Genomic DNA, 72,089 nt, shown 5'->3' on the forward strand with positions numbered 1-72,089 from the left:
CAATTAAAAAATGACCTAGGGGTGGAAAAGTTGTCGAGTTATGCCAGGCCGGCTAGCCGAAACAGGTGGGTCTTCAGTTTACTGCGGAAGGAGCGGAGATCGATTGTTGTTCTAATGTCTGGGGGGAAGTCGTTCCAAAGGGTAGGGCCCACCACAGAGAAGGACCTACTCCTGTATTGACTGTTCTGGCTGCCATATTTGCAAATTGGTGGCCAAGGCCAAGGCCCAAATTGGAATCACTTCAATACAATGGCTACAATTGCAAGAACTAATTGTAAGTCACCTTATTCAGCAGTGTGATAATTTTCAATAGTCACAGAATGCTTAATCAAGGACTATATGTTAAGATTAAAGAACAGTGGTGAGAGATCTTAGCACCGAGACACACTATGCTGATGACAAAATTGTGAACTGTCAGAGGCAAAACTAAGCTTAACAGGGACAGTTATACCTACATGTTTTAAAACATGTGGAGGTATTCATCAGATCTTGTTACTATGAAGTTAAAAAGCACAGTAACCACCAAATGTTTTGAAAATAAGCCCCCTCCCATGTTGTACTGCACTCCACTGAATGTTCATGTGATTTATAGCCATGCAACTGTGTTTAATTTTATCCTTATAGAGCAAAACTTCAGACAAGTTCAAAGGGCCTATTAATTTAATAAAATGTATGTCATCTTGCAAATACAGAATAGTATATTAAGAATTGATGGGCAGGCTTTTAAAGTAGTGTAAATTCTATCCACCCACTTTTCTTCCAATTGGCCTGCACTGAAGTAAAACAATGATTTTCTACGGAAATAACTAGAATCAACTATTTCCCAACTTCAGACTCAATGAAGATCAGGCCTTCTTAAATAAAATCTAAAGGAAACATTTCACTCTGTTCCAACTGGAAACCTGTGGTCAGAAAAAGCCACATATTCAAAAGCATCTTTGCTTCAGCTGCATTCTGGAAAACCAACATGGCAAATAGGATTGGAAAGGGAGAGCTTAAATCCTTCGCCACTAGTGTTAACATTTCTGTTGTGGGGCCATTGATTCTTCCTCTGCTTAATCTACCCCAGAGTAAATAAAATAACAAAGAGGCAGGCTCTACCAGCATACAGGCTTCCTGTGTTTGTTGTTGTTGGTTTTTGGTAGGTCAAAGTAGGATAAATGAAAAATTGCCTTGGAATATATTTCTATTCTATTTCTATTCTTAAATTTAATTTATGGCTATAACCATGTTGCTTGTAATTTTACGGTTTATATTTATTGTTTCGTAGTATGATTTGATTGCTTATTAGTATCCTATGACTAACACTAAGTGTTGTATCTTATGATTCTTGATGAATATATTTTATTTTTTCTTATGTATACTGAGAGCATATGCACCAAAGACAGATTCCTTGTGTATCCAATCACACTTGGCCAATAAAGAATTCCATTCTATTCTAAGAATTGCCTTAGATCCTAAACTTTCTAAAGAGAGCTTAAATCCTTCGTCAGTCATTTCTGCTGTGGGTCCGTTGGTTCTTCCTCTGCTTCATCTACCTCAGAGTAAATGAAAGAATAAAAAGGCAGGCTCTTACGAGCATACAGGCTTCCTGGGTTTGTTGCTGTGTTTTGTAGGATAAATTTACCATAAAAAATTACCTTCAATTCTAAACTTTCTAAGCAGGCCTGAGGAGACGGGTGCAGCCGATACATTGTTCCGGGGCCCATGGAACTCAAAAGGGAGCCCATGAAGGGATTTCTTTTTAAATTATATTGTTTCGTTGTTTATATACTAATGTGTATTGCTTTTATTATCTTTTACAGAAGTACCTGTCCTTTTTAATATATTTGCAAGTAGGTTTGAATGTAATTAATACATGTACAATTATGACATTGGTTTAAGTGTCCATGTGTAGGTGAGGGGCCCATATTATTCTTGTTCCAGCACTTAATAATCCTCTCGGCGGCCCTGTTTCTAAGGTTCGGAATCGGTTTCGCGACATGACTTTGCAACTACGCGTAGGTTGGGGGGGATGTGGAAGGAAAGCTCTTTTTCTTCTCGAAAGCGTCTTCACGTTTTTCTAACTTTTCGCACCAGGAGCTGCTTCTGCTCCTTCACAAAACGAAGACGGGACTCCGCCGCTGGAGCCACGGCCGATATAGGAGCCGATGACGCGCGCGCCAGAGAGAAAGAGAGAGAGAGGCGCGGCTCTCCTTCTACCTCTCGTGTCATGGCGCTGGGCACCCCGTGAGGTAAACAGAAAGTGCCGGATGGAGAGAGGCCGGCGCGACCGAGAGTGGGCGGAGGAAGGCGCTGAGACGGTTTTGTTGTGCGACGGGGGCTGCTGCGGGCTTCCGCCTTGGCACAATGGACGGAGAGCAGTAACCGAAGCGGGGGCAGGAGCCGGCAAGTGGCCGTGACGGCAGGGCAAAGGGCGAGAAAGGCACGACCGGCGAGACCCTGTGGCCCGAAGAGCGGCTGTATTCTCGTCTAAGTGAGTTCAGCCTTGCCCCCCTGTCGACCCGTCTCTCCCGCCCCCTTGGGCGGGATATAGGGAGACACGGCCTGACGCCCTCGGCCCCACCCACCTCCCTAGTTACCCACCAGCCGCCCCGGTCGGTGGGATTCTCCTTTGGGTGAGGGGGGGGTTCCCCGACGGCCACTTAAAAGCACTGAGGTAAATGGTGGAGGCGGACGTTAAGAGCTGGGAGCTTCTCTCTTCCTTGGGCCTAAGTCATTACCTCAGTTGGAGCTCCTCCTCCTCCAGCTGAGGCTGATGATGTAACTGCCCCCCTTGGGAAGGAGGACTCCCAAGTTGTCCCTGCTGTCATGGGCGTTTTCGCGAATCTATTGTGTATTCCCTTTATCGTCTGCTTATCCTATTACATATACTACATAGCCTTCTGCAATCTGTTTTGGTCGGGGAGCTCCTTTTTTCCCTAACTAGATGGGCTTGAAGAGTAGCTGGAGGGCATTATATTGAGGGAGGCCGGATTCGATTATTTTATCCCTGTTTGGCTCAGAGTTAATGTTCACATGTGGCAAGATATTTTTTTGGAGGGTGTCTCCCTTCACTTGAGATGAAGGTTCATATTGACTTAGAAAATATATGCTTTCCCAGCAGCAGTGAATGCATGTACACATTTTATTAAATGACGGCCTTTATTGTCTACCTGTCTTAATGTTGTAGTGTGAAATGGGAAAAAAATGCAGATGTCATTTTAGCATCATGTGCTTGTAGATTTAGAAGCATTCATGCAGAATGCAGTATAATATTGCGGTAATTACAGAAATAAATCATAGTAATTTATTACTATATCTGCAGGAATGCTTCCTAATCTATAAACACATGATGCTAAAATGAAATCTAATGTTTTTCTTTCACACTATAATGTTAAGACTGTGGACAGATTACTTCTTTCTAGAAATATACTGTATAGCTACCCTCATGGGACATTTATGTCATTTCTTTTGTGGAAAAAAATGTGGGAACACAATGACATTCCACTTACTCTGGTAATGCCTCTTACATTCAGGTGAATGCAGCTTTGCCAGTTAGGTGGAATTTGTTCTGCCCTGTTGTTTTGCCATATAAAGAGTGGGATGGAGCCCATCAAGTGACTCATTTGATAGTCTGTTGTCCCCAGAGGGGAGGGAAGTTGTTGTTTTTTAATTCTTTTATATTGAGGGGTTTGAGGGGGGGTGGGGTTGTTAAGCCACCCAGAGTCACTGAGAGCGAGTGGGTGGCTGTATAAATTTAACAAATAACTATTCTGAAATATGTTTTAGTATGTCACGTGGCTTCCTCATAGGTTTTGGGTGTTTCTAATATGTAGTAAATATTTTTACTACATAAACATACAGTACTTAGTAATGTATTCTGTAAATGGGCATGTCTATCCTCAATGGAATCTATTTTCTTGTAAGGTTTGGATTTCTGTGGATCTCTTTAGTTAAAGCTGTACTATAACAGCTTGGAAAAAAACTTCATTATAATCAAGCTCTTTTTAGAAGAATTGATTATTGTGTTCAAATTACCTTGATTTATTAAAATAAAAGGGTGTAGAAAACAATTTTTCATGTTAAATTTATAGCATAAAAACTTCTGAGAAGTTTTCTGAGAAGTTTCCTGAGAAGTCTCAGGTAGTATAATCTCTGCTGGACCCTTTTGACCAGTGCTGCAATGTGAGTGCCCCGGGTCAGGTCCTCTTTTATGATGACACCCAGAAATTTAAAACTGGCCACTTTCTCCACTCTGTCTCCATTGATAAGCAAGGACTGAATGTCTGATTTATTCCTTCTGTAGTCCGCTATACGCTCCTCAGATCATTCAGTGAGTATGTTTTATGTGGCATGCCTAATGAATTATTTAATGAATTATCTTTTTTCAAGAAAACTTATCTTGGTTCCTCAAGAGTTAATGGACAGAATGTGTCTCTTACAATTTGCCTGCAATTGTTGATTTGTGTTTTTAGCTGATCACATCTACTTGCATTTCTAATTGCCATTGATTCAACAATCTCAGAGTATTGTAGTATGGAGACATATGAGCTCCTTTCTGCAAGGTTGTCAAATGGGGAGACAATGAGTTAATTTAAGTCTGAAAATGGGTGATTCCCTTCCTGGTAATGAAGGCCTCACTTTTTAAATCATACTGCTGACTGACAAATGCATGAAGAGAGTGATGTCATTTAATCATTTATGATACACCTACGTCATTGAAGTGAATGGGCTGGGATGGTTTGCTTTTGAAGGCAATTGAACTACACATTGCATTTATACTATTTTTGTCTACAATTAGTAAGAAATCATGTCTCATTTTTTTTAGTTTAGTTTGTCACTGTACCTCATACAACGAAATTAAATGCCATCTTCAGTGTACATTATAACTATAAAAATAAAACACAAACACACATCCTTCACATTCTATACAATTGAATTGAAAACCCAATATTGCATTAATATTGTACTATACAGTAGAATTCAATATACTTACTGCCCTGGGATAGAAGCTGTTTTTAAGCCTATTTGTCCTTGTTTTTATTATCCTGTACCCTTTGCCAGATGATAATAGTTCAAAAAAAGGGTGCCCAGGATGAGATGGATCTTTAAGAATGTTTCCAACTTTTTAAAGGCAACTCTTCCAAAGAGGGGAAACGGAAACCAATGATCCTCTGGGCAATGATGTTAACCTTCTGGAGCACTGTCCTATCTGCCACTTTACAATTGGCAAACCATACACAGGTGCAGTAAGTTAAAATATTCTCTGTGATGCAGCGGTAGAAGGTCGCCAGCAGTTTTTCATTCAGTCGTTGTTTCCTGAGAAGTCTCAGGTAGTATAATCTCTGCTGGACCCTTTTGACCAGTGCTGCAATGTGAGTGCCCTAGATCAGGTCCTCTTTTATGATGACACCCAGAAATTTAAAACTGGCCACTTTCTCCACTCTGTCTCCATTGATAAGCAAGGACTGGATGTCTGATTTATTCCTTTTATAGTCCACTATACACTCCTTGGTCTTATTGGTGTTAAAGACCAAGTTATTGTCTCCACACCCTGAAAGCAACTGGTTCACCTCATCTCGATAGACAGACTCACCCACCCACCCCCGAGATGAGTCCCACCAATACTAAATCTGCAAATTTAGTAATAGTATTATCAGCGTGAGTGGGAATGCAGTTGTGCACATAAAGAGTATAGAGCTTCTTTTGAGAGGGGGGCGGTCTAGAAATTGAATAAAGTTAAGTTAAGTTAAGAGTAAGGGACTCAATACACAAGCCTGTGGTGTACCAGTGTTAAGAATAAGGGATGAAGAGATATGATTACCTAAACTGACCCTCTGAGAACGGCCATACAGGAAATCCATAATCCAAAGGCAGATTGAATAAGAAAGTCCATGATCCATAAGTTTAGACACTAGTCTATGTGGAAGTATTGTGTTAAATGCAGAGCTAAAATCTACACATACAAAAAACATTAACCTTACGAAATTTGAGACTGCCAAAATTAGCACTAAGGGCGTATCAACATAGAGTCAATTTGTAAGATTTAAGACTGGTACCATCATTTCTCACTAAATTTCTGTCTCTTGGGAATAAATTCAGAATGTTACCATTTCCCTGAAAATAAGACCTCCCCGGATAATAAGCCCAATCAGGCTTTTGAGCACATGTGCTAAAATAAGCCCTCCCCAAAAATATTGCAACACAGCAGCAGCTATGAGGTGATCATGCTTGCTGTCTCCTGCACCTCAAAAATAATAAGACCTCCCCAAAAATAAGGCCAAGTGCTTATTTTGAGAGTGAAAAGTACTTTAAAATGCCATCACTGCATATTGCCACTTATTTTGAGAGTCAAAAGTACTTTAAAATGCCATCACTGCATATTGCCACTTACCATCTTATTAACTGTACAGTCTTTGGAGCTTAGTGGTTTTTTAGGTACTGCATGTGCTTTTATGATCATTATTGGAATAATGGCATTGTAGAATGCTACGTATGTATGAATTTACACAGATATTCAAATAAATTCCTAAACTATGTAGGTTTCTTGGAACAGTTATTCAGCCTTCCTCAACTTGCTACTATCCAGTTGCTGTACTTATCATTCCCTGAATCCCCAGCCAAGGTGTGTATCCATAGCATATGTGAAACTATCAGGCTGGAGAACTTTAATTCATTCTAGTATGTATAGCTAAAACAGCACCCATCTATATTAGAATATTTAGTAATACATTTATTGTGTTTGGATGGTAACTTTTTATCTCAGTTTTATAACATGATGTATTCTGTTGTGTATTATGCTAAACTTGAAAGAAACAGTACAGACCTCATACTGAAAATGTCCCGCATAAGTGGCTTGGTTGTAGTTTGTTTCAGGTGCCATGTGTCTTGATATATGGGATCAACAATTTGAACTAGCCCATATGTTCCCATAACTATCCCATACTCTTGCAAGTGCCTGATCTTACTTTGAAATTTTATTTTATTTTTTTCCATTATCCACAGGGAAAGAGTGAACAGTGTTTACAATGGGTGATGCTGCAAAATCTTGCTATACAAGGCGTAATAAGGACTGGGGAGTTACAAATGAGGAGGATTTCCAGAAATGTGCTTCACGTCAAGTGATGGATGATTGTGGAAATGGACACAGTAGCAAAGTGGACACCAGATTTGAAAAAAGAAAGGGAACATCAAATGACTATGGAACAAGTCCTAGAAAGGGAGCACATGCTGCTTTGAGTAGTCCAAATTCTTCAAAAAACATTGTTTACAATCAAGGGGCAAGAATAAATGATTCTTCAAAAGACCAAATTAAGAAATGGGTGTCTGACAACCATCAAGCTAATTCCAGCAATTGGAGAGAATTCAAATCTACAGCCTGGATACCTGTGATTATCAGACCACGGAAAGAGTTTTCTCATGAATGTGAGGTTTTAGGAGGCAGAAGTGGAAGAAGGCAGCTCTTTAGAGACCTGACAAGTGAAGATTTATCTGATAGAAAAGGAAATTCTGGTAATACATATTTTGATGATCTTCTGTAGATTAACATTCTTTCATATTTTTCTGCAGTCACTGCTAACTATTGAAACTGTTCACACTATTGAATATTGAATAGTTTGAACCATTGAACTATTGAATAATTTGATATAAACTTGGCTACAAATTGAGCTGATGTTGGTAGGTACCTTTAATCCTCAAAAATATTAAAGTAGACTTGTTACAACAATTCAAGCATGTAATGTTATGAAAGAATTGAATGATATGTAATATTAATGTCAATGCAGTTTTAGGTGGTCTGTTACACCAGAATTTTAACTTCAGCTTTTCCTCTGGCAAATCTAGAAGTTTCTTTGCAAAGAGTATAATAGTGTGTTCTGTGAGGTAAGTGGGTGAATACTGCTGACCTCCCATAATGTATCAGTTAAGACCATTATAAGCATTACTTTAAATATTTTAGGAATGACATAATTTCCATAGGCTCAGGTTGCTGCCAAAAAGTTTAAGTACCAGTGTCAAAACTGTAGCAGCACCATAGGGAATAAGCTATACCAGTCCTACTAAAATGAAAATGTGTGAAAGTTGCATAGTACTATATTGCTTTTGTGCAGGATCCATTCCTTTCAGTGGACATAAGCTAGGCTGAATTCTGCTTTGTGTGCCTTGTGTAAATAGACGTCTGAGAGCTTTTTATAGGACGTGGCCTCTTCCAAATATTGCAATGGTTCTTTTTAAGAACTGCCTTTTGTTTTTAAGTAAAAATTTCAGTATTACGTGCTTTTCCTTTTTCATGCTATATGCAATATTATTCAAGTTAACTTGATGTTAAGACATGAGTTTAAAAGTACACATTATTTTCAAATTGATCTACTAGAAATTTAAAGTTGCACACATGCTTGACATATGTAAATAAACCTGTGCTGTCCTTTTATTTGTTTTCTGAGTATCTTTTCTGTATTGTACTTTCTCTGGTTGGGTCTATCTCCAGAGTTTTTAAACCATGACTATATATTACTTTTGAAACTTCATTGCTCAATGTCCTCCACAAAGTTTTGCCATATTATCAACACATGCTGTGCTAATAACAGTTAATTTATGCAATATCTTAAGATAATTCTTTTTCTGATAACCACAAAAAAAGAAATGAAGAAGCATAGGAAATCAAGGAGATCAAGAAGAATAAAAAAAGAAGACAATGATCAGGACGAGGAAATAGATGGACCTGTTATAGATGAGTCTTTACTGACAGCAAAAGAATTACTGGGGTTGCAGCAGGCTGAAGAACGACTTAAAAGAGACTACATTTATAGACTGAGGAAGGTAATATTTCTGCCATATATATGCTTACTTAAATATGTAAATCATGGTTAGGTAACAAGCGTTAGAATGTATTAGAAAAACAGAAATAAACAAGTTTGGGAAAGCATAAGAATTGTCTATTTGAGAATTACAGCGATTTGCTTCCTTATACTAAGTAGCAATGGTTTAGATAAATTTATTATAAATTGTTACAAGTTTTGATTCAAATGGCCAGCAGGTATATTAGAGTAACATTTGAACATGTGTTTTTTAAATGTGCAGCGTAGTATCTAAAAAGTAAAAACAAAACAAAACTAATGAGCAACCCACTGTAGTGGAATCATCCTCAATACAATTTTGCAGTTGTAGCATATGAATAGTATTCTGAATACATAAAATCTAAATATTATATGCCAATATTCACAGTCAAAATGAGCCTTAGCCCAGTTCGGTTCCTTCAAGATCTCCAAATTTCCCAGCTTATGAGTAGTGAGAGTTGCTATCCAACACAAATGGGAGGCTCCAGACTGGAGATGGCTATTACAAACAGTACCCACAGAGCATAGAATTCCAGATGTATTCCAATATATAGTGGTAGAATGACAAGCCACTTCAAAAAAAAAAAACCTAAATGAATCTGAGTTCTTAGGAGAACAGAAATGTAAATTCTGACAAAATATTGTAGAACAAACCATACACAACTGCAGGAAACAGGTAAATGCAGTTGGATATAGTATGCTTCAATATATAACAACATTGGTCAATCTCTGGTAGCATTTTGAAATTACTGGCTCACTATCTTTGACTTTGGCAGTATTTGCAGTTAAAATTCTCTAATGTAATAGAGGGTGAAGATGAATTAGAGGAACGTTGTGCAGATCACATGAGAAAGGTGAAATCATTAAATCAACTAGAAACTGGAATCTGCTCAGCTTTAATTGGGCAAGATAGTTCCCAATATGTTTCATGACCGTATAATATTTTTTGACAATATAATTTTAAAAATAATTTATTTTTTTCTAGCGACCTCGAAGCTACCCAACAGCTAAGTATACTTGCAGGTTATGTGATGTATTGATTGAGTCAGTGGCATTTGCTCACAAGCATATCAAGGAAAAAAGGCACAAGAAAAACATAAAGGTGAGTTAAAAAAAACAATAGCAGTATTCAGTTTCATGATGTCATAAAATGGGAGAAGAATATAAATGTGGTCCTGTTTGTGTTTTGTGTCTTTATGCAGTAAAATATATTGATTTCTGCCTCGCTCTTTTGATCAACTCTGCTTTGGGTTCCGTGAGCATATAATTGTGGAATGTGATATCTCACACAAAGCCCCATGTAACCATCAAGACAATAGAAATTGTGTACCATGTTAAACAGATAAAATATTAGAGCAGCAGTTAAGAGCAGCAACTCATTTTCACCTTAGAGCTAGGCAGCAATTAGGGCTCCTAGAAAAGTCAGTGTAAAAAATAGCTGTTTGTTTAAATGAGGAGGATACTTTCAGACTGCAGATTGAAGTGGGCAAGTAGGAATACATTACAGGTAATCCTCGACTTAGAACCACAATTGAGCTCAAAATTTATGTTGTTAAGTGAGAATAGGATCACATGACCCTGGGTTGCGGCAAAGGTCATAAGTATCAGTCAGTTGCCAAGCATCTGAATTTTGATCACATGATCATGGGGATGCTTCAAAGGTTGTAACTATGAAAAAAGGTCATAAGTCACTTTATTCAATGCCATAATTTTGAATGGTCCTTAAATGAACTGTTGTAAGTCGAGGACTACCTGTAATTAGGACATTTATTTGCATTGGATGGGAAACAGTTTCTCAAATTCTTTGCCTTCATATAGTCCTTACAGCCTTACTGCTAAATGAATGACTTTCATTTAGCAACCATTCAAAGTTACAACAACACTAAAAATAGTGACTTAAACTGGTCCTCGCATCAATGACCATTGCAGCATCCCCAAGGTCATACAATCAGAATTCAGGTATTTGGCAACCTGCATATATTTAAGACAGTTGCACATCCTGGATCAAGGGATCACCATTTGTGACCTTCCCAGCTGGCTTCTGACAAGTAAAATCTATGGGGAAGCTGGATTCAGTTAACAGCCATGTAATTAAGTTAACTGCAGTGATTTGCTTAGCAACCATAAGAAAAAGGATTATAAAATAGGGTGCAACTCACGTAATAACCATCTTGCTTAGCAAATGGAAATTCTGGCCCCAACTGTAGTTTCAAAGTTGTACTTCACCATCTCATTAAGATTATTATTTTGTCATAATTGGTTTGTTGCCTCGGCAGCTTTTTTTTTTTTTTTTTGCTATGCTTTTATTTTTCTTTGGTGTGGAATTTTATATTGTAAACCTCTTGAGATAGGCATCTATATTTTGTGTTGTTACTCTTCCAATTGTCATTCATGTGGGCACAATGGGTTGGATCTAAATTTAATGAAACTTAGAATTAAACCACTTAACGCAATAAATTTGGAATTAATTCTGAATTGAAATGTATGATTTTACTAGATTTAATGTTATTGGAATTAATAGAGTTGAATATTAGTCCTAAATTGATATTGATTTAACTTCCTGTAGTTACAACTAAAATTAGATCTAATCTTTTATATGTATTAGTAATATTTTATGTGTGCTCTCTTTTTTTGCAAAAGGAATGTTTTTGTGATTGAATTGGCATTTCTATATTCTGATAATAAATTATCTACTGAAGAGATAAATTATAATGCCCTTTGGAGGTACATTTGAATGTATTGGTTGTTGTTTTTAACCAAGATATGAAGGAAAATCAGGTAGTCTTATTGTTTAAGTGATTTGTGCGCTAGCATTGATATTCTTAAATTGTTAAAATATTTGACATATTTAGATGCTTTACAATTTATCTTTAAAGGAAAAGCAAGAACAACAACTGCTAAATGCACTTCCTCCACCAACACTTTTGCAAATTGAAGCTATTGGTATAGCCGTTCAAAAAGTAGTAGAAGAGTTTGGATTAAATAATGAAGATGTGGAACAAAGGCTTGGAATCAAAACTACTATGGAAAATATATTGCAACCAAAATTGCCAGGTCGTTATTATGATTATTATATGTAGATTATTATTTTAATAGCTTTTAGCATGTCCTGGCCTGTGAATATTTTCCCTGCATCTTAGGACCATAATGCAAAATATGAGCCTAAAACAGTAAAATTTAAATACTATATTAGTGAAAAAGTTACAAAATGAATTGATATAAACAAAGCATAAGAACGTCTAAATTTAGTCTCTTAATTGCTGATGAGCTAACTTCAGGGGTATTTGAAAGATGAGCCTCATAATAACTCCTTTAAAGTTCTGGATAAGACTGTTTTGGAGAACACTGTGTCAACCCTTAGGCTGCCATTCCCAGCCGTTGCTTCTCTTCGTTTTTCAGTTTGATTTTAACATTCTCATTTTCTTTCATTAATAGATTGTTCTCTAAGGTTATATGGTTCTTCCTGGAGCAGATTTGGCTTTAAAAATTCTGATATAAATCTGGATATCCAGTTTCCACCCAATGTAAGATATTAATATTACTAGCAAATATAGGATAAACTGGCTTGTAGCAGTCTAGTTCTTCAATCTATATTTATGACATGTTGATATTGTAAACTGATAGATTAAAATAACAACTTTGGGGAATGTGTTCATTTGAGGTACTTTTTTTGATTTTTGAGAACATGTTCCTATTTGTTTAGCAGAAGTATTTATTAATAATTTTTGAATCTGCATATATTTATGGATTGAATGTGATGGCATTGTTCTATCAATATAAAATGTCCCATTTTTCCACTACTTGTTTCTTCTGAAACAAGAGCTCTTCACATGATCTAGAATCTAGTGTATATGGCTGAAGTACTCTTTGGAACCTATTTGATCTGCAAGGAAAAGGAAACGTTAGCTTAAATCCAGCCCTACTGGCATAAATTAAAATTGAAAATTATTATTTTTTAAATGTATGTATTAAAAATGTATTGGCCGCCTGCTCTACCACAGGCTAATTTTTCCCCCTTTAATGTATTAATCGGCATTGTGCACATTTTGAGAATAAAGTTTTTCAAATCTCATGCAGTTCTGGCGGGTATTAAAGCAAAAACCTCTTTTTAAGAATCTGCATGAGCCTAAAAAAATCTAATTTTTAAAGGAGTTGCAACATTTTGGGGGTTCATATGGATTTTTGGCAGAAGACAAGTCACAATGAACAGTTGTCTTAGAGCAGTTATAACATTAGAAAAAAGTAGTTTTATACTATCGGTAATATTTTCAAACAGGACCCTATTAATTGGATAGTTTAAATGAAGAGATTAGAAAATTAATTATTCTGCTGGACTGATATTTTGAAATATTGCTGGAAAATACTATTTATCTAACTTTTGTTCTGCTCTTCTTCATAGATGTCCCAACCAGATGTTCTCTTACTTGTACAAGAAAACCTGAAGAACAATGGTAAGAGTTCAATCTATAATTAATTTTTTCCTCCGCTGGCGTGAAAAAATAGCATTTTTGCACTCATAAACAATTAGTTGTGGATAGGTGGTACTGTAGATCAGAAGAATTATATTGGATCAGAATTTTTCTTCATCATTGAAAAACTTCCTCTGTTGCCCTAATAAATAATTAATTAAGGAAGATAATAGCTTGGAGGAAAGTAGAATAGTAATTTTCCTATAACGCCTAGCCTGCAATGATACATTATATTGAAAGGTTCCCAATCTTTCAGGAGAAGATATTTAGGATGAGTAAGAGCATCAGAGAATAAGGGGGTTGATTTCTTGCCTCTTTCCTCCAATCATTTTCTACCATTGGGAACATCCAGTGCATGGAGTTTATACAACTATTACATCCATCTCTGATTTTCTCAGTGATAGATGTAATTGTCCATTTCTATATACAGCAAAGAAAGGACATTAGTGCACCAGTATAAGGAACACCAGATTGAAATGTTGGGTTGGAATGGGGAATACTCGGGGTCAGCCTTGTAATTTGATTGTCGAGCTGTGATTTTCACCCTAGAATATTTAAAAATGAAACATGAATGAATTGCTGTTCATTAGGGATTGGGGTGATGGGAAGACATAATGCCAAAATGTTGTTAAATCTGATTAGAGACATGTACTAACAGGGATCTTTTAGCAGTACAAAAGGAAATGCCTTTCCTGCACTAGATTGCCATAGGGAATTCTAATTTATTACTTCATTAAGACTAATGAACACTAGTCCTTCTAGTTTGCTGGTTTATAGGGCTAGTCTAGCAAGAATAAAATATATACTTAAACACATACTAAAATTGGAAACAAAATGCTACTGAAACCATTTCTTTCACAACAGAGGTTTACTGAAGAATACTGTAAATCAGAACCAAAAAAAAAGCTTCCAGTAAAAGCATTTGTGTTATCTAGAGCAGGGCTGTCAAATTCGCGGCTCATATGCGTCACGCACTGGACATGCCCAGTTTAGTGAAGGAGGGGGGAGTCCCAATACGTCACATGATGCCGTCATGACAACATAAGTTTGACACCCCTGATCTAGAGAGTCTGCAGTAGTTAGGTAATATTCAGAATATTTAGTTGACATATCTCATTCTATAAGAATTGTTCATGCACCTGTATAATAGGTGGATTGTATTAATCATAACCAGTTTGCCATTCAATCCAAGTGTATTTTCATATGAATGAAAAAAATAAAACTTACAGTCAAGCTGTTGCTAATCAAGCTCAACTTACATATGTTGCTATATGATATATCCATGTAGCTAGTTTCATGTCTTAATGAAGATACAATCTGGCCAGTCCAATGAGGCCTTAGGAATTAAGAAAAGCTTGCTGCTGAAAGAAGGGGTATAAATCTTCAGATATTCAGTATAATAGGTGATAACATGAGTTAATGTCAAGAAATCTGTTTATTGCTTATGTAATCTTAATTGAGCAAAACTCTGAATTGTAGGGCAACGATTTTTGAACCAAGCTCATATGGGCTTAGTTACAGAATGTGTCCAAAATCTGCATTTATATATAAAATACAAATTGTCCTATAACATTTTCTGCGATAAACTACTGATGTTTGACCATGCTATAAAGTTCAACCTGGGCTATTTTCAAAGTTGATACAACTCTGAATATCTCCCCAATTTTTAAAAAACTTATCCAGTGAAGGCATTACATTAGGAGCTGTGTCACTGCTGAAGGCATTGAAAATCTGGTAAGGAAACAGATCTGAGATGCTGACCCAATGGGTCAGGGATTGTCTAGTCATAGCTAAAGTTTGAAGGGCAGGTACCAGAAACTTAAGACCAAGCATGTATTTTACATAACTAGACAGAGTATTTCTTTTAAAAAAATAAACTTTTGAAAATATATTTTTCATTTTCTTATAATCCAAAATAGATTTCTATTTCTATTGAAACCAAAGTTCAGTTGTTAAGATTTATTTAACAAGTGCAATAAACTATATACAACAAAAGTTACCACATGGAATACCCACACCTGATAATTTCAAATAGCAATTCTATACTGTGATTTCACTTGTTTCATGCAAATTACATCCATGTGAGTCCACCAATAAACTACAGAAATGAAACATACATTTTCTGTTTCATTTTTCCTTCAGGAGAGATATATTGGTAGGCATGTTTCTTTTGGTACCATGATTAATGTGGCTTTCTTTTTCCCCCTAGAATCTTTTATTGATGTTGATGCAGATTTCCATGCTAAAGTGCCTGTGGTGGTGTGCAAAGAAAAACAAAGGTCTCATTAGCAAATTTGTGTGTTCCTATAACATATCATAATGTAAATTATATATGGCCACACCTAAATTACCATTGTTAGTAAATAAATTCAAAGAGCTCTACCTACAGAGCAACAATAAAAATGAATTCCAGACCATAAAATGCATTGAATCAAATGAAAGCCTATTTAGTATAGCATCTTAATCCTGCAGTGCTCATTTGGATGTTTTTGGAAAGTTACAAGCAGGTGCAATTGCACTTTGCTGCTGATCTCCTCAGCAAGAGATCTTATTGGTGGAATATAGCAGCCACAATTGTTTTCATGTCTAGAATCACAATTACCAGGCATGAATAGCTTTAACATCCATGGTTATCAAATCCCCTTTAAAGCTATAAGTTGACAGCCTCCTTATATTTTGTCATAGCAGATTCCCATTGAATGAAACATTTCTTTCATTTGTTATAAACTTCACACTTTTTAATAATACATTCCACTCTCAGATTAAACTCAATTGCTTGTAATAGCAGCCATGTATTTTTTTTAGTAATGTTGTATAAGTGTTTTGTTACTAGATTCTTCAGTGATGTGTCTTTGATTTCATACTTCAACTTTAGAGTAGCCTGGTGGTGTCTCTGTTGTTTATCTCATTAGATGTGCTTTCTTCTAATTAGCATGTTTTACATTACGTAGGATTTCTATCCAAACATGTTAAGGCTGGGATACTGTAATATTTCTATGATGATATAATGGCTATAATCCTAACCCCAGCGGTGCTTTTTTAAATAGGCAACTGGACTGTCTTAATTAGAACTAGAACTTGAGATAGAACTGATGAAACCCCCTGGATGAGAAGGGAAACATTTTCAAGGAAAAGAAACAAGAATGTCCAGTTGCCTTTTGAAAAAAGTACTTTTGGGATGATTACAACCTGGGTGATTGAGAATCTCCATAGACATCTACAATCCTAACTTACATATGTTGAAATAACTCTCAATGAATGGATTAGTACTATAAAAATGAGCAAAAAGTGCCATAGTTTTAGTATTCAGCTTATGTGCCATCAAGTCATTTTCAACATCCACCATAGTAACCACGTAGATAAATTTTTTTTCAATAATAACTTGTCCCTTGCCTAGCCCTTATAACTGTTTTATTATCTTCATAAACTTTACTTGCCTAAAATTTCATTTGTCATCAAAATAACTAAGTTTTCCTAGCCTTACTCTTCTTCGTTGCAATTTATATGCAACTAAATATATGTAAAATTACTTGTAATGGGTAATCACCATATTAGCACTGTTTCAGATCAATGGTCTTCACTGCTAATGGAAAATACAGTACATATGCAATTTAGTTAATACAGACCCTGATCATTCCTAAATTATTTTATTCACCTTTAATTGAATACCATTTCACTGGCCTGTTCTGACAAAAACCCTAATTAATAATTTATATGTAAGTGTATGTACCCTAATCAAACAACAGAAGTAAGAATCAAATAATTTTAAAGAACTATCATTGTAATTGCTTACCTCCTTGATGGATTTCTGGATATACTTCCAGCATATGTTAATCTAGTGGTGCCATTTAGCTTGAAATAAGAAGTGCTGTTTTTCATTCAAAGGTCTTGTCCAGAAGCTAGCTTAAATGTAGAATGAAAATTTCAAATTCCCTTTTAAAACTCAACGTAGTTAAATGATTCAAAATATCCATATTAGATTGTAAGTACTTTTTAAGTTACTGCTTCTTATTAGCTAACTTGAGTCTGGTGTGGGCAGGAAGGTGGAATTTATAAAAGTAACATCATCAATTACAACAGGGGTAGCAGCTGATAAAGTTCTTTTTAATGTCCTGGGCAAAATCACTACTCGTTGCCATTGAATAGAAAGTTCTGCTCTTGATACTGCATCACTTTGATTTCTACCAGAAATTTTATTACAGAAAAAAGATGGAGAGAATGTAGCATTATTCTTTTCCACCACAGCAATTCCTTTCCAGTTGTGTATTGTTTTGTTTCATTTTGCATATCCCAGAGTGAGAAAAAGTTAAAGTTTCTGTGTTTATCATTTTAGTGGCCTTGTTTGCAGAGTAAGTGCAGGAAATGATAATGCTTGTCTGACGACAAATCACTTGGCTATGGTTGGAAGACTAGAGCCTCATCTTGTGTCCTTGGTCATTGCTTTCAGACATTGGGCCAAGGTAGGTTTTGGTTTAGTAGCAAAACATGTTTATTACATAATCAAATATATATTTCATGTGTACTCGGTCTGTTTTGGAAAAAGTAAGAAGATACATCCTGTAAATGTTGGGCAATATTTCTACTGCTGCAAAGGGATTTACCCTTCCTTTAGCTTTCCTCTCCTCTGGAATGGGACAGCTCACTCCAACCAACTTGCCATGGCCAACACACCACGGCACAATTTAACAATTCTATTTAATTATTTAAAATAAATATTATTTTTAATTTTTGCCATTCGCATTTCATTCTGCCCCTCCTTTTGCATCCTTTTTGTAATGATTCTATTCCACCATTTCTTGATATTAGTGTAACTCTTGTCCTGCAGTGAGTTGTCCTGTGGCAAGTTGGCCATGGCTAACTGGTAGGTTAAAGAGAGGAGGCTTAAATTGTTCCATTAGTGATGTTCATTGGCACATAATTTATAGGCTGAGGCTTTGGCTTAAAAAAAAGTTGCTCATCTTAGAACTCCATTTAAATGTGTCTTTTAAGGGGTAATTTTCTATAGTTCTGTTATGAAAAGAAGAGATCAGGAGTTTCCCTCTTTTTCTTGGGGCTTCTAGTTGGAAATAATGTTTCTCACATAAGGATGACTACCTGTTTTAAAGACAGGAACTTAATATTTAGCAGTTTTCTTTATTAATAATTGAATACTAAATACATCCATAAGAAGAATATATCAGTGATCCTAAAGTAGTTTAGAAGAGGGGACTATCTGTGGCTCTTCCAGATTTTGAATTTTCTTCCCAAAAGTAAACATGAGTTTGTTGATCAGCAGATGATACGCTTGCTTTAATACTGTTATGAGTCTTAATCATAACAGACTGGAAGGATATAGAAGTAATAAATAAAGTTAATAAAATCATTTTTTTGAAATTGTGGTTAAGTTATATCAAGTTATAGTTTAAAGTTAATCTCATAGACTTTTTAGATTGTGCAGCTTTGCCAGAGTTTGACGCACACATTTATATACCCCTTTCATTCATTTTCCAATCATTGTCATTGGATCTCTTAATTTTCTTTTATCCTACTCTACAGTAGTTTGTTTCAGTCTCTATACCCTGTTTACCCTAAAATAAGAACTCCCCGATAATAAGCCCAATTAGTGCTTTTGAGCACATGCCCTAAAATAAGCCCTCCCCTGAAAATAAGCCTTCGCTGAAAATATTGCAACACAGCAGCAGCCATGAGGTGATCACGCTCACCGCCTCCTGCACCTCAAAAATATTAAGATCTCCTCGAAAATAAAGCCAAGTGCTTATTTTGAGGGTCAAAAGAAAATAAGACCCTGTCTTATTTTCAGGAAAACACAGCACTATTTTCTTCAGTAGTATTTTCTTCAGTAGCTTTAAATATACACTATGCAGTAGAAAGAATGCAGTATTTCCACTGCAAATGAATGCTTCATTCTGTCAATGGACCGATGCTTAATATACACCCTTCAGCTGTTCCTTACATTAAGCTTATGAGACTTAGTCATATAGCCTGGTGAAAAGGAGCGGCTATGTCTGCCATGGTTATTGAGCCACCTTAATTAGATGTGATGATATGATGATAAGTAGGTACTGTGTCATGGCCCAGTCAGTAAAATTGCTGTAGCTGCATGTGAGTGTATGACTCAAAAGTAGAAGTATAGAATTGTCTTCAGTTTGTCTAGGAGTATATTTAAATAATTTTTATAGTAAAAGTTTGATTAGTTTCTTCAAATTCATGAACTGTCAAGTTGAAACATTTGATAATCCTACGTTAATAAATATTTTTCTTTCTGTTTTAGCTATGTTCTATAGATCATCCTGAAGAAGGTGGTTTACCACCTTATGTATTTGCTCTGATGGTTATTTTCTTCCTGCAACAAAGGAAAGAACCTTTTTTGCCTGTCTATTTAGGTTCATGGGTATGTGTCTATAAAAATACTTAAATGCAGATAAAATGTTTTCAGTTTGTGTTTTGTTTATGTAGCTTTGAGATTATAAATTCTTACTTTTTTTTTTCAAAAAGAGGGAGAAAGTTACTTATTTATTATTGCTTGTACAGCCCCTATTACATTAACACGGTTCAAAATCAATGAAACATTAATAAAATCAATTAACAACACTGTAACAGTTCATTAGCCTGACTGATTGACTGCTCATGGGTCCAACATTATGGGCACGGTCTTAATTGCTTTTCTGAATGACAGCAGAATAAGAGTCATTTCTTGAGCAGGGAATTTGTGTTCTGGATTAACATTTCTCTCAATGAGACCAATAGCATGCCTTCTTTGACTGCATGTATTGAGAGCAGATTCTGCCTTGATCAATGTCCTATGAATAGCAAAAATTCAAGCTATAATGGCTTTTATTGGTTATAAGCAGTTATTAAATGTCCTAAAATTGGGAGTGAGTAGCAGATAACAAGCAATGGTGAAATCTCACAATAGTTCAGAAAATTTATCTAGATATTAGCTCAGACCTATTATAATGATGACATTTTGTTCATTTTTAAAGTTCTGTGCTGGATCCAGAATTAATAGGACTATAGAATCTTAAGTTATCAAGGCCAAGTTTAACTCAAATATTGCTATCTTCCATCTGATCATGCTAATTAAGATATTAAAATAAGATCCACTTTTGTAAGTCTCAGATTTAGACATTACAACATGCACTCTAGAAAAAATATCTATAGGAAGATAATCTCATAGTTGTGGAATTTCTTTCAGATCAGGTGTTTTAGTGCTGACATCATATTTAAGATACAAAGAAAAGTCTGCTCTAGTTATTCTTTAACAGTTGCTTTTATGTATGTAAATACTTTGTAATATTGTAATGTTGATTTGAATGCTATTTTGAGGAAAAAAAATAGGCCTTTTTCCAAATTCGTAATGAAGAAAGAATATCTTTAATAGCATAAAGAATGGCCAATGAGACGCACTATTAATGAAAAATAATGAACTGTAGAAGACAAAATCATGGTTTTTCATAGATATCAACAGTCTAAATTGGCTATGATTATAGAATGAATACTTGATTAATACTGGAAAACTGGAAAATATGTATATGTTAAAATACGAATCTAGATGTAAAAAAACCAGGAATTAGAAACAATAGGATCCTTACATTATATAATTCTCTGTTATTAGGTATTACCTCTTCTAAAACATCACATCCAAATGTTTTTAAACCACTGTAGCAAAAACACAATTGGCCAAAATAGCAACTTGGAGAAAAGTGAAATCTTTTTTAAATTTCTGTCCTTAATTTTGTTGTTTTTTTCTGGAATAATTATTTCTAATGATTATTTTTTCTTATATTAGATTGGAGGATTTTCATTAAACAAATTAGTGAATTTTAATCTTAAAGAAGTTGAAAATAATACTGTGGTCTGGGAATACAGCCCTGGTATTGATCCTACTTCTTCAAAGGAATCTTCTCCTAAAAGGGGAAAGGTATGTTGATAAATCAATTGTAGGGGTATAATGTTTTAAATGTACATTTTTAAAAAGCTTGTGTTGCTAATGTATAATGAAGTAGGTTTCAATAAACTGATTGCCGTTCTCAGAATTAAAAGATTGCCATCAAATAAGTGTGGGCATTATTTAAAAAGGAAGCTTTATTGTAGAACAGCCCAGTTAATTAAACAAATCTTGATGACTAGTATAGTATGAAATTTCTGTATTCGGGACCAGAGAATTAAAAAATCATGGAATGCATACATTGGCATGGGAAACAAATATTTTATTTAACAAGTGTAATATTAATTTAAAATATTAAGTAATTGATATAATTAGTATGTTGCATAATCGTTTGTCTGGTTTCAGAGGTGAGTACATAGCAAAGGTACAGAAACTAGAATCCACCTTGCTATAGTTAAAATGGAAGTACACCAATGAACTGTAATAATATGTCTACCATATTTTTTCACCTTTCAATTTTGATTAGATACTTGAATAATTTTAAGTGTAAGCTAAATCACAGTTAGCTTTAGAAACAGAATAGAATCATATCAGTCATTGGTAAAAGCCACATTTTTTAGAGGAATTACTAATTAGTGTACTTCCTATAGGACAGATTATGACCAGTGATGATGCCTGATGGGGCAATCAGCTGGAGTTGGCTTTAGGAGGGTGTTTGTCAGCCTGTCTTATTTCTGTTTTAGAATTCTTTCTCTACAGCAGTTGATGATAAGGATCCTACGGGAAGGAGGAAATGTCCTACTAGGAAAGATTTTGGAATCATCTTTGCATCTCTCCTTCCATCTGCTTATAGTTGTAGAGGAAATTGCACCATTGTGCTAATTTTTTGAGTACAGGTAGTCTTCAACTTACAAACAGTTCATTTAATGACCATTCAAAATTACTGAAAAAACTGACATGACCATTTTTCACGCTTGCAACATTTATAGCAGCCCCATGATCATGTGATCAAAATTTGAATGCTTGGCAGCCGGTTCATACTTATGACTGTTGCTGTGTCCCAAGATCATGTGATCATGTTTTGCCAAGCAAAATCAATGGGAAGCCAGATTCACTTAACAACCATGTTACTAACTTATTAACTACAATGATTCACTTAACAACTCTGGCAAGAAAGATAGTAAACTCACTTAACAAATGCCTCAATAACAGAAATGTTGGGCTCAATTGTGGTTATAAATTGAGGACTACCTGTATGCTTGGGATGTATATATACTATGTTCATTTAAACAAGTTAAATGTTTAAAAAGAAATTCTTGATATATTTTTTCCAAGGACAAGCCTGTGCTCTGACAGAATCATATATTTTAACCATAACAATCTAGTTTCACAACAGAACTCAGGTATTTGAAAGAAATCTAATCTGATCACAGGAGTGCTTTCCTAATTTGTCTGCAACACTTTATAATTTATATAAAGTATAACTATAAAGTATTTTATAGAAATACTTCAAATAGTGTTTAGCCTATATAAAGAGCAAGTGTGATATAATGGTGAAGGTGCTGGCCTAAAAAATAGGACACTGAAAGATGCCTTAGGCATGATAATTGGATTGATAACTTGGGATGGTCATTCTGTCTCAGCCCAACACTCCCCACAGGACATTGTTCTATTTCCCTTTTTATTGATCCATTAGATGTTTTAGACATTACCTTGCACTTGTTCTTTAAAAGAATTAACAATAGTATGGCCATATTTTTCAGCTGCTAAATATGGTTTCTGGGTGAACACAATGACTCAATTTTTGTTTTCATTGACAGGTACCTTTAGCATTTGATTCAGATCAACAGTGTTCAGTTCCAATTGGACAGCTGTGGGTTGAACTGCTTCGTTTTTATGCCTTGGAGTTTAATCTGTCTGACTTAGTAATAAGCATACGGCTCAAAGAAAAAGTATCTCGTGAATCCAAGGACTGGCCTAAAAAAAGAATTGCTGTGGAAGGTATATTACATAGATTGGCTTGCTAGTGTTTAGTTAATGTTCAGTATAGGAGAAATCTATATCACTATATATTAAGAATTAAAAGATATAATCTAGTACTAACTCTGGTAAGCAGATAGAATTTTTGCTAATGAAACAGAAAGGTGCAGTTCCCTAACATTCTCAAAATATACTGTGCAGAATCTCAACTGGAGCATATTTTGGAGAAAGGCTTCTTTTTTTACTTAAAATGTGAAAATTCAGAACTTAGGGCCTATGGAACAATGATTAGTTCTCATGCTCATTGTACTCATGTTGCAAACCTTAAATGTTCATTTCTTAGTCATGTGGATTGGGTGGTACAGAGGTTAACTTTGAGTTACAACTGCTCATCACAGTCATAACTTGTGACAGTTTGTAAAACAGGTCAGTCATGTGACCAACCTGATTTTATGAACTTTTTTGCAGTGGTTGTTAAGCAAACCATCATGGTTGTTAAGCTAATCCACAGTCATTATGTAATACCATGGTTGTTAAGTGAACCAATGATTTGCTGTGGACATCGTTTTGCTGAAAATTGGAAGCAAGTGCCTGTTTTCAGAAAATGTCATAAAACACAGCCCTATGACTGTGAGAAAGTACAAACAGGTGTAAATGCGGCTGGATTGCGTAGGCCTGAATTATAGTCATGTGACTGGAGGAGGCCTCTGATTCCTAGTCATTAAATCCAGCTCATAAGTATCCCCAAATAGGTCCACTGGACCCTTGAAAGGTCACTAAGCAACCAATTATAAAATGAGTACTACATAGAGTTCTATAGGTTTCTCAGCCTAATGAGTTGATTGAAAGGCTTGAGGAAAATTAGTGCCTATTCTTGTTTGGTTAATACATTTAAAGAATGAAAACATGAGTATAATATTTAACCTCTATAACACTTTTTACCTTTTTTCCCCTCCTCAGATCCTTACTCCGTAAAGAGGAATGTGGCAAGAACTCTTAATAGTCAGTTAGTATATGAGTATATACTTCATTGTTTACGGTCAACTTACAAGTATTTTGCTTTGCCTCATAAACAGAATGCAAAAAACAACCAAATAACATCTCTAGAGGGCTCGATACTTCTAGAATCTGAGAAGAATGCCTTTAAACAAACAATCCCTGATTTAAAAAATGTCCATAATGAAATGGAGAATACCGTAATAGACAGCTGTACAACTTCTACCAAGAAAAGTTCATATTTTCCTCAAGAACATATGTGTGAGCCTTCTCAGGTATTGATTGATGAAAACTTTGTGGAAGAGCAGTTAGCAGATGGTGAACCTTTAGGAGTGTCTTATGAGGACTCAGATTGTATAATTGAAGAATTCATTTCGGGTGACAATGAGGAATTTAAACCAAGCTGTGAAGAGACTGAGAGTGGAAATGAAGAGGAGGAAGAGGGACATGAGCAGGAACATTTGGATAGTAACCAAGACAGTGAAAGTGGAGATCTTGCTATTCCCATTAGTGAGCATGATGTTGAAACAGACAGCATTTCTGATTTGGAAATGTTTCAAAATGTAGTAGCTGCTCTTGATGAGTTTGCTTTAGAAGACAGTGGCATTCCAAATGATAAACTTGACATTGATGAGGAGAGCACAGAAGGTACTGATGAACTGGATGATTCCCTGTTCAAACTGGTACCATCAAGTCGGGAACAAGTATCTGAAGTGGATAACTCAGAAGAAGAAGAGGAGGAGGAAGAGGCAGAGGAAGAAGACGAAGAGCATAGTATTAAAAACCAAGGGCAACATGAGAACATAGTCAATTCTGAAGATGAGCTGGACAATACATACACTGGATCTGGTGTTGAGGAACCTCTTTCCGAAGAGGAAGAATTGCTTATTGCTCATGGGGACATTGAGCTAAAGAAGAGAGTAGATGAACTTTCGAGTGTGGATTTGAACAAAGAAGATGATCCTGAAAAAGAAGTACTTACTGAAAGTAACAAGCCAGTAGACCAGAGTAACAGGTCTGAATTCTTCTATGAATTTAATAAAACTGATTTCACAAAAGGCAAGGTAATAGCACCTATATATCAAAGTATTACTAATCATATAATGCTTTAATTCCAGGACAGACTTCTCCATAGAAGTAGGACTTAACATCCACACTGGTAAAATTTGACCTACAAATTCTATTTATAAGAATCTGGATTCAAATGTGTTTTAAAGCCATTTCCATCCATGGCTGTACCCAACTGAATCCTGACATATTAATTCCTGCCAATTTGTGGTCACAAACAAATTAGCTGTGAAGTTTTGTCTCCTGTTAAAGTAAATCTTCTGATAATAGCAAACTTCAAGTTTAAGCATTTAAAATGTAAAGTTAAATTTCATCTTTGATTACAGTAGTGAAGTGTAGTGCATACACTATTCATAATATACTCCGTACCTGATTTCCTAAGCAGCTAAGAAATATTTCTCATGTGGGAATTAAGAACTTTCTTAATTTCAGTTGCAATATATTACAGCACATTTTGGCTGTTTTAGAATATGAAGCCAAAGTACCAGACCAAATTGAGATAATATTTGTTCTGGAAGGTTAAAAGATTGAAAAATATTTAGCTGATGGATGATGGGAGAATTGTGTCCTCAGGGCTACTAAAGTCACTAGAAGTACATTGGATTTCATCCATCATCAATATATATTCAAGATTGAGCAATGGTTGCTGTTTAATTTTGGGAGCTATGTGGTATTATAAAATTGAGAGAAGAGACATTTTTAGATAAATCTTTTCTTTTGATCTAGACTCCTACAGTTGTATGCAGTTTATGTAAGCGAGAAGGTCATCTAAAGAAGGACTGTCCAGAAGACTTTAAAAAAATTGAACTGGATCCTTTGCCACCATTAACATCCAAGTTTTCCAGTATTTTGGATCAAGTGTGCATCCAGTGTTACAGTAAGTTGGAAGAAATATTTTAATATATTTTAATTATTTGTTAATTTTAGAGAAAAAGTATTAATAGTTTCCTGCAACTATATTCCACTTGGAATATAGAGGCTTATTTATTATTGTAGAAGAAAGATGTTGACCCATTTCTTTGCAACCAGTTATGTGATTCTTCATTTTTTATTTAAATTTTCCTACCAGAGTTTGCCCTGCTATACAGGTTGTACCTGGGTCTATGCTGCTAGATGTCTGCTCGCATAATGGCTATAACTGATTTACTTTTAACATTTTTTATTTGTAAAACTATTTCAAAGCAATAGAAGAACAACATGTTTTGTGTGTTTCTTACTTGCTGTCACAATTCCGTTTGTAAATGAATATATTCTGTTTTCAACAGAAGATTTTGCTCCAAATATTATAGAAGACCAGGCTCGGGAATATATAAGGCAAAATCTTGAAAGTTTCATCCAACAAGAATTTCCAGGTGCTTCCTGTAGTTAATCTTTTAATTTTAAATTCAGTGATTTAAAGTAATTTTTTATTATTTTCATCTAAATCTTGTTCAAACAAAATGCCTTACTTGATAGAAAAATATTGTATGCTGAACTCAGTTTTCTTATATTTTTAAATAATCTGATATTAAAGCATGTATTGCTAACTACGCTAAAAATTTATGTGAATTAGTCATAGATATCCTCCTTTATAGGAACAAAATTAAACCTGTTTGGGTCTTCAAAGAATGGATTTGGCTTCAAGCAAAGCGATCTTGATATTTGTATGACAATTGATGGTCTGGAAACTGCTGAGGTAGCTTGGTGGACAATTTGATGAACAGAAATATATTTTGTACTTGTCTTTTTTGTTTTCTAAGCTGCTAATGTTCTATATGTGTGTGCACAATGTGTTTGGTTTTGAGGCCTTGTATTGTCCTTGGCAGTTACACCAGATGTGAGACATCAGTGGGAAGATAAGTCTCATTGCAGCGATTTGCACTCAGAAATAAATGTAAAAATTAAGCTGAGTTTGGAAAAAAGCGGCTGCTATTTGAGAAGAGAAAAATAATCGATATTCAACTGTTTATATTGTGGGATGTACTAAAACTCTCATCAAATAATACACAGTACAGGCACTATTTCTACTTTTACATCTCTTGCGTTCTTTTTTCCTCTCCTTTACTAAGTTTAATAAGTCCTTGGCAATTTAAATATTTGCAATATTTGGGTCAGGACTGTGAGATGTTTCTATTTTCTGACACGAAGGTTTCTGGGAGTTAGCATATATTTGCTGTTTCAAAATCAAAGGTGGATTAGAAACTATAGAAGTTAGTACCTAGCATTACAAAGACATGCTTCAAAATAGTATCAAGTTTTGAAATTAAACCTGTGTATGCTGCAAAGAGGCAGGAGACCTATTAATGGATAAGTTTTTCTTGGATATAAATACTGTCAATATACTAACATTTTTTCTATCATAGGGACTTGATTGTATAAGAATTATTAAAGAACTTGCAAGAGTGCTGAAGAAACATTCAGGTAAGCATCCAATTCTTCAAAATTAAAAAGCTGTGTTGCCTTATGAAATGTCAAATCAGGTCCTTATATTTGACATAGTGTTATTTCATTTACTTAAACATTTGGTTTAATTGTTTATGGAGATTCTCAGTCATCTAGGTCATGGTTGTCCCAAAGGTGCTTTTTCAAGAGGCAAGTGGACTTTCTGGAGGGTGTTTTTTGTTTGTTTGTTTTTGCTTCTCATCCAAGAAGCTTCTTTAGCTCAGAGCTGAAAAGCCAGAAAGTCTCTTGAAAAAGCACCCTTGGTATTTGGCTTAATTATTTTTTAAATAGGAAAAATGTTGGCCAACAGCTGTATCCCAAACTGTTCACTTTTTCATAATTTAGACATCGAAATGCATTCAACTGGTTTCTAATGCAATTGTTTATATAAAATTTATATAATATTTTGACAATCTCATTTGGAATAAAATTAACACTTTATGGATTGCATATTGTTCTTATCTTTCAAAAACTAGTGTTGAGAGAATATAATATTTGTGTCTTTCATGAATGCCTGTATCTTTATTTAGATGATTTCCTAAAGTTTAAACCAAGTTTTGCCAATGATGTTATAGCTAATATATTGATTGTTTGATTATACGCTAATAGTATTAGAAAATGCATATTTCATTGCAGAATTTTCATTGGCTTTCCAGTAAAACTTGATTCACTAAAACTTCTTGCCCTATATAATTTTTTCAAAATCTTTTCAACATCTTTTATAAAGTTCTGTCTTTTGTCAGATTTCTGGGTCCCATTCTGTTTACATATGCTGATACCATCTTTTCCTATAACTGAGTGCACTGAATGTATTTCTGCTATTATAAAATACAGAAAAGCCTGAAATAACTCTGTGCCAACTATTACTTGGTGATTTTTGTAGTGAAGCATCTTGACAATTTTCCAAATCACTGTGACTAAAATAAGGACTGTTGAATTAATTGAGACTTCCCCTTAAATAAGTGTGTATGTTTTTGTAGTTTAAGCGTCATGTTTTATTTAGTCTGTTGGATTTTAAGTCTAATATTCTCACTAAGTTCACTTGAAGTAAGTATTTTTGTACTTGCATAGGTTTAAGAAATATCTTACCCATAACAACTGCTAAAGTGCCGATTGTCAAGTTTTATCATGTCCGAAGTGGCCTTGAAGTAGATATCAGTCTGTATAACACATTGGTAAGAGTATTTAACAGTTTAAAATATAAATATTTCTTCTAGTAGTCATTTGGAAGTTTTTATAAATAGGAATGGTCCATGGCTCTAAGAAAAAATAATTTTTCAATTTATATTTGAGTATGTCTCCTACCTAGCGGGGTTGGACTAGAAGACCTCCAAGGTCCCTTCCAACTCTGCTATTGTATTGTATTGTATCGTGTCATCATCATATGGACCAAAAACAAAATAGCAAACAGTGATATGGGCAGTTAATGAAAATTGAAAAGTTAGAAGATAAATATATCAGCCTTGTTTTTACAATATTTTATTTCAGAATATTCTGTGAAAGTAGCTTAATATAAACATATATCAGTCCCAAAGAAGCATATGATTTCCTTAAATGACTAATTTTAATGGCATGTTTTAAAAATGAATCTTTTCTTACCTGAAAATGAAAGAGATAAGACAAAAATCTACCATGTCTCAGTCTAAAACTTGATAAACTTCTGAAACGCTTTCCATGCTGAATTTCTCATTTTACCTTTCCAAATCTTTCTGTAAAAGAAAAGGGGACTTACACTTACTCTTTTTGTTTTTTGCAGGCTCTGCATAACACAAGGCTCTTGTCTTGTTATGCCACAATTGATCCCAGAGTAAAGTATCTTTGCTACACAATGAAAGTATTTACAAAGGTAAGGCAATGTCCAAGCCTTATGGGGGAAGGTCTTGAAGCCAAGTCTTGAAGCTAATTTCTCTCTCTCACTCCAGATGTGTGACATTGGTGATGCATCCAGAGGCAGTTTATCTTCCTACGCATATACTCTAATGGTGCTCTATTTTCTTCAGCAGAGAAGTCCACCTGTTATTCCAGTTCTTCAAGAGGTACAGTACATAATTGTTGTTTGTATACCTCCATGTCTACTTAAAAGAATTCAAAGGCTACCAGTTTAATGCTAACCTAATATTTAATACTTCTTTGTTTAGATCTATAAAGAGCCAAAAATACCTGAAATTCTAGTTGATGGCTGGAATGTTTATTTCTTTGACAGAATAAATGAACTGGTGAGAATCTGACTGATTCAGGGGAAAAGGTTGTATGAATTCTTAAATTTTACATTCCTAAGATTTGCTGAATAAAAACAAGGATCTCAGCCTATATTATTAAACCCAGGGATCAGTTTCTGCATGGCTAAAGGGAATTAGTTAATAAACAGATTGTTTCAGATTAGCAGATTTTACATTCAGTGAAATCAGCCACGTTCCTTATGCTTTTGTAGGGCTTTAATTTTCATCCTAGAACAGTAAAAAAAACAGAAGAATGTGTTTCTTTTGCGCACAGGTTAAAATGTGCATAATAATTAAATTACATTTCCCTTTTCAAATTTAACCACCTAAAATTGAGCAAAAAAGTTTTTTTTCTTTCTCTCTTTTCAGTCAGAGGTTTGGTCAGATTTTGGTAAAAATAAAGAATCCATTGGTGAATTATGGCTAGGACTTTTACGTTTTTATACTGAGGAATTTGATTTTAAAGAGCATGTTATCTGCATCCGAAGAAAAAGTTTGCTTACAATGTTCAAGAAACAGTGGACTTCGAAATACATAGTCATTGAAGGTATCTCTACTTTATGAACATGTTATTGATATTTTAACATATATATGTTTTTATTGCATAGGCTTTATTGGGGGAGTAGCTGCTAAGTGCATAACAGTGTCTGGCACTGGAATGAATGATATCACTTATTACGCATTGAAGAAAGATATCCACTTAGCATTTTTCTGCATGGTGCTTCTCTTGATGTCCTTTAACTAAGGCCAGTGCTGACAGTCTACAAAGTTGCTACTGGATCCACTGCTATTGCTCTTGTATGTTACACTAGCTGAATACCCGTGTTCTGCTACAAAGCTATGTAATCGGGCTTGATAAATCAACACTTACAGCTTGAAAATTAATGAGTAGTTACCATCAACCTCTGCTGTCCCCTTCTCTCCCTCAGCCTTGCCCCACAGAATCCTCCACTAGCCTATCCCCTTCTCTCCCTCAGGTTTACCCCACAAAGCCCCACCTGTCATATCACTTTCTCTCCCTCAGGTTTGCCCCACAGAAACCCCACCTATCTTATCACCTTCTCTCCCTCAGATTTGCCCCACAGAAACCCCACCTATCTTATCACCTTCTCTCCCTCAGATTTGCCCCACAGAAACCCCACCTATCTTATCACCTTCTCTCCCTCAGATTTGCCCCACAGAAGCCCCACCTATCTTATCACCTTCTCTCCCTCAGGCTCCTCTCCAAACTCCCAGCCAGCAGGCCGGATGAGTCAAGTGCTGCCCATGCCCATGTCCAATTTTTCAGGTTGGGAAGGGGAGTAAAACATCTAACTCCTTAGCATCAGAGCGTGTCAATAATAATATATGAAATACTAATGCTCTGGTGGTTATTTCAAAAAATTCTTTGTTACTGAGCACCTAAAAACCAAGAGGAACATACGTACCAAATTTCAAATTTGTAGGCTTTACGGTTCTGGAGATATCTTGATTCCTGCGTGAATGTTTTCGCATTTATAGATGATAGATAGATAGATGATAGATAGATAGATAGATAGATAGATAGATAGATAGATAGATAGATAGATAGATGATAGATAGATAGATAGATAGATAGATAGATAGATAGATGATAGATAGATGATAGATAGATAGATAGATAGATAGATAGATAGATAGATAGATAGATAGATAGATAGATAGATGATAGATAGATAGATGATAGATAGATGATAGATAGATGATAGATAGATAGATAGATAGATATAGATATAGATGATATAGATATAGATATAGATTAAACAAAGGGCACAGAGAAGAAATGGTCTCTAACAAAAATAAGATGGGTATACACTACACACCTGAGTTGTTTTCTAGTACAGAATGGTTTTGTAGAGTACTTTATAGATTCTAAACTTCACTTGGGGTCTCTCTTATTCTTTATATTTCTCATAATGTACCTAACTTGAAATCATTTAATTCCTTTGAATGTTACAGATGAAATAACAGGAATCCGATATTGAGCCTGCCGTCCTTTTTTGTAGCTTTATTTGTACAGCACTCTTCTTTCCATTCAGCCTGATCTATTCTGGGTTTCTGTGGGCAGATCCTAAAGGACATTTCATTGCTTTCTCCTTGCATTGGAATTTTCTCTTTATTATATTGAATTCTAGTTCTAACGAAGTTTGCATTGATAAAAAATAAATGGCTGAATGTTATGATCCTCAATATTTCACTCATACTAAGCTTTTACGTTTATATCATCTAGAACTTAGATATCACTCTTCTTTTTTAGGACTGAGTGCATCTATCACACTATGCCATACTGTGGCTTATCAACAATTGTTTATAACTCATGGAAATCATATCATTACAGCTTGCTAAATAAATTAGTATTTAATACAATATGTGAATTCTATCTATGTGTCGAAAAGATATAAAGTTGTTCTGAAATAGACTTGTTTAATATTTTTATGGATTTTGCTAACTTCTAATTCTTGTTTTGCAGATCCTTTTGATCTGAATCATAATCTTGGAGCTGGATTATCAAGAAAAAGTAAGACCCTTTATCAATTATCTTATGTATACTTGCAAATAAATAGTAAATATTTATTATTTTTGAATACACAGGTAATTATCTTTGTTTCAATTATTTTAGTGACAAATTTTATAATGAAGGCTTTTATAAATGGCAGGAGGCTATTTGGCACTCCCGTAAAAGGATTTCCAAAAGAATATCCTTCAAAAATGGTGAGTGTGTTAGAAAATTCATAACCCAGTTGCCTTTCAAGTATTTTGTTAATGATGCTTTTTCTTAGTCAATTTATATACTTTTTATTGCTGGAAGAAAATAAATACATATTTTAAATTAAAGTAGGTTATGTAAAAGTATGACCATTATAATATAGTTTATAAATGAAATTATTGAAGAGATCTATGATAATATTTTTGATAATGAAACTACAATCTATATACAAGATATTTTAGGTACTTTAGAAACTAACAAATCTTTACAAAGATATTGAAAGCTCTTACTCATCAGAATCATATGTTTAAATATTTCCACATCACAAATAGTGGATCTGTAACCAAATATTGCAATTTTATCTCATTTAATACAATTTGCCCTGCAACATTTAATCAGACATTAGCTGTTTCAAATTAATTTAATCTATATATGAACTGGATTCAAAGTTGTAATTTTGTAGATTTTTATATGTTTTCTAGAGTCCTTACTGAAATAAACAATCCAAATTAAATACTAGCAGAATCAGATTTAAGAAGTAGGTTTTATTTATTGTGCTTTAGGGACAATCATAGTGTCTTCAGGTCTTAAAAGTTTATTATGTTTAATGCTTTGCTAGGAATATTTTTTTGACCCAGAAGTGCTTACAGAAGGAGAATTGGCCCCAAATGACAGATGTTGCAGAGCTTGTGGTAAAATAGGACATTTCATGAAAGACTGCCCAATGCGGAGAAAGTAAGTTTGTTTTTGCTCAAGTGTGGAAATAATCTAATTATTAGAAAGTTAAAAATATTTCCTCTGTATTTTAGTGCTGCATATGGAAGACGTATGGTTTAAAACATGTATAGTATTCTGAAATGATGAATCTTCATAATTTGAAAATACTACTGTGTTACTAAAAAGATGGAATAAAAGATGAAAAATAGATTGACCTAATGGAATATTGAATGTTGTATACAGTTGTTTTCATCAATGCCTTTAGTTTTGATTGAGAATCTTCCAAGTAAATTTGTTTGGACATTTGAAAATGCAAGCAGTGCAGAAATAATACACAATATTTAAAACTTAAAAGAAGGGAAGTGCAATTGCAAAAAGACTAGTAAATGTATTTTACTGTTAGCTCCAAGAGGTTCAGTAGGAGAAAAGTATCCAGCACATTTTAAATGATTTTGCTATAGTACACTTAAATTGCATTAAAAAAAAAAATTTGAATCAATATTGTTGTAGACTCCGAAGATGGCATGACAGTGAAGATCCTAAAAACCAAAGATACCCAGAAAATAAAGAAAAAAGAAGTAAAGATGAACAAGAGACCCCAGTTAAAGCTACAGAAAGAGAAGTGTTGTTAAAGGATGGAAAGCTGCAAATGTGTGTGCCTAACAAAAATAAATCAGGAAGAGGAGGAATGGAAATTGGAAAAGAGAAATCTCCCAAGCCAATGGGAGAGAAATGGAAGCGGCAAGAAGATAGAGATTTAAGAGAAAAACGTTGTTTCATTTGTGGAAGGGAAGGACACATAAAAAAAGAATGCCCACAGCACAAAGGAGCTGCAGGTATGAACTCTAGCTCCATTCCAATGCTGCTAATGGATGTTTTACTCTATATTCATCAGGGTTAAACTGATGACCTCAGCATTGATCTTATCTTTCTAAAGCTGTGATTTGGATCTGCAGCAGTGCAGATATTAACACTCGGCATGAAAGTTTGGGATTAAGAGCTGCAGTCAAAAGGGGAAGTCATTGAAAATTGCTTCCTAGCCTGTCAGCTGGAAGGGATGCCTAGTTAGCAAATTAAGTGCCCTTTGCTATACATAAGTTAGTGCAGTGATGACTAACCTTTTTGTCATTGCGGGCCAAAATCGTGTGCATACATGATACACAGACCCCACGTATGCGCTTGCAACCCCTGGTGCGACCCACATACATGCACTTGCTACACCGCCAGCACTCCATTTTGGGCCTAGTAGGCCTCCCTGCAGCCTCCTGGGAGCAAAAACAGGCCGTGGGGGGAGCACTGTCCCCCCATGCATGCACGGGCACCTCCCACGTGTCCCGCCCCCCCGCACATGCGCAGCAGAGACCCAAAAAACAGCTGGCTAGTGGGAAGCGCATGTGCATGTGCGGTGGGGCTGAGCTGGAGCGACAGCTTGCATGCCCGCAGAGAGGGCTCTGCGTGCCATCTGAGGCATGCATGCCATACGTTCGCCATCACAGAGTTAGTGTGAGGAATGGAAATAATGAAATCCATTTCCATTTATGAAAAAAGAGCTCTGGATATAATCCTTGATGCTGAAAACACTTCCAGTAGAAAAGAAATAATAAATGCTTTAAAAAGTGATATTATATTATAAAACACAATTTAAGTTTAGCGTTTGTTTAAGGGACCATTCATATTATTGTATATCAATGTAATGACATTGTTAATGCAAATAATAAAATTAGAAATAATGGAAATTGTGTCATTTGCTTGCTTGGGGTGGAAGTAAGGTACATTTAAGTAAATTGTGCAGATTACTTTGGATATAACAAAGTTTATTTCAGGGATATTGTGTGTCTGCAAATTTTCACTATAGTGTAGTGAAAGGGAGCATAGTAAATCAAGATTTTTTCCTCCCCTGCTAACTTTAAATTTTCCGCCCTGCTGCTTGAGAATTTTACCCTCACCCAAAAAAAGGGCTTAACCTCTGGATTGAGGAAGGAGGGAGTAGTGAAAGGGAGGGAAATTTTCCCTTGGAAAATTGCAGGAGTAAAGAGTAAGAACTCTGCCCTCTTCCCTTTACTTCAAATGATAACCTTAGCAATTTCTTCAAGTGAACCAAACAAAAACCATTAGACCTCTTTTGAAGGATAGCTTTCCAAAAGTTTCACCTTGTTTATTTAGTTTTGTCTTGGCATGTTGCATGAATGCAATTATGAGTTATAAGCTATCATTAAAGACAAGGCAGTGCATAAATTCAGACAATTGTGATGTATTTAACAAACCATGGTTTAACAGGTCTTGGGAACGGATTTTTCACTAAGGTGAAAAGTATTTGGAAGGTTGATGCAGACATGTAAACTTTTTCACAAACTATAATTTTAACTTTCTAAGGTGTTCTGATGTTAGAAAATTCATGTGGGACCCCTATATCCAGTGCTGTTAAACACTCTGGTCGATTAAATCAGGTAAATCATGTATTGATTTTTTTTTTAAAGATTAACTTTTATCTTAATACATGATAAAATTAATAGTACATCATTTCAAATAGAATACCTGTTAAGATATTTCAGGATTATGTTTCTGTTATCACATTATACATTAGCTACCTCCAAGTGTTTGTTTATGCATTTTCTTATCTATTTTTTAAGGGACTACCTCCACAGGAAGAAAAAAAGAAACAGAAACTAATTTTGGGTCCCCAGTCAGGTTTGTAAATTAAGCTTTTTTTAATGCAAACATTACTCTAAGATTTTATATAGATGTAGTGTAATTATTAAAATAGATGTAAAAATATCTCAGATTTTTTTTCTCACAATGATTTATATAAGCTCCTTGCCTTGCTGACTGGCTAAAAATTTGGGATTGGTATTTTCAACAGCATCCCTCTACCCAGTTCTTTGGGTGAGATGGGGGTGGGGATTGTTCCAGCTCTCAGAAGTTTTGGAGAGCAATATGGGGGTGCAACATGAGGAAAGAACACGAGCATGTATCTCTTCCCTTTTTCCTACATGAATGGCTTTTAGGATCCAACCCAATAGCCTGAGCAGAATTGTGCATCATGTGTTGTCATTGATATTTTCTTACAGTAATGAAAAAAGGCAGTGCTGTCATTTGTTGATCTGTATTAAAAGCAACAGTGTTGTCTTTTGGCTTAATGCAGAAATATACTATGTATGTATGGGACTGAATTCCTATCAGTTCTAGCTACTATAACTAGGGATGAGGGATGATAAGAATTGCAGCTTACCATCTCAATCACATTGCCTAAACCACATTTCAGTATGTAGGTGTTTCCCAATTATACATCTTTCACCTTGGCTGTCCTAGTGAAATTGTTGAGTCTGGATAGGAAGAACAGATTGTGGTGTTTGAAGTTTGAGATTACAAAACAGCTATTGTGAATAGTATAGAATGGATTTAGTGATTTGAAAAAGGGTATTTACTTAGGCTTTACCAATGTGCCATTTCTCCTCAGTTATGAAGAACTGCCTTACCCTTGGGGGGAAAGTTTTTTTTTTTTTTAATGCTGTTGATGACTTTCTTGTTGATGTCTTCATTTCGGTCTTTTTGTCTTAATATATAGGCAGCCTTTCCAGTAAATACATGACTCAGGGAAAAGCTTCACAGAAGAGACCCCAACAAGATTCTTGAGAAACTGAAGCAATCTTTCAGTTGCAATACAGACCATCAATTTCCTTCAGAAAATTTTATTTTCTTTTATAGGCTTTGGGTTCACAAAACAGCAGCAAAAACTGTCTTTAACATAAATCTAGAGAAAACACCTTTTATTTTAATTAAATTGCTAAAGTTACAAAGGAATGAATTTTAATGTTTGTTCATACCATGAATCCTTGCTCTGAATAGGTTTTGAGCATTTTAATAGAAAATCATGTTTGTATTTACTAGGTAAAACATGTAGATCAGGGAAATCCTTCGCCCAAATCACTTCTAAGACTTTCTACATTCAGTGTGAATGTTTGAGTGCACTTAAATGATGTGCAAGCCAAATATAATGTCACCTTCAAAATATTATTTTTGAAGGATAAAAAGGGTATTTATTAATGTTGAACATTGATTCCTTGTGTAAAAGTGTTTGGAATATTTCTGGACTGCTACTGCCATATTTGCAAATATTTTAAACTGTGGACAACTAAAACATGGATATTAAGTAAACTTTTATGTAAAAATCTTTGTGGAAAGCAGTGCCAATGAGTGAGTTTTTCCCTTCTATTTTATTATGATTGCTATGCTGCTGTCCTTTCTGTACAGAGAGAGTGAGAAGCAAGTTAGCTATGTTTGCTGCTGCTATGATTATTTCTCATTGTCCACAACTTGAAAAAATTCCTCTGAGGAAACAAAGGGAGTTAAAACAAAGGAACGCATTTCTGCTTTATTGAAATAAACATGGGTGTGCTAGGCAAGGATTTACTTTTATATCATCATCATCATCATCATCAAAGTTTTATGTCAGAATTTTCTGCAGATGATGCAGTACAACCTTTCCAGGAGAAAATATACAGCAAAAACATAAGAAACTGTTATTTATGACCTTGGAAATAAAACAGTCAAAAGAATACTTTAAATTTCTATATTTTTTGTGTTGCATGATTGGGTAACTACTGTACATAATTTTACTGTTATATGTGCATAAAAACTTTTCATCCTTTTTTCATTCAGAATTTCACTTAAGGTATCTAACTAGTGAATTTTAAAAAAAAATGACACTTTTTAAAATATACACCATAAGATAATCAATATATTAAAGTTGCATACAGCTTCATTGAAAACCTCTGTTCTAATAAGAACTCTCAAAAGAAAAGTAGCTTCTTTCTTTAAAAAAATCAATGTAAGTACACTTTACATAGATACATTGCTTTAATTTTGCATACCAAAATTTGAAATAAAAAATATCAGGTGGATGTTGATGATTAAAATGCATATGAAAGCAAACAGGATATAGACATCAATTTTATTAATTTTCAAATGATGAAATAATGTCTTCAATAAAATGCCATTTGCTCAAGGACTTTCACTAAAAGAAAATACCATTGAATAAGCCAAAGGCAGAGTTGGATTTTGCTTACCAGGGGAGATGAAGACAACCCAGAATATCTACAAGGTTTTATTTAAAAACTATAGCAAATAAAACGTATCATCAGGGACCTGATTATAATGATTGCATGATCAAAAACAAGAGACTGGAAAGTACATGCTGTTTACCTATTATCTTAAATGTAACTTACCCTAGGTCCAACAACGGATAGTACAAAGAAGTCTATAGGTAGAAGAAACATTTAAAAAGAATAGCATTGCACAGTGAGATAATCCATCACCAACACAACGCAGCAGATTAAAGAATACCTCAAATGAATTTTCAGGGTTTGGATCAATTGACAATTAACTGAAGAAGAAATGTTTATCAAGTCTGAGGCTCTAACAAAATTTGGATGGAACTGTACCAAGTACCTGTTCTCTCTCCCAAAGACAACATAATACTCCAGTTGATTAAAGACAACACAGACTCTGAAACACGAGGAAACCTTAAACTGGTTCTTGGAGGAAGATCCGGGACAAGGAAGCAGTGTTTGAAATAAACCAATATGCCTGAAAATACAGAATGCAAGTTATATGCTGGAAACTTATCTTGAATTAAAATGATTCCCATTATAATGGTGCAGATGTGAGTTTTTAGAGGAAACCCGGGATCTGCCTTGCAACCTAGTACCTCCTCCCAAGTTATGAAGTGGAGACTTTCCTACCATTTAACTGGTTACGAGCCAGCTAGTAGTATGAAGATTCTAGGTAGAGTCAGCCATCCAGCCATTTCCTATTTGATGCAAGTTTCCTGAAATCTTGGATCACGCTTCTCTCCTGGAATTAGAAATGACCCATCCAGCACAAACAATTGGCTTTCCAATCTGTACAGAAGGACTTTGATGGTACATTTGTATACAGTGACTCAATTATCCCTTTGTAATACAGACCCCTTCATGGCCTGCAAACTACTCAGGAAGTTTCCCCTTAGAAAGTTATAGAATTTTGAAAGTGGTGATTATTCCCTTCAGGATAATTAAAAAAAACCGCAATAAGATCAAAGGAACAAAAATAAAGGAAATTTTAAGGAGTCATTTATTAAACATAAATGTATGTTATGATAATGAAAGATGTGATGAATATAAAGTGGTTGCTTCAAGCCCAGGAGAAATACAGAGATGTACTTTCCTTTAATTATGCTTGACCTGTGGTCCTTAGGGATGGTAAGTGTTTGAGACTGCAAGCAAATTGATCCTTTTTTACCAGATTGGATTGTTTTGAATGCCAAGAAAAAAAGGAGCGGAGGAAAAATGTGTCTAGAGAAGGATGAAAAGAGCTATCTGCCTTAAATGTAAATTCTTGAGGTAGTCCTCGAGTTACGACCATAACTGAACCGAAAATTTCTGTTGTGAGACAGGTGAGTTTTGCCCCATTTTATGACCTTTCTCACCACAGTTATTAAGGAATCATTCAGTTGATAAGTTAGTCACACGGTTGCTAAGTGAATTTGGTTTCCCCACTGACTGCTTGCCAGGTCACAAAAGCAGATCACATGACCTCGGGACACTGCAACAGTCATAAATATGAACCAGTTTCCAAGTACCTGAATTTTGCCCCAAAGGTCATAACTGAAAAAACAGTCATAAATCACATTGTTCAGTGCCATTGTAACTTGAACGGTCACTAAACAAACTGCTGCAAGTTGAGGACTACCTGTCTTACATTTCTCAGTGGGGAAAAACGCACCCGACATTTTCTGGATTTTATTTCCAGCCGGAAAGTGAGGCTACTACTAGATTAAACTGAATAAAATACAAGTCGATTTCAAGCTGTTTTTACTTGTTTACGACGCCTTTCTTAAACTGCTCAGCCAATTTTTCGGGAAAACGGTCCCCCAGATCATGGCCAGGAGCCTCGCCTGTTTTCTGCGAGCGTGGGAACAGTAATCCCGACATTTCCGGAGTTCGTTCCCTTGGGGGACCGATTGCCGAACCTAGTCTGCCTATTTGAAAGAAATGTGTTCCCAGGGAAGTCCCAAGCGATGTGGATTACATCCTAATCAGGCGAAGTTCAGTTCGAAACAAATATGAGAACTTGATTAAAACGGGCGAGAAACAGGTAGTTATTCTCTCTCCGTTTCTAATTTTTTGTTTAGTTCTCATATTTCTTTAACCTAACGCAAAGGTCTTCAAACTTGGCAACTTTCAGACTTGTGGATTTCAACTCCCAGAATTCTATGCTGGCTGGAGAATTCTGGGAGTTGAAGTCCACAAGTCTTAAAATTGCCAAGTTTAGGGACCCCTGACTAACGGTTCGCTCTATGTACGTGTAACATTCCCTATGGAGATTCTCAGTCATCGAAATCATGGTTGTCCCAAAGGTGCTCCCCCACCCCACCCCCCGAGGCAGCTGCACTTTTTGGGTTTTTTTTTTCTTTGAAGACATTTCGCTTCTCATCCGAGAAGCTTCCTCAGCTCTTCTTCAGCCCCCTCAGTTCCCCGGCGTTCTTCCGAACCCACCCATGACAAAAGACAACCGTCCGCTCACGAGCCTCGCGATTGGCTGCCCTGAAGAAAAGGAGGAGAAAATCCAACCTCCTCTGCCGCGAACCCGCCCACCCAGATACTACTGGCCGGCGCGCGATACACCCAATAGCGGCCAAAGCCCTCGAACAAGGACCGCCTCGCTCCCTGGTGACGTCACCAGCGCGCCTGGCTTTGCCTTGCTTCGACCGCTGGGTGTATATGGACAACATTGGAGGACGCGGCTGAGAGCTGTGGAGGAGGGGGGGGGGGCGTCGTCATGGCTTCCTCCATGGTCCGAGCCACCGTCCGGGCTGTGAGCAAGAGGAAGATTCAAGCCACCCGTGCAGCCCTCACGCTGGTCAGTATTCGAGGCGAGGTGGAGTTGCACCGGGCAGCCTCGCGTTCGCCCGCTGCAGAAGTGGGATTGAGGCTCGGGGAGGAGGAGAAAGGTGGCGGGGGGGGGGGGGGTCTACCGGTTGGTAAACAAGCGCGCTGCGCAGGCGTGCATGAAAAGGGGGGGGCGGAGGGGGTCCCCAATAATGGTCTGGCGGAGATTGCTGCAGCCGCTCTTATGTGCTAAAGCCCCCTTTGATATTCTGTCCGCCTTTTAAAAATATTTTTCGCTCTTTATTTTACATGCCGCCTCTGCTTCCCACCCCAGGCAGAGATACTCGCTAGGTAAAAGACGGGACACGGGATCGCTTCTAGTGAGCCGTTACTGTCATGCAGCTGGTGGGAGATGAGCTTTCACGACTTCTCACGATTGTGTTACGGGAGGGTTGTATGGAGGAGAGAAAGAGGTGTAGCAGTAGAAGCCTTTGTGGTGACAGTTTAGTTTGGGTGGTTTTTTTCCCTGCTCTAATCCAAGGCATGTCCGTTATTATGGTATTTGAGATGAGAGTCCCCAATATCAAAAAAGTATAGAGCTGGAAAAAAATCTCTTTTATACAGCTGTATTTGCTGTGGCTGCCCAGTTTTTTATTTTTATATCTCTCAGTGGTGACATTCAAATTTTTTTACTACTGGTTCTGTGGGCATGGCTTGGTGGGCGTGGCAGGGGAAGAATACTGCAAAATCTCCATTCCCTCCCCACTCCTGGGGGAAGGATATTGCAAAAATCTCCATTCCCACCCCCCTTTGGGGCCAGCCAAAGATGGTATTTGCTGGTTCTCCAAACTATTCAAAATTTCTGCTGCCAGTTCTCCAGAACCTGCTGAATTTCACCCCTGATTATTGTGTGGGTGTGCGCGCGCACACACGCACACACAAACTATATCACAGAAATGAGTATACCCCCTCACATTTTGTAAATATTTAAGTATATTTTGCCAGCAGTTTAGACATTAATGGCTGTGTGTTGAGTTATTTTGAGGGGACAGCATATTTACACTGTTATACAAGCTGTATACTCACTACTTTACATTGTAACCAAGTATTATTTCTTCAGTGTTGTTACATGAAAACATATCCTTATTTACAAAATGTGAGGGAATGTACTCACTTCTGTGATATACTGTATATAAAGATGTGAAAGGAATTTATATGGGGGTGAAAGCAAATTCCACCACTAGCACTGATGATGTTACCTAGTTAGGGTAATGAAACACCTGCAAGAAAACAAGCAAGTTCAAGAGACCACCAAGGATCCCTCAAATGCCTTGTGTAATTCTCCTGTTCTGGAGTTCAATATAAATTATGGAAAGGATTATTATATTTTATTGCCACTCTACTTTATTGTGTGTAATGATGGGCATCAACCACAGCACCATGCATTGGATGGTACAAGTAATCCTCGATTTACAGCCATTCATTTAGTGACTGTTCAAAGTTATAAGGGCACTGAAAAAAAAGTGACTTGTGACCAGTTTTCACATTTAACACCTGCAGCATCTCCATGGCCACATGATCAATATTTGGTCAATTGGCAGCTGGCATGTATTTATCACAGTTGCACTTTACTGGAATTATGTTTCCGGAGTAACAAATCACCATTTGTTAACTTCCCAGCTGGCTTCTGAAGCAAAGGCAATGTGGGAAGCCAGATTCACTTAACAACAGTGATTTATTTAACCATGACAAAAAGATCAAAAAATGGGATGCAACTCATTTAACTGTCTTGCATAGCAATGAAAAATATAGGTTCGATTGTGGTCATAAATTGAGAACTACCTATTATATGAGATCAAGCTGTTTACCTAGAAATGAACATATACAGCTCTGTGATGTTCAGTTTTACGGGAGGAAAATCTCAATGGAGAAATGATTAAATACTCTGAGGGTATTGAGATCTGAACGGGTATGATGTATATTTTCATAAGCAAAACTAAACCCGAGAACTTTGGGATAATGCCCACATGGTTTTCTTGAACATGCTTTCTTCTGGTTTTACAATTTCCCAACCCATCCCAAGCCCTCTAAATTGCTGGAGGTCTCCCTCCCTGGTACTATCCAGGCCAAGTCTGCTTAGCGTCTGACATCAATCAACCTCATCTGGAAATCATTAAATGTTATTTAAATATGATAGCCATACATAAGAAAATCTTAGGCAACATTTTCTTTAAATACTGTAAATATTGGCCATTCAGTGCACTTCATTTATATTTTTAAATTTTAAAATAAAGATGTATAATTGTTTTTTATATTTTAATGAGTTTTTTATTATTTTTATAAATACTGTAACTCAAGGTGGTGAACATACATAATACTCCTTTCCCCTCCTATTTCCTCCACAACAGCTTTGTGAGGTGGTTTGGGCGAAGAGGATGTGACTGGCCCAAAGTCAGCCAGTTTAGTTACACCCATAAAATTACAATGCAGAAAAAATATAAAATTAACATGCGAAAATAGCTATCGATGGATTTACAGCTATTTCTGAGTTATAAACCTACTAAGAGGTTTTTTTCCATGTGTCAAATCAATGTATGATTGTAAAATGGGATTCTTCCCATAAACCTGTTTCTCCGCTTCCACCACATTACACTGGTGACAATAAACTCTACTGTACCTAAATGTACATCTTGGTGTATAGCAAATATGGTTTGAAGAAATGCTCCACAGACTATATATAAAATGACTAGAGATTTACTAATTGGTATCTCCGTAGGAGGGAAAGTATCATTCAAAAGAGATGTTATTGGAATGTTGGGAAGCCTAATTATTATTCTTCACGCAGCTTGGAATAATAGGTGTATCTCTAAAAAAAACTATGCCAAAGATCACAAGATGAAAAACAGGGCTAAATTCATGTGCCAAAAGATTATTTTAGATTAGTGTGCTGCATAAAGATGAACAGATAGCTGCTGAGAAATATTAGCATCATTTTAAGTTCAACAAAGCAATTAACGTTAAATGAAATACTTTGAATTCCCTTTTTCCCTACATTGCATTAATATTCTCTCACTGCTTGTCGTTTTCTGTGAAAGGACAAAATAGAACATATAATCCAATATTTCTATATTGTCTATAACATTTTTGTTTTAATTTAAAGAAGTTATTTTATTACATTGAAGAAAGTTAGAAGTCATTATTTATATATTTTTCTTTTTCGTTCTTTTTTCTTGTCACTTCCCATCCTTTTTATCTCCTCCTACTTTTAATCTTTTTTTCTTTTTTGTAACTTCATAAATTTGCTTTAAAAAAGATGAAATTGATGAGTCATGTAATGCAAAAATCTCTTCCTATCTTTCAGACCCCATCTGCGGTGAATAAGATAAAACAACTGCTAAAACATAAACCTGACCATGTAAGTGGTGCTAGATGGTATTCCAGGCATTATTTGATGTTCAAGACTGCATCACAATCTGCTAATAGATATTGCTTTAGCCAGTCACCAGTAAAGTATATTTGATGGGGATATGTTTGAAACAGGAAAATGTTTTTATTTCAGAACAAACCAATGCAATCTGGAAGCTATGCCAGATCACTTGGAGCTTGCAGAGGTTTCTGCAAATCCAAACCTCAGAACACTCTGATTATGCCAGGTTTCAAACAAAGCATCTGGCAAGCAGTTATGGAAAAAGACAGACACACACCCTACTGTTCTCGGCACTTCTAGCCTGGCATGGTCTATAACTCACCTTACCAGCCCCTCCCCTCTCAGTCACTGCTGCTGGCTGATCCCTCTAGTCAGCACATCCCAACTTTCCCCATATCTTTCCTTTTTTCCCAATTGCTCACCTCTCCCACATATTTATTCCACCAAACCTGCCAGTTCCATCTTTCGAGCAAGTTTGTTCCCTCCTCTCTCCTTTCCCAAACTCTTTTTGCATGAATCAGAACATCCCAGTTTCATTCTGTGTACAAATTAAAATAGCCCTGTTTCATTAAGTCAGTGAATCCTACTTCCTTAAAAGGTGGCCAAAATTAGTTTTATTTAGATGAACAGCTTTTAGTCATGTCCCATATGGGCAAATTTGGTTTTCATGAGACTTACAGTACAGTTTTGCAGTTTAACATTACTCGAAAATAAATGACACTTAAGATTGAAAGGACTCAGAATCTGTGTGTATGACTGATTTACACTAAAACTTCGTATAGTCAAATTAGGATAAAAGCATTGAAACAGTAATTCTGGTACTTGAGAATTGTTGGCATCATGCAAAAATGTTTCTAATATGTTAATATTTATATTTTAGGTAGGAGTTAAAGTAGGTGTGCGCACAAGAGGTTGTAATGGCCTTTCCTATACACTAGAATATACAAAATCAAAAGGAGATTCTGACGAAGAGGTAGTACAAGATGGTAAGTGTCCTTGGGATAGTAAGACTGCAAAAGCCATTGCCAATTCTAACTTCCAATATGTTTCCAGTGTGTAAAGTAGAATTGACAGAATTCAGATTCAAAGGCCAAGAGGTGCTTCAGAGCACATAGGGATGGGCCTTTGTTCCCAGGTTCTCAGCTGTCCAGGGAAAGACATATTTAATGTCAAGTGTTGCTGCCAACAGGTGCTAGATTTGTGATGCTGTCACCAAAGCACATCCCTTTTGCCTTTAAATCCAACTTCTGAATAGCCCTATCAATAAGAATGTTTTTTTTATTTGCAGGATATCCCACCTTTCTATAGAATATTGACAGGTTGATTTTCTCCTTTAGGTGAACATAGTGCCATGAAATCAATGACTCACTAAAGACCCATTTATTTATTTATTTATAGATAGGCTAAGTCTGCCTACTTTTGAATGTTTATTTGGAAAAATACCAAAAAATTATCAATGTGGCTTGCAGAGTATATCACGGAATAAATGCAAAACAAGTCGTATTTAAGGAATTTCTATAACTTATTATATATTTGTTGCCTTGTAGTGAAATATATGAACTATATTGTACCAGTATTTTGTATAGTTTAAAAAAGCCTAATGTATGCTAAATCTTCCAAATCTCTTTTTTTTTCTTTTTAAAAAGGTGTCAGAGTTTTTATTGAAAAAAAAGCCCAACTTACACTTTTAGGGACTGAAATGGACTACGTAGAAGACAAACTGTCCAGTGAATTCGTTTTCAATAACCCAAACATCAAAGGAACATGTGGTTGTGGGGAAAGCTTCAATATTTAAATTACCAGGACTAATTCCATGACTTAGCAATGCAGAACTGCTTTCTAAAAGCAATCAGTTGTGTGTTTTTCACATATATGGGCTTTGTAAGATAGTGGGCTTGACACAAAATAAAACTGCTGCGTTTGAAAATATAATCTGTCTGTTCAGTTCCCTCCCTCCCCCCCTTACTAAAGGTAAAGTGGGGTAGAATGAAAAGTAGTTTGTTTGCAAAAAAAATCTACAATTTTCATTAGAATTCATAATTTGGTTTATAGCAAATTCTACTTTTTAGGAGTCTACTCTTAGCAGTTGTGTTAATTCTTTGCAAAATTAAAAACGTTTCTGAAAAAAGTTCCATTGATTCAGATTTCCACTTACTATATTTTGAAATAGAAGGAAGTCTACTTCTCTGTGTATTATAGAATAAAAATATTGTCCATTATACTTTAAAGCAAAAGGCAATCCCATACAAAAAATGATGTGTTCCCTGTTTGAATGTTTTATAAATCTTTGAAAACTTAATTTGAATTTTAATAGGCTCGTGAGATCATATAACTTGAAGTGAATAATCAAGTAAATGTTTTCTATACAAGAAAAGCCAACAGTGTTTTCAGCAAGCTTGTACTGTGAATGTTTGAAAAAAAAATATTCTACATTATATTTCCTAATTGATGGATAAAACATTTTCTCTACTGGATTAAATAATTTTATTATCATGCAGCAAAGCTAAATTATTGAGCACCATTTTGTTAACTAATGGCAAATTATGATTCAACTTTAATTTTGTTAAAAATGAGTAAGAGCTCAATATTTTGCTTGAGAAAAAGTTTGAATTGTGCTGACAACTTGGAGAGTAATTTTACAAATATATTGTGTATTCATATAATAATTTTGGATGGAATTAAGATTCATTTGCAAGACTTTATGATTTACGATGTCACACTTTTACAAAGTTCACTGTTTTTACTTGTTTTTTCCCCGATGAAGTAAATGTTTCCAAAACACTTTCTCATGGTAAGATAGCAATTATCTTATACAGTCAGACATTCACACTAGCCTTAGGATGGGAGAAGAAGGAATATGTTATATGAATGATATGTTATATGTTGCAAAGCAAGATTACTATTCCAGTAACTTATCAGTTGCCACAGCTCTGCTTTTCAGATACTTGCACTTAAGTGAAACACTGGGGAACAAATCCATTTGTTTAAAAAGTTTTAACAGCTGAAACTGCTTTGGTAAACTGTATAATCCTTTGCATGGCAGATTTGACATGCTGCTTCACATACAGTGTTCAAGTACAAGAAGAAAAATCAGCCTACTCTGGACAGAGTTTGGCATACTGAATTTTCAGCTCCTGCAAACATAAAGGTTGCTGGGCTATGGTTCTGGGTGAAATCTCTATGAATATAGTCATATGCATAATATTAAGTGTTTTCATTTTGCAAAAAATGGGTTACAGTATTCCTTGCTGAAAACAGCTATGCTATGTGATTTTATGGTTATGAAAAGGACTTGAATGTAATTAACATCATGTAAGAGACACACAGATCTTTTTTTCCTGGTTAGAAATATTTTGTTCGTTCTTGATTCGTAAGCTATGTGAATGAAACTCCCAGTTATGAATATACAACACACTATTCTTGAATACCTAACGCACAATTATGAAGTACATTTATATTAGTAATAATTTTATGAATGTGTCTTTATTGATCATCTGCTATGTGTATAATAATGTAATTAAGAAATGTAATAAATTATCTTTTTGTGAACATGGAATATATATTTGTAGCAGTTCGTAAACAAACCATAAACGAGTATTCTATTTTACCTTCCTAACTACAAAATTATTATATTAGAAAGACAAGTTTCCATAGGTCAAGCTTGATTTCCGATTATCCTCTCCATGCAGTTTCCTTCTTGTTTCATTGTGGGATGTTTTTCAACTTCCCAGTCTAGCTTACGGTTTGGGGATGACCGAGTGGTCTCCCATCAAAATCCTCAAATATTGCTAAAATGTTTGGATCATTGTAATTCAGCTAAATATTGCCACGTGTGTTAGCTATCACAACCTAATTAGGTAATTTCGAAGAAAAACATTGTACTCCTTATAATCTTATTTTAATCTTTTAAAATATGGATTTTAAAATGCCAGTTTAAGCCCCAAACTGACAAAAGTATCTTCATATTTTAAATCTGCTATGGGTTTACTAGGGCAGTAATTTACATGCTGCTCATCTCACTATTGAAAGCTACTCAATAAAAGATAAATACATCTTTTGCCCTTGGAAATATTTTAAATCTCAGCAAAGCAATTGGGCCTTTAAAATCAAATTGCTATAGAGGGGGGGGAACCAACTAACGTTAAGAGGGCATGAGATAAATAAGACACAAATACAACTAGAAATGAGAGAATTGGATGGTTGAAGAAAATCTATGGAGTATCATCCCAACCCCTTTGTGCATTAATTTTGCAAGCCCTAGAAACCTCCCGAGAGGTAATGTGTATCTCAAAAAAAATACTTTCACAAGGGATGAAGCAAGCTATTTCATCAACAAAAATTGTATATGTCAATGATAACTTGACTAAAGCAAAGCAATCTCCAACTACATGTCCCTTTGGCAGGCTGATCTCAGCATCACATCCAAGATAAACTGAAATCATCAAAACAGTAACCAACTCCTGCTTGTTAATGACTGGAGAGTCAGTTCTAGGTGATGTGGGAGAGGAAATCCACACATGATTTTTCAGTGGAGAGGAGTTGGGGAAAGTAGAAAACATGGGCATTTTGATGGTGCCTTTGCACAGAACTTCAGAAAACTGCAATTCTGGATCAGGAGGATCTAAACCTCATTAAGAAAAATGAAAGTGTGGCCCTAAGAAGCAAAATCCAAATGATAAAGACAGGAGAACAAAATGTTTCATATGGTGAAGTTCTATTTGTATAATACACACAGCCCTATTTTATGGGCTCATCTTGTCAATCAGTGTTCTACAACTTTAAGATGTGTGGGACTTCAATGCCCAGAATTCCATACGTCTTAAAAGTTGCCAAGTATGAAAAACACCAATGGAAAAACCATAATACCTGCACAACCGAAGTTTGCTTCCCATAAGAAGTTAGATTGTGACTGGTCTCCAGTTTGCTAAGCTGTGGAAATTCATCCGTGCCTGATTTTAACCCAAGTGATGCTGGGTGGGGGGGGGGGGGAATCATATTTCAGCATGTTCTTACTATTCCGGCTGAGGCACCTGGAGGACCACAGCTTCTCTGCGCCTTCATGTGTGCATCCTTAAGCCGCATCACTGACGTGAGGTCGTCCCTGCGCTTGCCCCGAGTCCTAGGAATTGCAAACTTGCTTTCAAAGAAACGCGAAGAGGGTGAAGACAAAAGTCGGGGGCCTAATTCGTTCGCCAAGGAGGCATCGTTCAATGGGATTTGCGGCTGGATGGAGCTTCCCCTTCAGAGCAGCGTTGCCCGGCTGCTGGCTGATTTCATAGAGGGAGATCGGGCTAAACCCCGGTTGGCAAGTCCAGTTGCTCCGTTACCCCAAACCCCTTCCTTGCTCTCCAACGTAGAGGCAGGGGTAGAAATTGTGAGACGATAATGAGGCGTCCTGTTGAAACCACTGATTGGTTCAGTGGGCGAGAAGAGACCCAGCACCGCAGCTGGGCTCAGCGCAGCGCATGCGTGATCACTCGCCGCCTGGTAAGTTTTGTTACTTGGTTATTACGGTAGGTCTTTACTGTAGGTCTTTAAATCCCCCAAAAGCTGATTTCTCTAATCTAACCGATCTCTCAAACGTCTTCTATTTTTCTATGGAGATTCTCAGTCATCCAGGTCGTGGTTGTCCCAAAGGTACTTTTTTCCCCCTTTTTTTTTCAAAAGGCAACTGGACTTTCTTTGAAGACGTTTCACTTCTCATCCAAGAAGCTTCTTTTGGAGCTCTTCTTCAGCCCCCATCAAGTTTCCCGGCGTTCTTCCGAACCCACCCTGGATCCAGTCAGAGCTGAAGAAGCTTCTTTGAATGAGAAGCGAAACGTCTTCAAAGATCTGTTTTAGAATTCATGATTGACGAAATAAAATACATAAAAATAAAAAATAAAAACCAGAAAGTCCAGTTGCCTCTTGGGAAGAGAAAAAAACACCTTGTGGGACGATTCTGATATTTTTTTGGCTGCTCTTGTAGCCAAAAAGGTGGCTTAGTGTTTTTTTCAAGGCATCTTTTTCGTCTTGGGATGGGAATGTTTAAAACACCGAGCGCTAATAAGAATTCCTCCGGGCCCCCAAAGGGACGTTCGCTTTTCTTTCCCAGGAAATAGCGACACCGCCAGAGGGAGCTTTTTCGCAAGACCCTCCTTTCCCTACGTGAGTTTGGCTTCCTTGTTTCTATGGGCGACGATTGGTAGGTAGTCGGGTCTCTTTTGTAATGTCCGAAAAGGCTTAATGGACATTTCCTAGACTGAGTAAGTTTCAACTAAGTTTCAAAGTTGTAGCAACCAGATTCTGTAACAGCTTTGTTCCCTATGCCATCCCTCTAGTAAACTCCCAAGATTCGTTTTTGTCCCCATGTACATGTATACATCTGAACTAGACTGTCTTGTTCTCTGTGTCATATAATAGACGTATGTGGGTATGTGCATAATTTTGTATGTATGTACGTATGTATGTGGGACACCGTGGCTCAGTGGCTAAGACACTGAGCTTGTCGATCAAAAAAGGTTGGCAGTTTGGTGGTTCGAATCCCTAGCGCCGCATAATGGAGTGAGCTTCCGTTACTTGTCCCAGCTTCTGCCAACCTAGCAGTTCAACAGCGTGTAAAAATGCAAGTAGAAAAATAGGGACCACCTTTGGTGGGAAGGTGTGCGTCTAGTCATGCTGGCGACTTGACCACGGAGACGTCTTCGGACAGCGCTGGCTCTTCGGCTTTGAAACAGAGATGAGCACCGCCCCCTAGAGTTAGGAATGACTATCACATATGTGCGTGGGGAACCTTTACCGTATGTATGTATATTTGTTTGTTTGTTTTATTCATTCTGCCATGGTTATGTAGTGTATATTGGAGGTGATGATCCTTTGAGAGCTGTATACAACAAACTTTCATTTTAATGTATGCTGATTAGTGTACATTCAAAGTGACAAGTTATTCTATTCTATTCCATTCCATTCGCGTTGGGCTAAAATGTGGCTTATTCATTTCTATGTCTGCGCAATGTGCGAACCCAACCATTCTGGTGAACTAAATTTGTTATGTGAGTCCAGCCGGTCCTGATTATGTGCCATAAAGTTGGTGTTGGCTCTTAGCAACTGCAGGTAGTCCTTGACTTACAACAATTCATTTAGTGACCATTCAAAGTTACAACGGCACTGAAAAAAAGAGACTTATGACCATTTTTCACACTTACGACCATTGCAGCCTCCCCATGGTCACATGATCCAAATTCAGATGCTTGGCAACTGGTTCACAGGTATGATGGGTGCGGCATCCTGGGATCACGTGTTCACCTTTTGCAAACCTCCGACAAGCAAAGTCAATGGGGAAGCCAGATCCATTTAACAAACCCATGTTGCTAATTTAACGACTGCAGTGATTCACTTAACAAATGTGTCAAGTCATAAAATGGGCCAAAACGCACTTCACAAATTTCTCACTTAACATACATGTTGGGCTCAATTATAGTCGTAAGTTGAGGAGTACCTGTATATCGATATATATTTTCCCAGGGCAATCTGTCCCCTAACTAATCTTTCATTCTTCCAACAGTGCACCCATCACCATTGTAACTCAGTCCATCCAGTTTGCTGTTGGTTGTTCCTCTCTTTCCTTTCCAGCATCAAAGCTTTCTCTAAAAAGCCAGATCTTTGCATAAAAGGCATAAAGCAAGATCATATATATGCCATGCCTTGGGTGAGAACTCTGGATGAATTTCTTTCAAAATCCATTTATTTGGATTGAACCTGGCAATCCTAGAACTCAAAAGAAGAGAGGTCTGTACAGGTAGTCCTCAAATTACAACAGTTCATTCAGTGGCTGTTTGAAGTTACAACAGCACTGAAAAAAGTGACTTATGATCCTTTTTCACACTTAATGACCATTGCAGGATCCCCATGGTCATGCGATCACAATTCAAATGCTTGGCAACTGACTCATATTTATGATGATCGCAATGTCCTGGGGTCTTGCCCTTCTGGCAAGCAAAAGTCAATGGGGAAGGTGGGTACACTTAACAACCATGTTGCTAACTTAAGAACTACAGTGATCCACGTAACAACTGTGGCAAAAAAAGGGTACAAAATGGGGCAAAACTCATTTAACAACTGTCTCAGTAACAGAAATTTTAGGCTCAATTGTGGTCATAAGCTGAAGTCTGCATTAATTCAGAGTGCTTCAGAAGAGCTAGGTGAGTTATCAAAATCAGGACTCCATTGCATGGCAACTAAGAGATACTAATATTCTAATTTGTTGCTGTTTAATAGTCATCTGAATTTTTGAGCTCCAGATGAATTGGACCAACCAGATACAGCTTTGGTATACTGATCAAACGCTAAATATTTGTCATGGTTGAAATAAGTATTAAAATTATGTCCTTAATGCAAACTAGTCAGCATCAGTGGCAAGCAAGCCTAAGTTAAACTACGTTTTATAATGCCTTGGTGAGGCCACACTTGGAATACTGCATTCAGTTCTGGTCGCCACGATGTAGAAAAGATGTGGAGACTCTGGAGAGAGTGCAGAGAAGAGCAACAAAGATGATTAGGGGACTGGAGACTAAAACATATGAAGAACGGTTGCAGGAACTGGGTATGTTTAGCTTAAGAGAAAGAAGGACTAGGGGAGACATCATAGCAGTGTTCCAATATCTCAGGGCTTGCCACAAAGAAGAGGGAGTCAAACTATTTTCCAAGGCACCTGAGGGTAGAACAAGAAGCAATGGATAGAAACTAATCAAGGAGAGAAGCAACTTAGAACTGAGGAGAAATTTCCTGACAGTTAGAACAATTAATCAGTGGAACAGCTTGCCTCCAGAAGTTGTGAATGCCCCAACACTGGAAGTCTTTAAGAAGATGTTGGATAGCCATTTGCCTGAAACGGTATAGGGTTTCCTGCCTAGGCAGGGGGTTGGACTAGAAGACCTCCAAGGTCCCTTCCAACTCTACTATTGTATTATTGTATTGTACGTCAGCTAAAATATCCTAAATATGGCCATTGTTATATTTATATAATGAAAGTCTTTTTATAATTGATACCAATATTATGCTGAATGCAATTCATGGGGAAGAGCATTGAAAGGACTGATAATGTTTTTTTTCTTTCTGGAATAGTTAAGTGGAATATATTACCTTTACCACAAGCATGAAACTATGGTTTTCAAACTATAATGGGGAGGCTTGTATATTATGCTAAATCAAAAGAAAAAGAAATACCCACGTTGTTCCTTTCTCTTAAATAGTTGGCTAAGTTGTGGTTTAAATCAGTTACAATTAGCTAGGATTATAAATCATGCTAAGTCAAAGCTAAACATGTTTGTTTGTTTGTAAATAAAATGTACAGGTCGCCCATCAAACCTCATGTTAATTATCATTACTCATTATACTTAATATATGTGAACAGGGATACTACATATTATGTCATCTTTGAATATTACAGATCAAATTACAAATGTGCAGTTTAGTTTTTAATCTGTTGCAAATCACTTTCTAGATGAAAAGGAATTAAGAAATACTATAAGCTTATATTTTGTGCATGTGTATTTTTTTGAAACAGAACCACTACTAATCCTTGTATTTGAATGTGTATATGAAACAACTATGTAGAATGACTTCTAAAGAACCTTACTCAAATCTTCTCCATGCTATTCAGCCAGCAGTTCTTGAAGGTCAGCTGCAAAATGGATGAAGGCAAATTCCAGGAACCCAACTCCATCTGCTCCAGTGTCCTTCCTGAAGATGTAGTTGTTATAAAGGATTCAGATAAAGATGCTACTAAAGACAGAGATACTTCTGCAACTGTTCTTCCCAAAGATTCCTGTTTACCTGTGGCTTCAAAACATCTGTTTGGCTCAAAAAGCAAACAGAAACTTTATTTTGAACTGCCACCAGCATATGTGCTTCCTTACCTGGTTTTAATCAAGAATTGTCTTGATTTGCCATTTCCCACCATCAAGAAACAATGTCTCAGAGGAGAAATACTGTGCAAGATAGACTCTTTAACTCTGAGGCGCAAAAAGAAGAAGCAGCCTACTTCACTTGAGCCAGAAAAAGTACCAACACTTCAAGGTTGACTACATTCTCAATTGCAATTGGGGATGAGTAAAGCATTCAGATTAATAAGATTAAATGAAAATATGGGGTAATGGTTTCCAAAACATAAGAATGAAAGTTGGTCTTTGAGCACAAACAATTAAGTAGTGGATCCTTTTGAAGTCAGGGAGAACTTCTGAATATTGTGCTGTGAATTGTAAGATAGGTAAAAGATTAAATAAAAGAAACAGCTCCTGATTGGGAGAATAGCTGTTTTGTAATATGAGGGAATCTAGAGATAAATACTTAAAGTCGGAAGTCTGCCATAAATTACATTTCTACTTAAAAGTTAGTAGTAAATTGCATAGTTTCCTGAGGTCTAGTTTGTGAATCTCACTCCAAACCTGTCTATCTCAAGCTAATGACCATAGATATAGTGGGTAAGAATCCTAGAGTAGCTCGTCCATATCTAAAGGATGCCCTGCTTCAGAACTTTTACAATAACCCATAGTTTCCAACCTGATTGTCTTCCTTCTTTAGCTTTAGTCTTTTTAGCTTCTGGAATTCTCAGAAATTCCCACACTAGCTGGGAAATACCTGGGCCTAGATTGAGTTAGCCTGAGTTAAACTTTTTAGTTTCACATCAAGCTTTGTCTAAACCTTAGTGGCTGAAACAGAAGTGGCATTTTATTGGAGGACAGGATTGAATGTGGTCACTTAAGCTTGATCTTGAACTCCCACCTCCTTTGCTTCAAGTTACAAGCAGGAGAAGTAGCCTCTACTATCTGGAAATGCATGTGTGTACAGAACCTTCATGCAGGTCCTAGCCAGCATGACTGGTGATGCCAGGTACTACTGTAGGATTTGCAATTCTGCAGTATCTGGAAGGCTGGTTTCTAACCCCAGCTCTATAAGAACAGAATTGTATTACTAAACTTGTTCCTCCTTTGAATTCTCAAAAAATAATAATTCAATAGGCTACTTAGCAGAAATAGGCTATTTGATGGGTATGGCATCTGCAGTTCCCAGTCGCATAATAATGTTTTGGCATAATATACTGAGTACTATTCCTTTTTTAATTTTTTCCTCAGTCAAGAAAAAAAATTAACATATTCACCAATACGATATTGATCTGATACTCTGTACTTTTCTCTTTGTCTTTGTTTAAAGAAACTAAATATGTAACTTTTGAAGGCCTGGAAGACCTACAGTGGAAATTATTCAAAGGTCTGCTAAAACGAAAGCCCAAAACAACAGGAATTTGGAGGGAAGTAAAATACACAAAGAAACCTGTTACAACTGTTATTCGTCAAGCCAAGGAACACATCCTTCCCCTGCTACCTAAAGACTGGATAATTGACGAGTCCCTCAAGTTTTCCAAGGAAAAGATTTTTTCCTTCTTTTTAGAAACTGAGCCACCCCTGTGAATATGTAGCAGTCCCTGAAGTTCGGAAAGAATCTATGTAAATAAGCAATAAACAATACCTTGTGCTGGACATACAGTGTGATGCCATTAAGTAATTTGCTTATTGTAACATAAAATAGGGCTATTTTGGTTTCCAGTAAGCCAATTCTTTTTTTTTTTTTTTGCTACAGTAGCCTTTTATGTTATTCTGTGCCCATTTATGAACTCTCATGATCTGGTGTTCTCCAGGTGGATCTCATATGAAATTCAGGAGTTGCAGCCCCATCTCTCACCCCCCACTAGGTAGACCAGACCAGGAAATCAATTCCACAGGAAAGTCACAACTATTTTTTTAATTGAAATTGGCTTTAAAAACAGAACTTTGTGAATATGATTGTACTATTCTTCCCCTCCTCTTTATAGTTCGGTGAATTAGAGAGGTATCTCAGCTGTTTTCAGACATAATCTGGAAGTTCTGGATTTAATAATACTTTAGCTTCATTTATCTAAGCAATAGTATATATATTTCCATCAAGGTCACGCTATGCCACCAGACCTCAAAAAAAAAAAACCACCCCTGTTGTACTCTACTGGAGAATACTGATATATGATCTTGCTGCTTGATTGCAATTTCAGTATTGGTCTCATTTTACTGATACTGATAGAATTAAAGGCTACTCTGCTGAATGCTGTGCAAATGCTTTTACATCCTTTTGTTTGGCAGATCTAAAAAAAAAAACTTGTTGGAAGAGCTAGAGAAGCCAGGCCCTTAGAATTCAATATAAAAACCATATTCCTGGATAAAGTTCACACCCCAGTTGTTTTTGTTAGGCATAGTTTCAGACTGTACTGTCATAGAGACTAATCTGATCTTGAACCTAACGACGGCTGCAAGATTGTTGGTGGCGCAATACTGGAAGAAGGAAGAGTTGCCTGCTATCCAAGAATGGACGTTAAAAGTAGTAAACTTAGCAGAGATGCCCAAAATTTCAGCGTATTTGAAGGACCATTCGGATGAGAAGTACAAGCTGGATTGGAGAAGATGGATTGACTATATTGAAAACAAATACCGGACTAAAAAAATTCAGTTAGCTTATGAATGAAGGCATAAAGAACGTTACAATTTATTCAAAGTTAGTTTAATAAAGGGGGAGTTAAAGCACAAGAATAGTAACATGTAAAAATTAGTTAGCTTATGTTAGCGTATGGTTGTTAAATGTTTATACTCTGTATTTTGCTCTGGGAGGTCGGGGGGAGAGAGGGTGGGAAGAGGGAAGGGTAAGGGTAAGGGGGGTGATAATTGTAAAACTTATTTTAAAAATTTAATAAAAAAAACCATATTCCTGGCTATGTATATGATCTATGACATTTTTAGATCAGATTAACAACAAGCCCTGTATGTATTGATAAATAGTCTACTATAGTCCTGTAAGTACAGTATATATGTATACAACATGACCAATAAATACAAGTGCTTAATGGTAGTATGCCGAGACTATTATGAATGTACTAGTGGGGATAAAATTGGAGGTAGAACCATGAATACGTCTTAAGAAGCTTACAGAAGAATGACTTGTGATCTGAGAATAATATCCAGTGTTGGTATTTAGGGATGGGAGAAATTGTTATCTACTTCTAGAAATAGAATTCTTTATAGAATTCTTTAGTGACCAAGGAATTTGTCTCCGGTGCATAAGCTCTCAGTGTACATACAACAATAGTTATAGATCTTTATTATGGTCATGGTAAAATAGTCATTCTATCTGGTATAAGCAGCTGCTTTTAGTTAACCTACGTTTGCTGTTCAGACTGATCAAGGTTTAGATATCTTTTGTTCTCATCTGAAGTACACTTGTCATAGAAAGGAAGGCCAAGGGGAAGGATGAGCCCACATTAATCAAAGCTGGACAGTAGGTGGTTGCGGGGTGGGTTCGAGCAGCCACTATTGCCAGTTCATTTGTTGGCGCTTCACGCGCATGCGCAGTGCAATAAAAATTGTTCTGCGCATGTGCAGAGGCAAAAACAAGATGGCGCCAATGATGTTACCCGGAGAACCGGTTCAGGGGTGTGGCAGGTATGGGTCACTGCCGGTTCTAGCAACCCAGGCCGCCAAACCACTAGCGGTTTGGCCGAACCAGTAGGAACCCACCACTGGGTGGTTGGTCTGATGCCCTTTCTTTGGAATCCTCTAACTCAGGGATTCCCCCAATCCCCGGGCTGTGGCCCACTACTGGGCTGTGAGCTGTTTGGAACTGGGCCACAGCAGTGGTGAGCGTACGCACATCCCCACTTGCACAAACCGCAGACAAGGGTATGCTTGTGCAAATGGAGCTCCAAGTGTGCGTGCACTTGCCTGCCGCTCAAGCAGAACCCCCTCCCCTCCACTGGGCTGCAAAACCAGAAAGATTGGGGAACTCTGATCTAACTCATTTGATCAATTATTTGCAAAAACGTCCCAGCAATTTGACAATACCAGGTAATCCTCATTTAATGAGGACAATCAGGACCTGTAACATTGTTACTAAGTGATGCATTATAATGTAAGTTCCACTGTGGTCGTTAAGCACAATGTGATAGTAACTTATTGTTTTTTAAAAAAATAAATAAATTATTTTTTATAATTTTTACAATTTTATAATTTTTTTTTTTTAAAAAGGTTACTAATGTGCTAGGTTTAGAGGTGTTAAGGAACTCCTCTAAAGCCTTTTGGTGTGAAATCACTTCATTGCTCATCTCTGAATTGCAGAGCTTGATCATGCATGTTCCAAACTTTCCCCCACCCCCACCCCTCCTCTGGCACCCCTGCCTTGGCTTTTGATTCAGTGACCTAGGTCTGTCTCTGCTGGACTTTTCTTCTTCTTGATTAGCAATATTTCAATAACCAGACTAGCTTCTAGTTTTATCTGGTCTAAATTAGTCTACTTAACAGCCTGGTATGTCTATATTTTTAGATAGATACTACATTTTTAGATATCAGGGATGCAGTTACTCAGTGGCTAAGACGCTGAGTTTGTTGATCAGAAAGGTTGGCAGTTCAGCGGTTAGAATCCTTAGTGCTGCAAAATGGAGTGAGCTCCCATTACTTGTCCCAGCTTCTGCCAACTTAGCAGTTTGAAAGCATGCAAGTAGAAAAATAAGGACCACCTTTCGTGGGAAGGTAATAGTGTTCTGTGCGTCTTTGGCATTTAGTCATGCGGCCACATGACCACGGAGACGTCTTCGGACAGCATTGGCTCTTCGGTTTTGAAACAGAAATGAGCACTGTCCCCTAGAGTCGGGAATGACTAGCACTTATGTGCAAGGGGAACCTTTACCTTTTATGTCTATATTTTTAGGTAGCTTTTGTTTGTGTGCTTTTTTGCTCTGCTTGATATCCCTCCACATTTTTTCTTTGTTCAGTTATAGCACTGACTTCAGATAGTCTATGACAGGGGTCAGCAACTCACGGCTCTGGAGCCACATGTGGCTCTTTCATCCCTCTGCTGTGGCTCCCTGTCGCCAGTCCGCTTTACAATTGATAGGGTTAGAGCTCTTGGTTAGGACAGATAGTGGAAAAAGGATGCCGTGCTAGGAGGAGACTCTTATCGTGGGGGAACCGGACTTCCGGTCGGCTCCAGAATTGAATGGTGGGCTTTCAGTAATGACCTTTGTGGCTCTTTGAGTGTTTAAGGTTGCCGACCACTGGTCTATGATATTTACACCATCTGAGTAAAACTAATGAATCCATAAGGACCTGAGCCGATTACCTTAATTAAGGTGTGGCCTTGCAGAGATTGGTGATGGCTACAGCCCCAACATCTAGCTAGAAAGTGATTTGACTGTAACGAAGGATTCAACCCTTCCAGAACACTTGGTATCTGCTTTAAGGAAAAGACTGAATCTGTTGAATGGGCACCTGTGCGCATTTTGCCAATTTTTGTATGCAACCAGGTTGTTATGGGGGTAATGGATTGCTGAGTCATCCAAGAGCCCATCCTCAGGATTTGAAGATTGCGAACATACTGTCAACAGCTGGATCAAATCCAACTTCAGTCTCTTGTGAGATCAATGATTTCAGGTAGGAATACTGCAGCAGAGTGAATGGGACACCAGTAGTAATGTTCCAAACTTTAATGTTTTTTTTCCCCTTGAATGCCCTTCACTGTCTTGGCAAAAGTACTGTAATAGGCCTATCTTTTGCTTTAGATCGGTTTTTCAGTGGCCAGTCATGAGCATCTTTTTTTCTCAGAGTGTATCCTCTTTAATGGCTTTATTGGGCTTTTTATGTTATTACAGGCTGAGCAATTATGCAAGAGCTTGACAAATGTAATTTTCCATGTATCCGGTTAAGATGAGAATCTTTCTGTGCTAAGAATATTCTTGAGTGTCCTCCATTGACACTCCGCTATGAAGGCTGCATAAAGGGCCCACATTGCTTTGGAGTGAGTAATTGAAGGAATTGTAAGTGATCTACTGAAACATTTGCAATTTTATTCTGATAGAAGAGCAAAAATGCCAATTTTCTTTTTCTAATGGCAGTATAGAAATGCGTGCCAAGAACTAATGATAGAAGAGTACAATTTACTCAGAACACCAAGAAACCTGGATGCACACACACACACACACACACACCTAACCTATGGTGTTGTATAGTATATTATTTTACAAATGGCTTTGATTTATTTATTTTTACTTAAAAAGCTATAATTTTAAGTTTAGGTTTATATAATGCTTTAAAATGATTTGCTTAATATGTTGGCGGAATCCAACATTATAGTTAGCAAGCACTGCTTTGGGTTTATTTAGTGTGTTAGGTCACCCCAGTGAATTTGTTTATTAAATAAACCTAGTTACAGTATATCTTACCTTATCATGATATCTAATTTAAAACTCTGTGAGCATTGTATAGGTCCTTCAAAGAAAGTAAATTTCTATCTATGAATAAGGGCTTGTGACTTTATGTTATGCACACATATAGAATCACTGCTAATAATTGTATTGTAGCTTATTGACAAATATGTAAATTGTAATTGTACTGCAAAGCAATCTCTTATGTAAGATTTTAAGCAATATGTTTGATTGAAATACTACATACAACTTAGAAGGAGCTATTACTTTGGCACCTCCATATTTATGACCGCAAGTGTAAATCTACTTAATATAGTATTAATTAAATCTGAACATTCAATGGTTATTTTCCTGATCAAATACGGTTTAATGAGCTTTTTTGTTTAGTCTGTATAGGGGTGTGTGTATTTTGATTAAGAGAATGTATCTTATGAACTGTATTGTTTCCTGGCTTTATCATTGAACTTGCAAGCAAAGAATGTGAAGTTATTAATGTTAAGCATCTTGAGTAAAATGGTAGAAGAAACACTATTTGGTACTGTTCTATAAAAGTAAAAAAACAAAACCCACCACCCATCTATTATGCTACTGTATATAACATATTTTTTTCCAATATTAGGCTGTCCAGCAGATGGCAACAGACATATAATATTGCATTAAAATCATTTGCTGTTTCACAGGGGAAGAAGACACAGTAAAATCCAAAGCTGTCTGACAGCTTTTTTGAGATAATAAAAATGATACATAGGGGTGTGACTCTTTACTTCAAGCAAACCCTGTCAATTGCAAAAGGTCTTTAGCAGTAAAATAAAAAAAAAATAACAAAAGGAAATGATTCTTTTCACAGTCCTTCTATTGTGAGCCCATATTTGCTTACAGACAGCTAAAGCAACTCCTGTCTAGCAACAATTTATGTGCAGTTAAATGTGAACTGTATCTAAACCATTGCTTTGCAGAAATGGCATTATTGGAAAAATACAGTGAGCGCATTACAGTACTTTTGGATACTGTGACTATATTAGAGAAAAGGAATTGCAAGCAGTGATATATGTTATGTATATAGTTTTCCCTCTGGTCCGCTGCACTAGGGGGCGCTGTGCTAAGCGCTGATTGGCTGACTGCTCGGACAGCGGCATATATAAAGGCTGTCAGAGCAGAGCTCAGCTGTTGCCTGTTAGCGAAGCGCGTGTATTGTGAATTGCCGCGTTGGCAACCTGTTAGCAATAAATTGTTAGCATTCTGTTAAGTCCTGGCTCGCCTCCATTTGTCCACCTGTGTTCTCCGCAAGATAGAACATTTGGCGACGAGGGTGGGATCCTCTGGAGGAGCCCAGGCAGAGCTGTGAGTCACTAACCACGAGCTGAGTCACCAAGAGCTGAATTCCCTCAGGGGAATCACTTGACGAGAGGTCGAGTGAGTCATTGTCCTCGCAGACTACGTTGGCTGAAAATCTACAGAAAAAGTTACCTCAGAGATGGCATCCATGAATACTTTTGCCGCCTTCAACGCAGCCACAGAGACTTGGGTCTCATATATTTCGCGTTTTGAATGTTTTTTAGAAGCCAACGGCTTCACAGATTTAACTGAGCAGCGAAAAAAGGCTTGTTTTTTAAATTTGTGTAGTACTGAGATGTTTAATTTGGCTGAAACCTTAGTTGCCCCACACTCTGTCCACGACATAACCTGGGACGTGTTAATGACCAAATTAAAGAATCATTACGCCCCATCGCTTTCCCGCACTACACGAAGATTTGCCTTTTACCGTAGGGTCCAGCGAGAAGGAGAATCCATAAATGATTACGTGGCTGCGTTACGAGCCGCAGCTATACATTGTAGATTTAGAGACCTAGATGAGGTTTTAACAGATCAGATTGTGGGAGGTGTTAGGGACCTCCGCATACAACGCCATCTACTGGCCAAACCCGAACTTGATTTGCAAACAGCCCTTGATGAAGCCAGGGCTGTAGAAATGTCAAATAAGTCCACAAACGAACTCCAGAGATTCTCAAACCCTCTACCTGTTGAAAAGACTACCGAGGTTCACCATGAAGACACTCTCGAGGACGCCGGAGCTGTCGGAAACGATGAAGTACATCGTCTGCGTGGGGAGCAACAAAAAGGGCGCCAGGGTAAGGCTGCATTCCGTGCAAATTGCCCTGGGTGTGGGGGTAAGCATGATAGGGCAGACTGCCGTTTTAAGAACGTTGCCTGTCTCCGTTGCGGGAGAAGGGGCCATTTGGCAAGAGTTTGTAGGGCAGCGGCGCCTTGTGCAAGCGCGTTAGAAGGGAATTCTCCCAGCCCTAACCAAAGTTTCAAGAAGCCCTCTAATTTTAGCAGGAATGCTGGGTCTAGGAAACAAGATTCTTGTTTCACAGTCAATGATGACAGGGATGAGTCTGCTGTAGATCAGATCATCCATGCACCCAGGGGGAAAATATTCCTCAATGTCAGGATAGAGGGTAAACCATGTCAGATGGAGATAGATACTGGCTCAGCCGTGTCTATCATCTCATGGGCAGGAATCAGGAAAATTGTGCCAGGTATTTCACAGGCACGTCTATCCCCGTGCCCATTGAAGCTGAGGGACTTCCAAGGGAATTCCATTCCAGTACTAGGAAAGTTTTACTGTAAGGTATCATTTAAACAGTTTCACAAGAGGCTTCCCCTCATTGTAGTCAAGGGCCCCAGGCCAAGTTTATTAGGGTTGGAATGGTTTGAAGCTTTAGGTCTAGCCATAACTGGTATAGATCAGATTCAGACCACTCCACACCTTGATGCACTGATTAAGGAATTTCCCAAAGTTTTCGGGGAAGGTTTAGGAAAATATACTGGCACACCCATATCTTTCAATTTAGACCCCCAAGTGCCACCACGGCGGCTCAAGCCGCGCAGGGTGCCGTTCGCGTTAAAATCTAAAGTGGACGCTGAAATAGATAAGTTAATAGCTCAGGGGGTGTTAGAACCTATTGACCATGCCCGCTGGGAGACTCCCATTGTCATACCAGTGAAGCATGATGGGTCTGTGCGCATATGTGGGGACTTTAAATGCACACTTAATCGCGCATTACAGCAGAGTGCATACCCCTTACCAGTAGTGCAACATTTATTGCACTCACTGGGACAGGGAACAATATTTGCTAAACTCGATCTGGCTCAGGCATATCAGCAGTTGCCTGTGGATGAGGCAACTGCTGAAGCCCAGACTATAGTTACGCATAGAGGCGCTTTTAAGTGCCACCGATTGCAGTTTGGGGTCAGCGTAGCACCAGGGTTATTTCAGAACCTAATGGAAAGGCTTTTGCAAGGGATACCAGGCGTCGTGCCTTATTTTGACGACGTCCTGGTATCAGCCCGTTCGCTGGCGCACCTTATGGCCCATCTACGAACCGTACTTCAGCGTTTCCGCGGTGCTGGGTTAAAACTAAAAACTACCAAGTGCCAAATCGCGGTTCCACAAGTTGAGTTTTTAGGTTTCTTAATCGATAAGAAAGGAATCCGTCCTACGCCTGCTAAGGTGCAGGCAATCAGCCAAGCCCCCTCACCAACAAACAAAGCCGAACTCCAAGCTTTCTTAGGGCTGCTCAATTTTTACAATATTTTTCTGCCTCATAAAGCGTCTATTGTGGAGCCCCTCCATCGATTGCTAGACCGTTCCGCAAAATGGTTTTGGGGAAAGAAAGAGGCCGCTGCTTTTGCTAATATCAAAAAGTTTTTAACCTCTGAGACTGTTTTGCACCAATACAGCGAATCCCTCCCGGTGACTCTGACTTGTGACGCATCACCCTACGGGGTCGGAGCGGTTTTAAGCCACCGTCTGCAGTCTGGTTTAGAAGTGCCGGTCGCATTTTTCTCCCGCACCTTGTCTTCGCCCGAACGAAACTATAGCCAGCTCGATTGTGAAGCTTTGGCTATAGTAGCTGGGGTGAAGCGCTTTCATTCCTATCTGTATGGCCATCATTTCCAAATAGTGACGGATCACAAGCCCCTGTTGGGCATCATCGCAGGGGACAAGCAAACGCCCCAGATCTTGTCTCCACGATTCACGAGATGGACGGTGTTCCTGGCAGCCTATGACTACACCCTGCTCCATCGACCCGGGAAGCACATCTCCCATGCTGACGCGTTAAGCAGATGCCCTCTACCCATTGCTGTCCAGGATCCTGCTCCTGCCTCCGACGTGCTCCTGATCGACGAAATGCAGTCGCCCATCACAGCAGCTGACGTGGCCTCACACACGCGGCGAGACAAGCTGCTCTCCAGGGTGCTGGCTTGGACTGAGCGTGGTTGGCCAGCCAAACCTCTGGGCACCGAATGGCAACCTTTTGCAACCAGACAACACGAACTCTCTACCCAGCAAGGTTGCCTCCTGTGGGGAAGCCGAGTGGTCGTTCCTGTTTCGCTCCAAGACGTGGTGCTGACTACGCTTCATGAAGGCCACCCCGGCATCGTCAGAATGAAATCACTCGGCCGCAGCTACGCTTGGTGGCCGGGCATGGACCAGGACATTGCACGGTGGGTCTCTGGCTGTGAAAAGTGCCAGGAGTCCTGACCTGCGGGTCCCAGAGCTCCCATACAAAACTGGGAGCAACCCAGAGCTCCGTGGTCCAGAATCCACATGGACTTGGCGGGCCCAGTAAAGGGCCAGGTTTTTATTGTTATTGTTGATGCTTATTCTAAGTGGGTAGAAATTGCTTTATTGTCTAGTACTACTGCCCCTGCCATTATTAAGGTTCTCAGAAGGGTTTTTGCTACCCATGGGTTACCGGATCTGGTGGTATCTGATAATGGTCCCCAATTTACTGCTGCCCTACTCAAAAAATTCTTTGACCAATTGGGAATCCGACATGCATTTGTGGCACCCTTCAATCCGGCGGCCAATGGCCTAGCGGAACGCGCTGTCAGATCTGCTAAAGAAGCGCTGGCTAGGTTCGGTCCACTCAACTGGCAGGAGGACATAGACACTTATCTCTTTTGGCAACATGCCACCCCATGTGCCACAACTAATAAAAGCCCCGCTGAGTTATTAATGGGTCGGCGCATCAGAACAACACTGGACAGGCTTCACCCTGAATATGCCCCAGCAAAACCTCTTGACTCACACTGTCAATTAAAGGGTTTCTCTGTAAACGCTACTGTATATGCCCGGAATTACACCGGCCACCCACTTTGGGTAAAGGGAATCATTAGAAGAATCACGGGTCCCTGTTCGTACTTAGTAGAACTAGAGGACGGCCGAATATGGAGACGCCATATAAATCAATTGCGAAATCGGCAAGGGGAGGCAGACACAACTGGGGAACAACCAGGCCAAAATTCCGAAAACACACAAACACCTACTTCCAGGCCTACCACCCCAGAGCCACCTCAAAATAGAGCAAGGAGACCAAGGGACCTATCTTGTCTTCCCTGTGAACTTCCAGCGGTGGCTGAATCAGTTGGGATAAGGCCCGGGCCGTTGGAAGCCGCGGCCACTAACTCTGAAGCAGACGTCACTCTGCGGAGATCAGGGCGGGTCCGTTGCCGCCCAAGGTATTTGCAAGATTACGCATGCGCCTTCTAAGTGTGAAGGAGTGTTATGTATATAGTTTTCCCTCTGGTCCGCTGCACTAGGGGGCGCTGTGCTAAGCGCTGATTGGCTGACTGCTCGGACAGCGGCATATATAAAGGCTGTCAGAGCAGAGCTCAGCTGTTGCCTGTTAGCGAAGCGCGTGTATTGTGAATTGCCGCGTTGGCAACCTGTTAGCAATAAATTGTTAGCATTCTGTTAAGTCCTGGCTCGCCTCCATTTGTCCACCTGTGTTCTCCGCAAGATAGAACAATATATATGTCAAATGTATCTGTTTTGTTTGGAACTGCCACTCCCATAATTTATAGTCATTGCAGCACTATCAACCCAGTATATATGGGAAAAATAGCCCTAGCAGTAGCACGTATGTACTATCCCATAATGTTTTACAGGACTCTATGGGCACTTTATATCAGCATATTGCCCCCAACAATCTGGGTCCTCGTTTTACCAACAGGAAGGATGTAAGGCTAAGTCAACCTTGAGCCCCACCAGGAACGAACTCCAGGCTGTAGGCAGAGTTTGCCTGCAATAATGCATTCCAACCACTGCACTACCAGAGATCCGTATGCTGCTTTTAATATGAAACCTGGTACAGGCGTACCGGTGCCTGCCGGAAGCACCAGATACCGTTCTGGTATGGTGTTCCGAAGGGCCCACCCGCCCACCCTCCTTACCGGTACTGAAGTTTTTGAGGCTTCCGCACATGCGTACGGAGCGTATAGCGCCTGCGCGACGTTCCACCTAGCAGCTAGAGCGTTGGGGCGACGTTGCAGAGCATCACTGGTGGTAAATATGCAAGTGCGCACTGCGCGCGTTCATGTAGTGGACGCCTGGCCCCATTGCACCATACCGGTTGCAACGGGATCCAGAACCCACCACTGCTTAATACACATAGTGGTACTATCTATGTACAGTACGAGACTTAGTTTGGTGTAGTGGTTAAGGCATTGAGTTATAAACTGGGAGTCTGGGAATTCTAATCCCACTGTAGGCACAGAGACATTTGTGTGAGCTTGGCCAGTCACTCACTCAGCCCTTGGAAAGAGGCAATGGCAAACCACTTCTGAAAACACTCCCAAGAAAACTGCAGGGACTTGTCCATGCAGTCTCTGATAATTGGACACCATTGAATGGAAGGGGGGGAAGGACTATAAGAGATAGTAGGAGTTTGATTGGACACACACAAACAAAATTTTATGAGGTAGAAAATCCCTCTCAGGAAAAGCCTAATGTGCAATTACCTTGAATATGCTCAGAATGCACATAGAAAAGCTTGGAATATTAAGGTGGGTATGAAGGAATGCTTTGTTCCTGAAGACAGCACAGTTGCCTTAGCTGGGCCTGGTGTTTCAGATAACATTGTGCAAGTTTCAGTTTATTTTAAAAACTTATACCAAGCTTTAGTCCTGGTCTCATCAAATTACATAACAGAGACAGAAGCTTTCTTGTGGGGAAGTCTCAGCCTTTTGAGATAGGCCGGAGAAGAAGTACACCCAGAAGTACTAACTTGCCCTTTATTGTAATGTTTGATTGTCAAAATATTGCAAGCCTGAAAAATGCATCTCTCCTGCCTCCCCTTTATAGTCTAAGAAACTAGGGAGGCCCCTCCTGAAATGTTTGCCACACCTACATTCCTTCCTTGGATTCAGCTGCCATTTGCCTGACCATTGCCTGGTCCAAGGGTCGACAACCTTAAACACTCAAAGAGCCACAAAGGTCCTAATCAGAAGGTCCCCTTGCAATTCTGGAGCCAACCGGAAGTCCAGTTCCCCCACCATAGAGTCTCCTCCTAGCACGGCAACCTTTTTCCTCTATGTGTCCTAACCAAAAGCCCTATCAATTGTGAAGCCAACTGGCATCAGGGAGCCATGGCAGAGGGATAAAAGAGCCGCATGTGGCTCCAGAGCTGCGGGTTGCTGACCCCTGCTCTGGTCTAGCTTTTCTTCCTATCCCCCAAGGTCATTCCCACATTCCATTACAGGAATCCACTAAAGCAAATTGTTCACATGTGAATGATAATGTGCCATAAGTTAGGTACCAGAAGTTGAATGATGTCATTCATGCTATGATGCCATAGCATATATTTTGACATAATTGTGGTTTGTTACTTTTGCTCCTAAACAGATTAGAGAGAATCAGAAGTACATTTGCTACACCTAGTCCACTATCACAACCACTCACTGCCTTAAATTCTCCTGCTTTTTGATGCATTAGGACAACGGCATAATTGCTGAGAAAGAAAACATTTGGGACTGTTGTAGTCCCAGTACAATATAAATGCATCTAAAAGGCACTATGCTTGTATGTGCTTTATGATGTATTTTAAAAGCTTGTACCAATGGATAATAACGTTTTCGTGCCCAATTTTATTTGTTAAGAGCTTCTGGCTTTAAGCTTTATAGACTGTTAGATCAGAAAGCCTTTCTGGTGATTTCAAACTTCCTTGTAATCCTTGAAATGATGTTTCTTCATCCCTTCCTTAAACTTATAGAACAAGGCTCCGTCCTATGGCCTTCTGGGCTTCCCTTTGTGCTTCAGGGTGTTGAAAACTTCCTGTAGAAATTGAAATGCTAACCTAAAAAGGGAAGTCAGGGGACACCCTTACCTTGAAATAATCGTTCCAAAGAGAATGGTAGCCTTGGTACATGCAGGCTAAGAAGCCTCCGATTATAAACACGTATGCACTGTCATTTTTAATCCCCTATTCATGGCCACTGTCCACACAGAGTAGTCAGAGTTTTTAAAAAGCACTGCTTTAGATACTGAGATGCAAAACTTTCCTATTAAGGGACAGAAATAGAGAGTTGCTTTGATCAGGCTCAGTGACTAAAACAGAAAATCTGTTAGGATAATAAGGTAAAGGTTCCCCTCGTATATATGTGCTAGTTGTTCCTGATTCTAGGGGGTGGTGCTCATCTCCATTTCAAAGCCGAAGAGCCAGCACTGTCCGAAGACGTCTCTGTGGTCATGTGGTCGGCATGACTAAACGCCAAAGGCACATGGAGCGCTGTTATCTTCCCACCAAATGTGGTTCCTATTTTTCTACTTGCATTTTTACGTGCTTCCGAAGTGCTAGTTTGGCAGAAGCTGGGACAAGTAACAGGAGCTCACTCCGTAATGCGCACTAGGGATTCGAACTGCATGAAATGCTGACCTTTCTGATTGACAAGCTCAGTGTCTTAGCCACTGAGCCACCACATCCATGTAGTTAGGACAATACACACACACAAAAATGCAACTGATGCTTCAGGCAGCAGTCTCCATAGCTGGATGGTCCTGAAAAAAGAAGATGACCACGACTGTTTGATCAAAGCCCTACCTTTTAAAAAAAATGTGTATTGTATTTACTTCAATCATACAGTCAAGACTGCTATTTTGACTTTCTTGATTTTCATTTGTGGATGCTCCAGAATACAAACAGAAAACAAATATTTTCAAAGAAATTTAAATTTTAAATTGGATTTAATTCGCTATATCACAAGATTCTATAGAGATGATACATGAATACACAGTTATCCTGTTTGCAAAAATATAAGGTGGAAGACTTAGCATCGCACAATTAAAAAGGATTCACTTTCATACAATATTTCTGGCTATTTGTACTGATTTTATTCAGAAAGCGCTTCCCAAAACAGATATCTCCTCCCTATCATTCCTGGGAATCCCAGTAAATTAATTCTCAGGCTGCTGGAAAGTAAGAAAAACATAGAGTAGTTCTTCTCAGCCTTATCTCCAGTTTTGCCTTTGGAATTCTCCCTTTGTTTTAAAAAAGATTCACATTTTCTGTCTCCAAGATTGCTCGGTAAGATCTGTTGACTCAGCTGCTAATAGCCTGCTCAATAAGTAAAAGCTAAACTGTCACTTAATTGTACATTTTATTGAATTGTAAGGGAGAAACCAGTTTAAACAAGAGATTGCTAGCTGTTTCCTAAGTAACTATTAATGAAGTCATCTGGAAGAAGGTATTTTCACTAAGAATTCTAACAAACCCTTAGCAAAAAAAAGGGTAGCACATAATGTTCAGTAGGTCACTCCTCACTATGCTAAACTTTAGGCTACAAATTGCCTGACACACAACTGCTATGCCCATATCACAACATATGCTAAATTCTAACTTTTATAAAATATAATGGTTGGTGTCACACAATTTTAGTTTATTCATCAGGATGTGATTATGCAAATCTGGATGCAGTTCTAATCCTCCCTATTCCTGCAAACTCCTGGCCTTCAAGAACCCAAGTGACTTTATGAAGTCTGCCTTCCTTTCTGTTCCTTGAATAATTAGTGTTTTCCTTGTTGCTAAGGAAACATTATTTCAACTTAAAAGACTTTTACTTGTAAGACGTACCTACTGACTGCAACTGACTCTTTGTTCCTTCCTTTACCCTCATATCTGTTAACTCCTTGAAAGGGTAAATTTTTCCTTGATTCTTCATCCTTGTTTTGCCACATATTTCTCTCTTTGATCTTAATGTAAATACCCATAATTCTCCAGCCTATATTTTTGCCTTCTCCCTTGTAAACATTTGACACATGATTCTTTAATGGTTTAATCAGACTGTAATCCGGGTACAAGAATCCATACATGAAAAGAAGCAATTAAATTTTATTCAGCAGTATAGCAACTACCAATATGTTACTCACATGATATAACACAGAAAGCTGTACTACAAGCTCAGGTTCAGTAAATTGGTCCCAGGATTAGAATTTACTTTTATTTTGTGCCTTCAAATTCATCTGGACTCCTGGACTCCTCTTGAAAAAATCCACTGTTTTCTTGGCAACATTTTCAGAAGTTGTTCATCATTGCTTTCTTCCTAGCCTAAGAGAGCATGACCAACCTAAAATCACTGAACTGGTTTCACATCTAAGGCAAGTGTAGATCTGGAAGTCTCTTGCTTTCTAACTTGATACTTGTAATCATTATATTAAACTGTCTCTCAAGGCTACAACGGGTCACTCAGACTCTAGAAAGAGTGCAGAGAGGAGTAACAAAGATGATTAGGGTACTGGAGGCTAAAACATCTAAAGAACGGTTGCTGGAACTGTACATGTCTAGTCTTATGAACAGAAGGACTAGGGGTGACATGATAGCAGTCTTCCAATATCTCAGAGGCTGCCACAAAGAAGAGGAAGTCAAACTATTCTCCAAAGCATCTAAAGGTAGAACAAGAAGCAATGGATAGAAATTAATCAAGGAGAGAAGCAACTTAGAACTAAGGAGAAATTTCTTGACAGTTAAAACAATTAATCAGTGGAACCACTCACCTGCAGAAGTTGTGAATGCTCCAACACTTTTTAAAGTTTTTAAAGAAGATGTTAGATAATCATTTGTCTGAAATGGTGTAGGGTTTCCTGCCTAGGCAGGGGGTTGGACTAGAAGACCTCCAAGGTCTCTTCCAACTCTGTTATTCTAATTCAAATAATCATGGTAACTCCTTGAACTAAGCTGTGGCTGGCTAACTTGTGACTCAGTGGCCAAAAACACTGAATGATAAACCAACCAACACATTTTGGCATTTCATGTGGTATAATCCCAGTCCACATGGTTGTCTTATAATGTAGCTGATCTAAGGTATAGCAGACTGATCTAAGAGATTCACCATTTCCATTTCAGTGTATTGTTTGAATAACGTGTTTAATAAACAATTATTCATTTAATCATGGCTTAATA

The 72,089-nt window shown here is 37.6% G+C and overlaps 2 protein-coding genes across 3 annotated transcripts; both read left to right on the top strand.

Annotated features, from left to right (window-relative positions):
* The first annotated feature begins 2,284 nt into the window (after positions 1-2,284).
* On the top strand, positions 2,285-37,868 carry TUT7 (terminal uridylyl transferase 7). Of its 2 annotated transcripts, XM_081941018.1 has the most exons (29): positions 2,286-2,476; positions 6,988-7,494; positions 8,621-8,799; positions 9,802-9,918; positions 11,693-11,870; positions 12,252-12,340; positions 13,216-13,267; positions 15,495-15,564; positions 17,619-17,745; positions 19,557-19,676; positions 21,075-21,206; positions 22,994-23,174; positions 24,114-25,213; positions 25,944-26,094; positions 26,483-26,569; positions 26,792-26,892; positions 27,560-27,617; positions 28,710-28,813; positions 29,395-29,484; positions 29,561-29,674; positions 29,777-29,854; positions 30,227-30,404; positions 32,346-32,393; positions 32,496-32,587; positions 33,202-33,317; positions 33,810-34,135; positions 35,673-35,746; positions 35,930-35,987; positions 36,865-37,868. In XM_081941018.1, exons 2-29 carry the CDS (start codon positions 7,011-7,013, stop codon positions 36,930-36,932), a joined length of 4,572 nt encoding a protein of 1,523 aa, XP_081797144.1. In that variant the 5' UTR covers positions 2,286-2,476; positions 6,988-7,010; the 3' UTR covers positions 36,933-37,868. The 2 variants fall into 2 exon arrangements, with proteins under 2 accessions (XP_081797145.1, XP_081797144.1); XM_081941019.1 differs by lacking the exon at positions 35,673-35,746 and having other exon boundaries at positions 2,285-2,476.
* A 3,123-nt stretch (positions 37,869-40,991) lies between these two features.
* On the top strand, positions 40,992-48,150 carry ISCA1 (iron-sulfur cluster assembly 1). The gene is made up of 4 exons (XM_081943353.1): positions 40,992-41,198; positions 44,529-44,582; positions 45,475-45,580; positions 46,241-48,150. Exons 1-4 carry the CDS (start codon positions 41,118-41,120, stop codon positions 46,387-46,389), a joined length of 390 nt encoding a protein of 129 aa, XP_081799479.1. The 5' UTR covers positions 40,992-41,117; the 3' UTR covers positions 46,390-48,150.
* The last annotated feature ends 23,939 nt before the right edge of the window (positions 48,151-72,089 follow it).

This window comes from Natrix helvetica (genome assembly GCF_964273705.1).
Source record: "Natrix helvetica genome assembly, chromosome: 2".
Taxonomy (NCBI): Eukaryota; Metazoa; Chordata; class Lepidosauria; order Squamata; family Natricidae; genus Natrix; species Natrix helvetica.

What these genes read in the sequence shown, in the direction of transcription:
- TUT7 (XM_081941018.1), top strand. Translation starts at nt 7,011, where the DNA reads ATGGGTGATGCTGCAAAATCTTGCTATACAAGGCGTAATAAGGACTGG. An exon ending in CAATGAAAGTATTTACAAAG is followed by an intron (nt 29,485 to 29,560) that starts GTAAGGCAATGT and finishes CTCTCACTCCAG; the next exon opens with ATGTGTGACATTGGTGATGC. An exon ending in GACTGCCCAATGCGGAGAAA is followed by an intron (nt 33,318 to 33,809) that starts GTAAGTTTGTTT and finishes ATATTGTTGTAG; the next exon opens with ACTCCGAAGATGGCATGACA.
- ISCA1 (XM_081943353.1), top strand. Translation starts at nt 41,118, where the DNA reads ATGGCTTCCTCCATGGTCCGAGCCACCGTCCGGGCTGTGAGCAAGAGG. An exon ending in CCCGTGCAGCCCTCACGCTG is followed by an intron (nt 41,199 to 44,528) that starts GTCAGTATTCGA and finishes CCTATCTTTCAG; the next exon opens with ACCCCATCTGCGGTGAATAA. An exon ending in TAAAACATAAACCTGACCAT is followed by an intron (nt 44,583 to 45,474) that starts GTAAGTGGTGCT and finishes TTTATATTTTAG; the next exon opens with GTAGGAGTTAAAGTAGGTGT.